General features: G+C 37.0%; 2 protein-coding genes across 2 annotated transcripts in view; both read right to left on the reverse strand.

Annotated features, from left to right (window-relative positions):
- The window catches only part of LOC149844057 (uncharacterized), a 19362-nt gene extending 1608 nt beyond the window's left edge, over nucleotides 1–17754 (reverse strand). The window contains exons 1-2 of the mRNA XM_090000295.1: nucleotides 17565–17754; nucleotides 17337–17427 (exon numbers count right to left, since the gene is read on the reverse strand). Of these exons, the coding sequence (XP_089856421.1) occupies nucleotides 17337–17427; nucleotides 17565–17637 (164 nt within the window). The 5' untranslated portion in view covers nucleotides 17638–17754. The remainder of the gene's footprint in view (nucleotides 1–17336; nucleotides 17428–17564) is intronic.
- Nucleotides 17755–22672: 4918 nt separating this feature from the next.
- On the reverse strand, nucleotides 22673–44215 carry LOC149844058 (putative E3 ubiquitin-protein ligase LIN-1). The gene is made up of 17 exons (XM_090001023.1): nucleotides 43682–44215; nucleotides 43470–43609; nucleotides 38598–39830; nucleotides 36600–36741; nucleotides 35775–36020; nucleotides 35127–35421; nucleotides 34912–35039; nucleotides 34420–34539; nucleotides 34116–34247; nucleotides 33889–34011; nucleotides 33579–33689; nucleotides 31888–32034; nucleotides 31686–31814; nucleotides 31462–31578; nucleotides 30739–30798; nucleotides 23508–23580; nucleotides 22673–23160 (listed from the first exon to the last, which is right to left on the reverse strand). The coding sequence occupies exons 1-17, from the start codon at nucleotides 44213–44215 to the stop codon at nucleotides 22673–22675; spliced, it is 4218 nt and encodes a 1405-aa protein (XP_089857149.1).
- Between the last annotated feature and the right edge of the window lie 16733 nt (nucleotides 44216–60948).

The raw sequence follows: 60948 nt of genomic DNA on the forward strand, positions 1-60948 counted from the left end.
TCTACGGGTACCAGATTTATTATGGTATTAGAGCAGAAGATCGATTGATTCGATCTATTGAGGTATGTTGTAAGAGATCTTGGGTTTTACACCTTGCTTCTTCTCCAAGTTCTTCCCTCTTTTTTCCTTTCTTCTTTCTTCTTCTATCGATCCATTATCCCTCTTCTCAATTTTCTTTGTGCTGTTGTTATTTGACTGGGTATAAACCTTCATACTGTTGTTTCCTGTTCTTTTCTTTCTTTTCTGATTTGACGTCATACTGTTTATGCTCCCTGTATTCTGTTTGAATCTTGCCCTGCCAGTTCAGTTTTACAGATCTAAAAATTTGATTCCAGATTCAGATCTAATATTATTGTTTCTTGATTGACGTCAACTCTGTTCTTTCTTTTGACATCACACAGCTGATACTTTCTTTATCTGTTTAGATTTTTTTTCCTGTTACAGATCTGAAATCTGATTTATAATTTAAAAAAAAGGAAAAAGGTTACAGATCTGAAATCTGATCAGATTTACAGGTCTAAATCAGATTACAGAAAATCTGTCTTATTTCTTTCTTCTTGACCATCACGTCATCTCTTGGCTTTGGATAAAATATATATATATATATATATATATATTTTATGTCAGAAACTGTAGGTTTCTAATCAAATTGTAATTTCTTTTGTCTGCTAGGTTTACCGACAAAAAAAAAAAACAGGTTGGTCCAGCTTTGGTCTTGTATTGAAGTGACTGGTTAAGTATTTTTTTCATAGCTTTATTATTCTCGTCTACTTTCCTATGGATTCAAATCCTCAACCGTCCTTGTTCTCTACCTTCTTGCCTCAATTGGTTTATGAAAAATTGAAAAATTCTAATTTTCTAACTTGAAAGAGGCAAATGACTCATTTTATTAGGAGTCAAGATCTCTCTTAACGCCTTGATGGGTTCATCGCCCCTCCACCAGAATATGTCATCAAAGAGAGTACAAATGAGAATGTGATTGTTATTTCATTTTGTTCATAACAAGAATCCAAAATTTATTTCATGGGTGAAAAGAGACCAGGGTTTAGTTGCATATATTTTTTCTACTTTGTCACAAGAGATCTTCATTGGAGTGCCCGATGACTCCATAACTCTTTAGCTTTAGATTAGGTTCGTCCAAACCTATGTCACACAGACTCTTCTAATAGGGCACCACACTTGATTAGGGTTAACTCAATCTAATTTTGGATAGAAATGGACCTCAGTGTGGTTGACTTCACCTAACACAAAATTATCTATCTCTCTCTCTCTCTCTCTCTATATATATATATATATATATATATATATATATATATATATACCAAGTTCAACAATTATTCAACCATTTTATTTTACCAAGTTCAACATTAACCAGATTAGTCGACATTTCTATGTTTCGATGCAACAATAAGATATTATTTGTAATAAGTAGTTTTTTTGGCTGGTTAATTGGTCACATTTTATTGATGAAATCTATTGGCTTAGTATTATCTTGGCCATGGGAAAAAATGAGATCTAATGCACTTTTTAGATCTAAAAAGTATCTTGTGTCAAAATGGAGAAATTCTGTGTCTCAAATCTTTAGTATTCTCTTATTTATCACCTGTGTCTGCTATCTAGGAAATATATATATATATATATATATATATATATATATATATATATATATATATATATATATATATATATATATATATATATATATATAATGCACACAAATACACGTAGTGTTAACTTAAAACTGTTAAAAATATATATATATATATATATATATATATATATATATATATATATATATATCCTTCCTACACCCCCACACCCAAGTTTTTTTAAAGTGCACTGTACCCGCACCCGTACCAGCACCTATGTGACATAGGTCCAAACGTATTCTCAGACATCAAAGTCCAGAGTTATGTTATTGAAAAAAGAATTCAAAATTTGAATAAGGAATCCATGTCTATTATGGAATATCTCAATAAGATGAAATATCATTGATCAACTTGCCATGGTTTCTTATGAAGTTTCAGATAAGGATATGATTTAGCAGGCCCTCAGTGGTCTTGGCCCTTGACTATCATATCCTCTCTACTCCTTTGTAGTATTACGATATGCTCCCTATATTTGAAAATCTAAAGAGCAATTTGTTAGATCTCATAATGACTCAATGTTGATACAGATGCATGTGGTAGGCCTGTGACAGCCAGCATAAAAACTTTGTCATATCCTATGAAAATGAACCAATATGAGAATTTCGTTGGGGCGTTCCCTACTGAGCGACGCGCTGTACTCTCTAGGCCCGGAGGCAGTGATAAATGTGCAAGGGTTGCTAGGTCGTCGCCCAGAAGCGACGCGTCACACCGGCGCCCGGGTGTGGTGTCAAATAGGCAAGGGTTCCCTCACTTTGTTGGACGGGTGGGGGTAAAGAAGTTAGTCCAAGACCATAAAATTAGGTTAGCCACTTGGAACATAGGGTCTTTAACTGGTAAGTTGGTAGAGTTAGTAGATGTTATGTGTAGGAGAAAGATTGATATTTTATGTCTTCAAGAAACCAAATGGGTAGGTGAGAAAGCTAAAGTGATAGAACCTTGGGGATATAAGATTTGGTATACAGGAATAAATAGGAATAGGAATGGAGTAGGGATTGTTATGAGTCGTCAGTTTATAGATAATGTAGTTGAGGTCCGTAGGAAGGTGATAGAATTTTACTTATTAAATTAGTATTAGGTACGGATATTATTAATATTATTAGTGTTTATGCACCTCAAGTAGGTTTAGATGATTCCATTAAGCATCAATTTTGGGAAGATTTAGATGGAGTAGTACAAGAGACATCTTATGGAGAAAAGCTTTTCATCGGCGGTGACCTTAATGGACATGTAGGCATTAGTAGGGATGGATTTGAGAATATCCATGGAGGCTATGGTATAGGAGAAAAAAATGAAAGTGGAGAAAGGATTTTAGATTTTTGTTTGTCCTATGATATGATCTTAGCAAACACTTGGTTTAGGAAGAGGGAGTCTCACCTAGTAACATTTAAAAGTGGGGTTAATACGAGTCAGATAGATTTTTTCCTACTTAGAAAGAGAGATAGGGGTTGTTGCATCGATTGTAAGGTTATACCAGGAGAAAGTGTAGCTACACAACATAGAGTCTTAATTTTAGATCTTAGAATTAGACAATGCCGCAAAAGGGATAGACATAGGATAGATCCTAGAATTAAGTGGTGGGCACTGAAAGGAGCTAAACAAGGAATGTTTGTAGAGCAGGTAGTTAAGGAAGTTGATTGGTGTCTCGAGGAGGATTCAGAATAAATGTGGAATAAGATAGCGGGTGGTATGAGAAAAGTAGCTAAGGAGGTATTGGGTGAGTCTAAAGGCGGTGCACCACTAGGTAAGGATACATCATGGTGGAACGAGGATGTCAAATTAGCTATTAAGGTTAAAAGAGAGTGTTATAGAAATCTAAGAGTCGTGATAATGAGAATTTGGAGAAGTATATGATAGCAAAGAAGGAAGCTAAAAAAGTTGTTCGAAACGCGAGGGCTAAGGTATATAAGGAGGTTTATGACAAGTTGGATACCAAAGAAGGCGAGAAGGATATTTATAGGCTTGCAAAGATGAGAAATAGGAAATCGAAGGATTTGGGTATGGTTAGATGTATCAAAGATGAAACGCAAAGGGTTTTAGTCAAAGATGAGGAGATTAAGGAGAGATGGAAAGATTATTTTGATAAGCTATTTAATGATAGTCATGCTCAAGATCTTGGAGACTTCTCCATTCCTTTTCATGAGATAAATCGTGACTTCATGCGCAAGATTCAAAAGAAAGAAATTGCAGAGGCTTTGAAGAAAATGAAATCAAGAAGGGCAGTTGGCCCAGATGGTATACCTATCGAGGCTTGGAAATGCTTGGGAGAGAAAGGTTTAGAATGGTTGACAAATCTTTTTAACTTGATTAGGCGAACAAATAAGATGCCTAATGAGTGGAGGAAGAGTATTTTGGTGTCTTTATATAAGAATAAGGGTGATATACAAGATTGCACAAACTATCGTGGTATAAAACTCATGAGTCATACTATGAAACTTTGGGAGAGGGTGATTGAGCCTAGGTTGAGGAAGGTTGTCATGATATCGGAGAATCAATTTGGTTTTATGCCTGGAAGATCAACTATGGAAGCTATACATCTTCTTAGACAACTTATTGAAAGATATAGAGAGAGGAACAAAGATTTGCATATGGTTTTTATTGATTTAGAGAAGGATACGATAGAGTACCTAGGGACGTTCTCTGGTGGACAATGATGAAGAAAGGTGTTTCTCTCAAGTACATTAGTATAATTAAAGATATGTATGAAGGAGTAGTAACCAATGTCCGCACTTGTGGAGGGGTGACAACCAATTTCCCGATAACGGTTGGGTTACATCAAGGATCTGCTTTAAGCCCTTTCCTATTTGCAATAGTGATGGATGAGCTTACGAGATCAATTCAAGAAAATGTACCGTGGTGTATGTTGTTTGCTGATGATATTGTTTTGATTGATGAGTCTAGAGCTGGGGTTAATGCTAAGTTAGAATTATGGAGACAGACATTGGAAGCTAGAGGTTTTAAGTTGAGTAAGAGTAAGACTGAATATATGGAATGTCGGTTTAGTAAGCAACGAAGTAGTGATGGGAGTGTAGTGAAGCTTGGTGAGCAAGATATACCGGTGAATGATTATTTCAAATATTTGGGATCCATCATTCAAAAGTATGGAGAAATTGATGGAGATGTAAATCATAGGATAAAGGTTGGGTGGATGAAATGGAAAAGTGCTACTGGAGTGCTGTGCGATCGTAGAATGCCATTGCGGTTGAAGGGAAAGTTTTATAGGACGACTATTAGACCCGCTTTACTATATGGTACGGAATGTTGGGCTGCCAAGAGACATCATATTCAAAAAATGAGTGTAGCTGAGCGTATGCTGAGATGGATGTGTGGAAATACAATAAAAGATAAGATTCGGAACGAGGAGATACGTAAGAAGGTAGGCATTGCACCCATTGAAAATAAGATGAGAGAGAATCGTTTACGGTGGTTTGGACATATTCGGCGTAGGCCTAATGATGCTTCTGTTAGAAGGATGGAAAAATGGGAAAATATATTAGTTAAAAGAGGTCGGGGTAGGCCTAGGAAGACATGGATGGAGGTGATAGGAAAGGATATAAATGCTTTGAACCTCACCGAGGACATGGCGTTGGATAGAAATGATTGGAGGAAAAGGATTCATGTGGAAGACCCAAAATGAATTTCTTTTTTGGTTCATATCGCTGACCCCAATTGTTTTGGGATGAAGGCGTAGTTGTTGTTGTTGTTGTTGTTGTTGTAATGTGTCATGTGGTGATGAGGATATTTTATACTCTCACTATTGATGCAGATGCCTTCGATGAATCTCAAAAAGTTCTGGTTACTAATGTGTCACATGGTAACGAAAGAGGAGGATATTTTAGAGGAAACAGGGGATGAGAGCATGGATGTAACTGTTAAAATGTAAAACTGTACATATATGTATATATAATAATATTATATTATTATATATATATATAAATACATTTTTAATTTCTTTCTTTTCTGTATTTTTTTTCCTTTATTTTTTGTCTTTATGTCATCTAGTTCAGTTTGAACTAGAATGACTGTTGCTAGTCAAGTCCTGTCCAGACTTGACTAGCAATAGAGTTGTTGGACTGACACAGTCCAACAGCTCTTAATAGAGCTGTTGGACTGACACATTCCAACAGTTCTAAATAGAGCTGTTGGACTGTGCCCAACAGCTCTATTGAGTCCTCTTTCAGCTGTGTATATAAAGGGGTGCAGCCCCTCTTGTATTTCACTCCAATGCTTCTTAAGCAATTGGTTTTTCATATCAATAAAGAATACATTTTTATTTTTATTTTGTTTCCGGTTATACCCTTTTTAAGGGTTATGCTTTAGTGTCATTCTTGACACTTGCTCTTGTTAATCAAAGCTCGTGTTTCGAAGATCCCCATTTCATTTCATGGTATCAGAGCCGCGGAAGTACTAAATCTTGAGGAAAAGCTGCCTCGGTTTCCGTGCCCGTTTGCAAAAGTGTTCGCCACTTGAAGAGAAGTGTTTTATCACTTCATTGGAGAAGATTTCACATCTTGTTGTATTGTTTTTTTTTTCTTTCTTTCTCATTTTCCTTCTTGTTTCTCTTCTATCCCTATTCTTTCTCTCCTTGTAATCGATGGATGACAATGATAAAGTCACCATCATGCCTATGAAACTAAGCGATACGAACTATGTAACATGGGCTTCAATCATGAAGCACCATATATGGGGAAAAGGCTTATGGGGGATTGTGGATGGTTCCGATTCGGAACCTAAGCTATCTCTTACTAAAAAGGAGGGAGATAAAGACGTCCCTCTATCGGAAGAAGAGAAAATCAAGGCTATTGCCTCATACGAGAAGAAATGGAAAGAATGGAGAATATCTCATGCGAAGATAATGTCATGGCTTATCAATAGCGTTGACATTAAAAAATGCTCAAGTCTTGCCAAATTTGATCATGCCGATAAGGCATGGGAATACCTTAAGAATATGTATTCCCTTAAAGATATTGCACACGTGTGCAACCTCCAAGAAAAAGTTCGAATGATGACACAAGGAGACAAAACTATTTGTGAATATTACAATGGGTTGTCCGAATTTTGGGAAGAACTTTCCCTTTTAGAACCAAAGTGGCATTGTGCCGAAGACATCGAGCTTCGTCAGAAACAACTCGATGTTGAACATTTTTACCAGTTTATCACTGGATTAAGGCCGGAATTTGAAACCACTAAATCGGCCCTACTTCACCGGGGAAAAATTTCTTCTATTGTTGAAACTATTGAAGAGTTAACAATGGAAGAAAATCGTCTCCGGAAAGGTTCTTTAAAAATTGAAGATGATTCCGTTTTAGCCGTGTCTAGACCAGGGAATCATGTTCGATCATATAGGCCTCCTCACTTTAACCGACAAAATGGTGACTATGATAAGAAGAAAGTTATTTGTCATCACTGTCATGAACCGGGACACTACAGGCCACAATGTCCCAAACTTAAGGAGCTGAGAGAAAAAAGAGCTGCAATTGCTGGATCGGAGCCTAAAGATCAGGATGCACCAGTTTCCCTGGCCCAACTAATGGAGATCCTTCAGCCTCTCATCAAAGGTGCCTCTTCCTCATCTGAAGCTTCAACCGGCGCAGCAGCCTCATCTTTTTCTGATTTAGGTAAAATTTCTTGGCTTCTTGACTCTGGTGCATCTTTTCATATGACCCCAAATAATCAAAGTTTATCCAAATGTGTTAAAAATAAAACAAGTGTGTCAAAGGTCTTTACTGCTGATGGGACTTCTCTTGAAATAGAAGGAATAGGAGATTTTGAAAAAATTTATAAAACAAAAAATTTTTTTATTCCAGAAATTAGACATGTTCCCAAATTAAATTTAAATCTTTTATCTGTATTTCAAATTTCTGATTATGGGTGTAATATTTCTTTTTCTTCTCATGGTTGTTGGGTACAGGATCGCCAGTCAGGCAAGCTGATTGGGGAAGGCCATAGAGAAGGAGGACTCTATTACATGGATTTTTTGGAAATGCCGAAGAAAGCTTTTTGTTATAATATTCAAAAAATAGAGTTGAAACTGTGGCATAAGAGACTTGGTCACCCACATATAGCCAAAATCCAACATTTTTCAAATCTAGGGAAATTTTGTAACTCTGAATCATTTGATTGTAAAGATTGTATTCTCGGCAAAATGAAAAGATTACCATTTCAGAACAGAACCTTTTTCTCTTCAAGACCACTTGAATTAATACACTCGGATGTTTGGGGTCCTGCACCAGTAATTTCTAAAGGAGGATTTGTTTACTATGTTATTTTTGTCGATGATTTCTCCTGACATACATGGATGTACTTTCTCAAACATAAGTCTGAAGTATTTTCATACTTTCAAACTTTTCATAATATGGTTAAAAACAAATTTCAAAATGATATTACTATTTTTCGCACAGATTCAGGGGGAGAGTTTTTATCCACAGATTTTCAAAATTATCTTAAATTGCATGGCATCACACATCAAAGATCTTGTCCTTATACACCTCAACAAAATGGACTGGCAGAACGAAAACATCGCCATATTATAGAAACCACTAGAACTTTATTAATAGCAAATCAAGTCCCTAAAGACTTTTGGGCAGAAGCTGCCTTAACTGCCACCTATCTCATTAATAGGATGCCATCTTCTTCGTTACAAAATATCACTCCCATTGAAAAACTTATGAACATTTCTCCAGACTACTCTAGATTAAGAATATTTGAGTGCAAATGTTTCATATTTACTGACAAAAATGATAAACTTTCCCCTCGTGCGATTCCCTGTGCCTTTTTAGGATATGCTGAAAACCAGAAAGGTTATAGATGTTTTGACTTCAAAAATAATAAACTATATGTGTCTAGAAATGTTTCCTTTCTTGAAAAGGAGAGCTTCTTTGATTTTAGAAAATTAAAAGACGTCACTGAGTACTCCTTTTTGCTAGATCTAACATCAACATCTGATGAATATGACCTTGATTGTAACTTTGATGATGATCCAAGAATTATTGATCTTAATGTTGAAAATGAAGAAGTTCATAGAGATACTAGTATTCAATATTCCAGGCGACAAGAGTCTAATACTCCATGTGCACTTGAGAAATATTCTAACATTCCAACTAGACAATCATCCCGAATCTCGAGGCCTCCAGAAAAGTTTGTATCATACGAGTCTTTCTCACCCACATATAGGGCAGTTATTGCATTAATTCACTCATATGAAGAACCATCCACATATTTTCAAGCAAAAAATGATATCAAATGGATAGAAGCCATGAAAGTTGAATTAGATGCACTTGAAAAGGCTTCTACATGGAATATTCAAGATCTTCCTCCAGGGAAGAAAACTATAGGATGTCGATGGGTTTATAAAATTAAAACCAAGAGTGATGGTACTCTTGAAAGATATAAAGCCCGTTTAGTAGCCAAAGGTTATGCCCAAGAATATGGGATTGATTATAAAGAAACCTTTGCTCCGGTGGCTCGTATGACTACTGTCCGAACCTTAATTGCCTTAGCTTCTATCAAAAAATGGTCTATTTTTCAAATGGATGTCAAAAATGCTTTTTTAAATGGAAAGCTAGTTGAAGAAGTATATATGGAACCCCCTCCTGGTCTAAGTATTCCTAAGGGTAAAGTCCTTCGCTTAGAAAAAGCTCTTTATGGACTTAAACAAGCACCAAAAGCTTGGTATGATAGGTTTAGTCGTGTTATGATTGATATTGGTTTTCAATTCTGTTTAACTGACACTGCTTTGTTTATTAAGAATTCTGATGCAGGGATCATTGTGCTTCTTCTCTATGTGGATGATATGATCATCACCGGAAGCGATAAACAGGGAGTTGAAACAATCAAAACACTTCTTAAATCTCATTTTGAAATGACTGATTTGGGCTTGTTGAGATATTTTTTAGGCATTGAAGTTGCTTATTCTCCTAGAGGATATTTATTATCTCAGACTAAATTTGCTTTTGATATTGTTTTCAGGTCTGGTATTACTGATGATAAGAAAGTTGACACTCCAGAAGTTGTTAATGTTAAAATGAAGATTGATGATGGAGAACTTCTTGCAGACCCTACTCCTTACAGACAGCTTGTCGGGGCACTTTCCTATCTATCCATTACCAGACCAGATATAGCACATGCTGTTCATACAGCAAGTCAATTTCAACATGCTCCTACTTTTGTTCATATGGGAGCAGTCATGCGTATTATCAGATACATCAAGTCCTCTCTTTCACGAGGACTTTTCTTATCTTCCTCCTCTTCTCTTGATTTAATTGCATATACTGATGCTGATTGGGGAGGTGATCCCAATAACAGACACTCAACCACTGGCTTTTGTGTCTTTTTAGGGGAATCATTAATCTCGTGGAGGTGTAAAAAGCAGCAGAAGGTATCTCTCTCATCCACCGAAGCTGAATACAGAGCCATGGCAACCACGACCATGGAAGTAGTTTGGCTCCGACGACTGCTTGCTGACATGGGAGTTGAAGCAACAAAGGCTTCACAAATGTGTTGTGACAACAAAAGTGCGATCTACATTGCCAGTAACAGAACATTCCACGAACGCACCAAACACATCGAAATGGATTGTCACTACGTCAGAGAGGAATATCTACACGGGATAATTGATCTGCCATATGTCACTTCAGAATATCAGTTAGCAGACCTCTTTACAAAGCCTCTCGCTGCTCCCCGATTTCACTTTCTCTTAGACAAACTTTCGCTCATTGTACCGTAAGTTTGAGGGGGAGTGTTAAAATGTAAAACTGTACATATATGTATATATAATAATATTATATTATTATATATATATAAATACATTTTTAATTTCTTTCTTTTCTGTATTTTTTTTTCCTTTATTTTTATTTTTTGTCTTTATGTCATCTAGTTCAGTTTGAACTAGAATGACTGTTGCTAGTCAAGTCCTGTCCAGACTTGACTAGCAATAGAGTTGTTGGACTGACACAGTCCAACAGCTCTTAATAGAGCTGTTGGACTGACACATTCCAACAGCTCTAAATAGAGCTGTTGAACTGTGCCCAACAGCTCTATTGAGTCCTCTTTCAGCTGTGTATATAAAGGGGTGCAGCCCCTCTTGTATTTCACTCCAATGCTTCTTAAGCAATTGGTTTTTCATATCAATAAAGAATACATTTTTATTTTTATTTTGTTTCCAGTTATACCCTTTTTAAGGGTTATGCTTTAGTGTCATTCTTGACACTTGCTCTTGTTAATCAAAGCTCGTGTTTCGAAGATCCCCATTTCATTTCAGTAACCAAGAAGGTCGAGGCGCACTTCCTACACCCAATATTCGTCCTAGTACTGTTGTATAAGGACGAGGTCTTATCCCTACTTGTTTTATATGGAAGAAACCGAGACATGTTAAAGCAAATTGTTGGTTTAAAGACGATTCTAGGTACAATTAGGAATCAATGTAGTATAAAAACTAAGGCAAAGGTCAATCTCGAGATCAGATAAATGGTAAAAGTAGTGGTGAATGACAATTGCCTATAGATAAGCAATTATTACTTGCTATCCTTGCAAGACTTAATCTAAAGCAGAATGAGCAAGGAGTGTGATATTTCGATTCAGGGGCTGTCTATGTCACAGGGATTCGGCTAGCAGGGTGCCGCACCCGCGTCGACGCGACTCGACGCGGATGCGGGTGTGGTCAACCCAATCCTGGGTGCGTTGACCGCACCCAGGATCATTTCGGTCCATTTTTGTTTGGATTTTTTTTAAAAAAAAAAATTTTTGCCCTACGAAATGGGCTGCGAATTTTTTTTAAAAAAAAATTCTGCTAGCAGCTGCCTTTTCAATTTCGTAAAAGATTTTCTCTCTCCACAATAAATGACAGCAGCTGCTGCTCCTGCCTTTTCAATTTCGTAAAGGATTTTCTCTCTCCACAATAAATGACAGCAGCTGCTGCTCCTGCCTTTTCAATTTCGTAAAGGATTTTCTCTCTCTACAATAAATGACAGCTGACAGCAGCTGCCTTTTCAATCCTTTTTCGTAAAGGATTTTCTCTCTCCATAATAAATGATAATGATGGTTCTTTTTAGTAAAGGATTTCCATTGTTCTCCTGTTCTCCTGACGAAATGGGTGCGTGCAGCTGTATATAAAATGAAATTTGAAAAAACCCGCATATATATATATATATATATTTTATATTTTTGCCCCTGCCGCACCCCCGCACCCGGGTTTTTTGGAAGTGCCGAATCCCCGCACCCGCGCCCGCACCCATGTGGCATAGGGGGCTGTTAATTACATCACAGGTGATGAGAGTAAGTTCTTAACTTTGATTCCTTACCATGCTGAAGATAGTATTTTTACCGGAGATAAGATTCATCATCCTATCATGCACACTGAAAATATGTCAATTCTCTTGTCCAAATTTAGTTCTTTGAATCTTTCTAATATCTTTCTTGCACCTAACAACAAGAAAATTTTTATTTTTATCTCTAAACTTATTGATAATACAAATTCATGTGTTAAATTTACTCAATCTTCTCTTTGTGTCAAAGATCACATGAAAAAGATATCCACTAAGGGCATATTGGAAAACATGTCTGTCTTCAAAGAGGATCTTGTGTCAAATTCAAAGCCTAGTTTAGAGTCATTGTGTCAATCTATTTTGTTTAATACTTATAAAAAGTCAATCTTTGGCATAGACGTCTTAGCTATTGTAGTCGAGGTTTTATTTAAAGATTGGCTACTAGTAATCTCATTCCTGAGTCTCGCTTAGGTTGTGAGTCTGCAAATGTCATATGTTCAAGTTGTCAAGTTTCAAAGAGTCGTGTACTTTCTTTTAATTCCTTGAATGAAAGAACTTTGAAACATTTTGAAATTATGCATTATGATATATGGAGACCATCACCTAATGCTTCTTTTTCTAATAGTCGTTATTATGTGTCTTTCATTGACAACTTTTCTCGTTACGTGTGGATAGATTTTATGAAGCAAAAGTATGGAGTTTTTAATATATTCACAAACAATTTTTTGTGCTCATTATGAATTTCTAGTGTGATGGTGGAGGCAAGTACTCTTCAAAGGAGTTCATTACTTATCTTGAAAATAATAAAATCAAAAGAAAAGTATCTTGCCTTTATACTTCTCAACAAAATGGACTTGTTGAGAGGAAGCATTGCCATATTGTTGAAAGTGAAAGTGCCCTAGCAATGTTATATGCTAGTAGAACTCCTTTATATCTTTGGACAAATGCTTTTAACTCAGTCGTTCACTTTATAAATATCCTTCCCATGAAGATTTTGAATTACAAGTCTCTTTATTATGCTTTGTTTGAAAAGCACCCTGACTATGATTATTTACGGGCCTATGAATGCATTTGTTATGTTTACATCGATAAGTCTCTAAGAAACAAGTTTGAACCTAGAGCTCGTGTTTGTAAATTTGTTGGTTATGCTGACAATTATAAAGGTTTCAGGTGCCACGATCTAAAAAATAAATGTCTTCACATTTCCAAAAATGTGGTATTTAATGAGAGTTCTTTTGAGTATGATCTTTCTGCAGAACATGTTCAAAAAGAAAAAGAGCACTCAAGAATACTATCAGCCATGGTTAAGTGAGGAGCTATTTTCAGCACCTATTGATGTTATTCCACCACAGGAAAGTGCCGGAGATAGTCTTGGACAACAAAGGAAATCCTCTATTACTGTTAAAGACAATGCTATTACGAATGAGAGATATAAAGAAGGTCATGTTTACACTCGAAGAGGCAAAAAGACAGCCAATAATGATATGGGGCAGCAATCCCAAAACGTGAACAATCATGAAAATGCAATCAGCCAATTTGATAAAATCGTGACACAACCAGAATTCAAAAGATCAAATAGGGTCAGGCACCCTATTGACAGATGGGTGAGTTATGAAATTTTTAGCAAATACCATCAAGCTTTCCTCACGCCGATAGAAAAGCAAGAAAAACCAATTTTTATTTTCAAGCTATTAGAAATAAGAAATGGATTGAAGTCATGAATGAGGAAATGGGAGCATTGCATGAAAGCTATACATGATTTGATCAAAATGAGTTCATAAGATTAAGTATAAACTAGACGATACCATTGAAAGGTATAAAGCTCGCCTAGTTGCAAAAGGGTTTACTCAAGAGTATGGTATAGATTACGAGGAGACTTTCAGCCATGTTGTTAAAATGGGAACAATAAGGATCATTTTACGTCCAACAGTGGATAATGGTTGGGCCCTTAACCAACTTGATGTCAAGAATGCGTTCTTACACATAGACTTAAAAGAAAAAGTTTACATGGAACAACCACAATGATACAATGAAAATGATCCAGCTAAATATGTGTGTAAACTTAAGAGGGTAATATATGGGTTGAAGCAAGCTTCTCGTTCGTGGTTTGAGAGTTTCTCCCTGAAAATACAAAGACATGACTTCTATAAATCTTTTCTTGATCATTCGTTGTTTATCCACAAAGGTAAAGGATACATGATTGTTCTGCTTATATATGTAGATGACATAATTATTACAAGGAACTAAAATAAACATACTCAAGAAATAAAGAAAGTGTTGAGCAGACGTTTTAAGATGAAGGACCTTAGTCAGTTGAAATATTTCTTGGGAATTGACGTTGATAAAAAGAAAAACAGGTTGATTTTAATTCAATATAAATATATTGTGGACTTCTTGCGTAAGACAAGTATGTGTGAATACAAACCTTTACTAACTCTTGTTCCAATGCATCAACAATTGAGCGTTAATGATGGAAAATTGTATAGTGATCCAACTGAATATGGAAGTATTGTGAGAATGATGCAATACCTTACCTTCACAAGACCAGACGTCGTACATGTAGTAAACCAAGTGCCTCAATTTATGCATCAACCAAAAACTACCCATATGGAAGCAATGAAGCGGATTTGAGGTATCTAAAAGGTACCCTAGGTGATGGGTTGTTTTATAAGAGAAGAAATAAAAGAGAAGATTTGTTCCTAGTTATGGCCTATTCAGATATTGATTTGGCAGGCGATCCAAACAAAAGAAGGTTCATTCCAGGTTATTGTATATTTGTTAGAGGTAATCTAGTTTCATGGTCAAGCCGAAAACAAAGAGTTGTAGCTCGATCCAACACTGAAGTTGAATACTGAGCCATGGCAGCAGTTGTTTCAGGGTTAATGTGGATAAGAAATTTGCTACATGAATTGGATAATACAGTTTCTAGATCAGTTTTATTTTATGACAATCAGAGTGTCATAAGGATTTCATTATGGAAAAACCAAGTATATAGAGATTGTTCAGCATTTCATCATAGGTAAAGTTGAAGATGAAAAATTTGAAGCAAGATTCATTGATTCATAAAACTAAATAGCAGATCTTTTTACAAAAGGTTTGACAAAGCAAAGATTTTGGTATTTAAATTCCATGTTGTCCATGGTGATTACCATTTACAACTTGAGAGAGGCTATTAAGAGATAACACCAGTAGGATCTAAATATTGGATCTAGATCCAACATATAGAGAGTTTGATGTTACAAGTAACTTTCCTACTTTTGTACCTTCCTATTTTTGTATGTCTCTTTTTATCAGTTTTCTTGTTGTATATGAATTGTATGTCATGTTTTATAAATAGAAGAGCCCATCACTCGATATCCCTATTGGGGATCGGTTCAGCGGCAACCCTTTCTTCTTTCTCTTCCTATTCCTTCTTGAGGCAGTTATGGACATCTACGGGTACCAGATTTATTATGAAATTCATTTCACTCCATCCCACCCAAAGTCGGGTAGCTTGGAAAGGAAAGGTGTTGGATAGAATCACAAGGTCATTATGGACTGAAATTCGGAAGGAACATTCATTGGAGCGATGGAGGCAGCACATATGCTGCAAATTTCATGTACCAAGGGTAGCTTGAAGACTATACTTGTGTGTCAAACAAGCTTCTAACCCAGGACCGATTGGAAGAAATCGGCCAGCCTTAATTTGAAAACTTATTTCTAATAGATGTTATCTATGTAAGCAGGCAGAAGAGACAAACCATGACTTGCTGACATGTCCAGCAGGAGGCCAAGTGTGGCAGTTTGTGCTACCTGAATTTGCACAAAATCAGATCCCTTAGTGATCCCCGGTTTAAGAGCTAAAGTGGTAGTTTGGATTTGCACTACCAATGGTCTTGGAAAAAAGTGTTTGATTTTTCATGGTGGTAGCAGATTATTCTAGTTGCAAGTTCGAAAAGAAAGTTTGGTTTGCCTGCAAGGAAAACCTACTGAATTTATATTGGGACAAAGAGACCAAAAGTGCTGGTGAGATGCTGGGTGAATTACATTGTCATTCCCACTACATAGATGCCCACCTGTAACAAGTGGTGAATATTCAGATTGTTTCAATTTCCCCGTCATCAAGTATCTGAATTGCCTACGGTTTTACACAGACCAACAGGAAAATATCTAATGTCTGAGGAGTGCCTTTCGAATCTCTTATGCCAGAAACAGGAGTATTGGAGGATATCTTGTCATATTCAGATCATAAAATTAGTCCAATTAATATATCCTCCAACTGCCATCATGGGGTATGATGGATAAGACCTGCGGAAGGAAGATGCCAACTTGATAGAAGGTTTGCAAGACTGCAGTCTGTGCTACATAGATGTTACTTCCTTGTAATCCCGTTCTTTCTGTATGTTCGTCACTAGACTGTATTTTTCATGTTGGGGTGAATATCCCTTGGAAAGATAAGCCTCCTAAATGGCTTGTAACAGCTATGCCTCCTAAATGGCATGTAACAGCTACTGAATATAGTTCTTTAATTCAGAAATGAAAAAGGAGAGGGCCTTAATCCCCCATCCTGGTCATCCAAAGAAAAAGGGCTGAGCACAATTGCTAGAGGACTATGCCAGACAAGTTCTCTTAATTAAAAGAGGGACATGTGCTCAAAATCTTATCATCGAAGGCCTTTGGGAACCTTCTTGTTTGACAAAAAACAATTTGTTTTTCACAACTTAAAACATACAAATTAATAATCTTTCCACATAACCAGCAGTTTCGAAGTTCAACTCAAGATGAAGTTTATAAAATGAGCTGCACATGCCAGAATCTTGATTTCCTAAAACTAGCACAAATCAACAATACTTGCCAAAGTATACAAGAACCAAACAGGGTCACCCAATTCAGAATGCTTTTAAAAGGTTAAATTTTAAACCAACAAAAAATAGCACTGAAATTATTCAATCACCAGCTTCTTCTAGCAACAAATTTCTTGTCAATAATTGCCTCCTGATCCTAACACCCCACTTCTCAAATATGATCTGTTAAAATTCCATTTTTGTCTACCGAAAAAAAAAACATACATCACCACCCATCTAAATAACAAATAATAGAAAGCATTAAAACTCCAAATTGACTCAACCTAAAACGTTAAGAAAATTTTAAAAAAAAGATAATCTCAACATTCTACAAATACTACCTAAATCGAACCACTAAACCCACGAGTGTCAGGATGAGTGGAAGGGGGGTAGTTTGTCCGAATCGATCCCAGATGATTAATAGGAAAAAAAAACCAAGAAATTGAGAAAAAGATAAACAGATATAACTCAAACTTTCAAACACGTCTCCAGCCAATCCATTGCTAAGACGAAATACAGAAAAAGTTTTTCACAATACGATATCCCAAATAACCAAAAGGAATCAAAATAAACAGAAGAAAAATCAATCAGGAGAAAAGCCGTACCTAGCGTGGATGATCTTGACGCTTGTCTTCATATTGGGCCGAGACCAATTGTATGCGATCGACCCCGCTAGTCCGCTCAACCAAAGCGTCCCTACCACCCAAAGAAATAGCGAAAAAATCCCCCAAAAAGGAAAAAAAAAGAGTATGAAAAGAAACAAGATGAATAAAAAAACACCATTCAGAAGAAAAATGAAAAAAAAAAGAACAAATGTGAAAACGAATCATTACCAACTGCTCGAAGCTTGTGCTCGACGACCCATTTTCTCAGAGACTCGAGAGAGCTCGTGCCTTCCTCCGCCATCGTTGCACCCCGCGAGAGATTTCTGGGTTAGTGCGATGCCGGTCGGCTGCCCAACGCTTCTTATTATTACAAAGAAGGGAGAAGAGGCGCAAAACGCCTTATCACTATTTCCCAACATGGAAACGTCAGGATTCGAACACATGATCTCCATAATGTCATACATGCCTAACCTCTAACCGAATGTTTTTTTTCTATAACCTGAAGAAACCACACCCGGCACATACCTACAGTCATCATACTAACAGTGTAAAACTCTGAGGCTAGGACCGCTGCCCCTGGGACCTATGCTAGGCATTGGCCGCTGCCGCCGGGACCTATGCTATGCATTGGCTTTCGCTGAGGTGCAATGTTCATGGGAATCGAACATTGACTGCCAGTCTAGTAGTCAAGGCTATACCCCACTACTACAACCCCCTTGAGCCCAAAGGTACTTTATCACATAATACACATATATATATATATATTCTCTTTCAAGAAGCCCGCTAGGGGCAAAACTAGCCAAGCTGTGGGGTTAATTTCTCAGCCCTACTAAATGCATTTTTGGAATATTTCTCTATTTCAATCTATTGGTGCAGTATTTTCGTGGCAGGCAAATGCACTCTAGATGTGTGCATTTTTTAAGAAAATTTCTAAGTTTTTTTTTCAAAGGCAAGCTGGGGTTAGGTAGACCCAGCGGGGTTATTATTTAATGTATCACTGGGTTTTGAACATGCAAGCGGGGGTTAGGCAGACCCCTACCAGTTTATACAACTATACCATTGGGTTTTGAACCACAACACAAAGTGACGTGCACTAGCAAAAAAAAATAATTTGTAAGTTTACTTTCATGAAACTATTCATCTACTTGTGAGGTTTGACTCACATTTAACCTTTTGACACATACTAGCAAAGCTTGCCAAAAAAGTGTGAAAGAGAGGATTGGAGAATGAAAGAAAAGGAAGAAAGCTTTACGAACTCAATAAAAATATTAGGTTTATATAGGTTTAAGCCCAATAACTAATCTTTAAAACCAAACATTTATAAATAAATTGTCAAAAAACTAGTATGGGTGTTTTTTTAATGATGAAGGAACCCTTCCTGAAAACCTAGTCACTAAATGAGCCCAACTCCCTACAAGATAAAACTCCCTACAAGACGCGACCACCCAGCCTCACATGCACCCAATTGTTATAAAGCAATGGCAACCCAATGTGCCAGCGGATTCGATCCTAGGCTTTTAGCTTGACACAGGACCACGCTAACCACCTGGGTGTAAAAAATGGCTAATTTAAATGGGTAGGTATGGACATTGGAAGTTCGGTTGGTGGCGAGAGGCAGCTTAGTCATTAAAGAAAAGGTCTAAATTGTAAGAAAAGGGTTTAATGTGGTATTTGACAGTTATACAATCAACTAGTCTCATGCAAACCAAAGGGGGCTCCGCTTGTCTGGTAGGAGCAGCTACTGCATGTCACCTTGTGTTGAGACATTACAGGTTCAAAACCTAATGGTATAATTGTATAACTGGTAGGGGTCTGCCTAACTCGAGCTTGCCTTTCTAAAAAATAAAAAAGACCTACTCTCATACAAAACTAAAATGGTACACACTCGAAGTTCAAAGTCCAAAGTCCAAAGGCCAAAGTTCAAAGTTCAATTGACAAATTGCAAAAAGAAAAAAGAAAAAAGACCGCAAAAGTAACATTCATTAAATTGTTTGCCTAAGAGAAGAAAAACACTCGTTAAATTGGAGACATGGTGATTAATTAAGGTATAATCTAAATAGGGCCTGATAACAGCACAACCATGAAAATAGCTACATGCCTAATGAAAGGTTTTGCTTGATCAACAAGCACCAGTTCTTAACTTTAGAATATCCCAACATTGGTCACTATCAAATTGGGGTTGCTCACTATTGAATTTGAGAAGCGTGCGTAGAGTGTGCAATGCAAATTTATAAAGATCAGATGCCATCACATGGCACCATTTTTTGTGCCTTAAGCACCCAATCACCCTCCATCTTGGGGATTGGGTCTGTCAGGTGTGGGGCCCACAACCTAATGAAGCGCAATGAGGTGCCTAGGGCACAAAAGAACATGCCATGTGATGGCACCTGATCCGGACTCCTATTTACTTTATCAGGTCGCAACTATCTCAGCCTGTGCAAACATTGGTGCTACTAGTTATGAAAAACAGAGATTAACAGCTCGTGATTCTCCTTATGTTTTGTTCATAAAGAGTTCATTTGAACTTGTGAAATAGTTTAGGCAAGCCAAACACGAACAACTAATGTTCGAAGTATTTGGCTTGCAAGCAGTGGATTTAGAGTTCAAGTCCTCTTACTTGCACAAAAAATATTTAGTGCCCTCGTGGGTAAGGGACCCTTAGTTGGCACTCACAATTAGGGGTGACAACAAGCCGGTTTGGTTCAGACCCAGGTGGAACCAGACTTAGACCCAATTTTTGGGTATGGTATTGGGTCTAGACCTGGGTCTAATCGGGTGTACTTTAAGAAAAAACCATACTCGGACCGGATAAGAACTACATGAACTAGAACCAGACCATACTTGGTAAAACCATATTTTTTATCATTTTACGTTGAAAATTTACAGGTCTTAATTGGAACTTGGGTCAAGTCTGGGTATAGTATAAAAATTCACAAACTATACCTGGGTCCATGTATTAATCGGACCTTCGGGTCTGGCCCAGGTCTTAATTGGGTCTTATTATTTATCACCATACCCAAACCCTATAAGGTTTGTTTCGGGTTGGGTTTGGGTAAACCCGACCCATTCACACCCATAATGGGAGGTTGTTTTACCAAATCTAATCCTATGGATGAATTCAGCATGGTCAAAATCGACTCTTAGGTTGTGTTTTTTTTATGTAAAAATACAATTTTATTAGGGTTGAAAATTTGGTAAAAGATAAGTTGTTGAATTTTTCAACCTTGCAAAATCTTGCATGGTATGATGGTTTTGGTGTCATAATGGTATGATGGCGTTGTGCGGGTACCTTGATGGTATAATGGCTTTTTGCCAGTGTCGTGCTGGCATTAGGGATGGCAGTGGACTGGGGGAAAGCGGGGCCCGGCCCCGTTTGGACCGGGGATGAAGGGTATGAAATGGGGATGGAGGTGGGAACGAAGGTTAAAATCCATCCCCGTCTGGGGGTGGAGGCGGGGATGGACGTGCACTTTTCCCCGCCACGATCCCCGCCCCGACCACTTTTCCCTGCAATATCCCCACCTCATCCCCGTTTGAACCGGGGATGGAGGACATGAAACGGGGATGAAGGCGGGGATGGAGGATAAAATCCATTCCCCACCGAGGATGGAGGCGGATAAAATCTTGAGGTGGGGCGGGGGTGGAGACCTTGTCCCCCGCCCCGCCCCACTGCCATCCCTATATGGCATGATGGCTTTGTGTCGATGCCGTAATGGTACGATGACTTTTTGCTGGTGTCGTGATGGTACGATGGCTTTGTGTGGGTGTTATGATGGTGCAGTTTTAGTCGGCTTTGTGTCTGTGTTATAATAGTATGTTGTGCTTGGGCTTTATACCGGTGATGATAGCAGTATGTTGTATTGGTGTCATGAGGATACGTGGTGTTGTGGCATGATGCACTATGGATTGATGTACCAAGTTATGCAAAAGATCCAAGAGAAAAAGATAACTTAGCATGTTCATGCTTATAGGTGGAAGTAGCATGAGTCATTGTGTTTGGCGCATTAGGCAACCAAGGATCGACTCCTCCTAGTGCAGTTGTTTAGAGCTTTTTGTTGCGGGTTGACTCTTAGGATAGCAAGCTTGTGATCTAATTCTCATTGTGTTGAGTTTGGCTTGAAAGTCGATTCTTGTGAATGAAATGTCGACTCTTCATTGCTATAACTTGAGTTTTCGCCTATTTGTTGTTCCAACCATTTTTGTTGTGCAATGCTATATTGTTGGATCGTACTGAGACTTGTGGTTTGTCTTACCCCCATTACTTAATTATTTTTTAGGTACTTATGCGGGACGGATGGTACAACACGGAGGACTCAATGACCTCCGCAGAGCTGAGGCTGCTTTGGGAGTTGTTTTAGTTTTTGGTACTTTATTGAGAACATATGGTATATGATATTTTGGGTATAGCCTGTGTGGTACAATAGAGAAATTATGATTTTGCAAAGAGATGCCAAGTATTTTATATATTTGAGGTCCTGGTTTGGAGCCTGTATTTCGACAAAGGGTTTTGAAAAAGGATCCGTCTTCCCATGTTTGCCTTTTGAAAAAAGAATTTCAAAAAGAATTTTACAAAAAAAAGAAGATTGGGCGTGTTACAGAAACTGTCTATTCATGTGTATTAGGCATAATGTGAAATTTATGCATATGGACCTGGATATCTGTAGAATGAGGCCTTCCTATTATGCATGTATATTGTGCTCCTTTGATTGCACACTTCTGCATTTTCCTCTGTTGAGTCTATAATAGATGCCTGTAACTCAATTCTGCATGCTAGCAAATGATAGGATTATTCATTTCATGATATTTATCTTGTACATGGTCATTAGACAGGCTAACCCCATGGAGACAGTGATGATGATTTTCAGTAGGCAATATTATCTACAATGAAAAAGGATAAGAATTTATGGCAGTTAGGATCCTCTGAGGCATGTCAGATCTAATCTGCGCGGGTGTGGCTGGCTTTCAGATGATTTGGAGAATTAAAGACTGAGGTGCGATGCCCTTAAGTGCCATGTATAGAGAGACTGGTTATTTATAAGCATTTCTCTAGAAGTGGGAGCTTACTATGTTCAATATTTTACAGTAATAATGCAACTTCTTCCACTAGATCGACATACATATTAATTTTTGTGTGTGTGTGCTCTCGCGCATGAATGGAACTGCTTCTACTGCATGCATGAGTTAAGTATTTTGCACCAACACAGAGTCCAGTCCTTGCATGTAATCCAGTGACAGTATTATGTGTGTGTGTGTGTGTGTGTGAGAGAGAGAGAGAGAGAGAGAGAGAGAGAGAGAGAGAAGGGCTGCTAAGAGCCATTAAGGCCGTGCCCACCTGTTTAGGTCAGTGTATTAATAAGAGCTAGAGCATTGCTTGTGATGCGTGCTGCATTTCCTACTGTGGTGTTAAGTCCATGTAACACTGTCCCATGGTAATCACTGAAGCCATCCAAGCAGGTATCTTCACTAGTAAGCGCTGCACTCATCCAAGTCTGCATATTGCTTACCTGAAACTCAAGCGTGCTGCTCTCCAGCTTGCGGATTTCGAACAAGGACTTGTGAAGATTATCCAGAGCAGCACCAAAGCACTCAATGCAATCCGCAAGGGCCACACTTGCTCTCCCCCTGAGTCCTAGTTGCTTTAGGCCCACTATATACAGAGAGACATTCTTGGCTTCTGCCAAACTAACAGAGATTGCAGCACGCGCGAGACAGCTTGCGTTTCCCTTTACGGTGCTTGGCCAAGCAGACAAGGTCCTGAAGCACAAGTCAGGGTATTGTGTTACACTGCAAGCGTTTCTTAGGTAGTTATTTCCATCTTCTCTTGCTATGCATCCCAAGAACAGTAAAAAAACAAGGATTACCACTGTGGTGGATCTCAATGACATTGTTTGTGAGTAAAAGTGAGAAACCCAATTACCAAAAAGCATTGAGTGGGAGGGGAGAGTAAGAAGACACCTTTATATGCATTTCAGTGAGGGGGGAAGGTATGTGAATGCATTAAAGAGTGGTAGAAGGGAAGATGGCAAGCCAGCCAGATATTTCTTGTTGGTTCGGACTTTTAGGTGTTGCAGGTAATGCTTCTTGTGAATTGGCTCTGCATCTCGTGAAGGAACAGCAGGGCAGCTTGCATAAGGGGGATCTTCCATAATGTTTCTCATGAATCCAAGATACAGACATTCAGGAGTCGCCATCTGACAGCCGACCATCTGAATCCATCTGGCAATGCCGCTGAGATGGCCGTTATCTGCAGAGTGGATTAGGTGAAACCGTGAAACAGTGCTTTACAATGTTAGGGCATGCTGGATTTTCTCAATATCTTGTGATTGCAAATAGGGATGGAAGTTGACCGGGGCGGGGGACAAAGTCTCCACCCCCGCCCCGTTTCAAAATCTGGACCTTCATCCCCGCACGGGGATGGATTTTAACCTCCACCCCCGCCTTCATCCCCGTTTCATGTCCTCCATCCCCGGTCCAAACGGGGGTGAGGCGGGGCACCGTTTCCCCTCGGTCTATAGTCATTCCTTAAAGGATTGGGGACGGGGCGGGGCGGGGCGGGGCGGGGCGGGGGAAAGCGTAAGTCCATCCCCGCCTCCATCCCTGCACGGGGATAGATTTTAACCTTCATCCCCGTTTCATGCCCTTCATCCCCGGTCCAAACGGGGTGAGGCGGGGCGGGCCCCGGTATCCCCTGGTCCACTGCCATCCCTAATTGCAAATCACACACACATGCCATTTTCTCAAGTTTGTTGAAACATAAAAAAGGTGCAAGCTGCGATTAGGGGTGTCAACGGATCGGATCTCAGCATAAATGGGTGGTTTCAAACCCGGTTCCAATTAAGAGGTTCTGGTATTGGATTCGTCCGATTGGACCTACCATAGGTAAAACCATACCTGTCATACCCACATCCGATTAAAATTAGATAAACCTTAATCTGGCCCATACCTGGTAAGATAATATTTTTATATTTTTTATATCTAAAATATTATAGTTCTTAATTGAAACTCAGGTTGCATCTGGATCTGGTATGAAATTTCATAAACCATACTTGATCCGTATACTAGTTGGTTCTTGTAAATCCGATCTGAATTCTTTTTATTGGTCGTGTTTGAAGTAGGGTCATAACTGCAGGTATGTTTAGAAAGTGAGAAAGCAATTTATTTCGTATGAAAACAAATACTTTTTCAGATGACACTACTTTAAATTAAACATAGGGTTCATTTTCCTAAGTTAATGAAAAAAAAATAGATCTTTACTTTTGGGATACTTGGAGGGAACACCCACCCCTCTCCTCAAGCAGGGACCATTAGCTGCCCCCCCTTGGTAAAACCCTTGATTTTCCCTCTACCCACCGGGGAGTACATCCAACTTCGACCTTGCCCCAAGGGATCCCACCAGCAGGTTTCCAACTTGTGACATCTCACCAATTTGGTGACATTCAAAAGTCACCCCTACCAGATTATCAGAACAGGGTTATCGGAAATGCTATAAGAGGATGGAAAACTGTTTTCTAAAGGTGGAAAATGCCAAAAAATTTATGGAAAATATGTTTCTCATATTTGGAAAAATCATTTTCCATGCATTTTCTGCACGTTTCCCACGTGTTTTCCTTTCGTGAGGTTCATGTTTCTCATGTTTTGTTTCATCAATTTATTAATGCCTTCTTTTTCCTTAAACATTTCTCATGTGTTTCTCACATGTTTTCCAATTGTTTCTTAGTAGGGATGGCAGTGGACTGGGGCGGGGGACAAGGTCTCCACCCCCACCCGTTTCAAAATCCGAACCTCCATCCCCACACGGGGATGAATTTTAACCTCCACCCCCCCGCCTCCATCCCTATTTCATGTCCTCCATCCCCGGTTCAAACGGGGTTGAGGTGGGGCGGGGCCCCGTTTCCCCTTAGTTTATTGTCATCCCTTAAAGGATTGAGGATGGGGCGGGGCTAGGCGGGGATTGGAACGAGGATGGGGCAGGACAGGGAAAAGCGTAAGTCCATCCTCGCCTCCATCCCCGCAGGGGGATAGATTTTAACCTTCATCCCCACCTCCATCCCCGTTTCATGCCCTTCATCCCCGGTCCAAACGGGGTAAGGCAGGGCGGAGCCCCATTGTCTCCTAGTCCACTGCCATCCCTATTTCTTAGTTTGCTATTGACGTAGGAGCGGGAGCGAGATTCAACTGGATTCATAGGGTCTATTTGGATCCATTTTGATTACTTATGATCTTTTGTAATTATCTAGTTTGAATCATAGTTTATGATCATCTTTGGACCTTATATGACATCAGTTCTATCTCATATCCGTAGTAGGATGTGGTTAGTTGAATTTAATGTTTGTAGTATAAAACACGACATTGAATCATGTTATGTTTCATACCTAACCAAACAAACATGAGAAACTAATTCATTGGATTGATAACTTGCAGGCTAAATTTGTGATTTGGATCACCATTATGGGGGTCACCTGCGTGGCCAACGGAGTGGTTGTGAGGGTGATGAGTTGAAAGCACCAGAACGAACCCCACTGGAGCATGGGTGTGTTTGTACCTTTCAGAGGTACGAAGATACCCCCAACTGATATTAAGTATCAGACCTAGACGAGACCTTCTAATGCCCAGACTCAGTATGTTGACGCCACTACTTCTCGGACCCAAACGGGCTGGATCCAGTACGCCATTTTTTTATGATCGACCCAATTTGGACCTGACTTTTCTATGTATTTAACTGATCTGGATTCAATCCGTTTGCATCCCTAGGTCCAGTGCTTGATCAGAGTTGGGTGAAAGAATATCAGTCACTGGTTATAGCACTGGTCTTAGAAGACTTGGATCCAAACTTGCTCGGCTGGTCAATTACAGGTCAAAGCGCAAAGTTGAGCTCACTCAGTCAAAGTCAAGACTCACCCTTCACTCATGAAATTCAAGTTGGTTCCAAGTCAAAAACATGGTCACAGATCTTGTTATTGGGATTTTCTCAGCAAAGAAAAATGTCACAATGAATTTAAAAAGTTTTTTTTTTCTCAAGAAAATCTTGAGAAAATATCAGTCTATTTTTAAATCTAATAATATTAAGTATAAATAAATTTTTTGAGAAGGTATATATACATATAAAAACACAAGAAAAACATTAACAACATAAAATATATAAAAATATAAATATTGCACTAGTAATGTGATAATATCATGATAAAGCATAATATATTTAGAATAAGTGATATTTTGAAAATATCTTTTTTATGGGTTACATCAGTTTTTGAAAAATCTCACAATAAAAACGGGAGATTCTAAAAAATTAGCCAATGTATCCAATATACTTCTCAAGAAAATCTTGGTGAGGAAAGCCCTGTGATAAATTAAATTGTTTTGTGAAAAATATTGGTATATAAGAACTGAAATATGAGAACTAGAAATATGAGCATTTCTAACACTTTTTTTTGCAAATTCAACCATGCAGTGAATTTGCTGGAAATCAACTGTTGGATTGTGTATTTTTGTATAAAAAAAATATAATTTTTGGATGATTTAACATTTATGAAGATTATAAGCCATTGATTTTAAAACCTTAAAAAATCTTACTTATGCATCATAATTAGATGATTGAAGAGCTGGTCCTTATAAAACAAAGCAGATAGATCACATCCTTACCGTTAGATTTAATAGAAAAGAACAAAAAATCCATGAAAATCGGCGTTCACGCCGTCCTTCTCATATTCTAGTGACTAATATATATATATATATATATATATATATATATCAAGAACATATAAAAATAAAAAATAATTATAAAATTTGTATCATGATATTTTCAGAACAGGTGACATTTTGAGAACATTTCATTCTTGGAGATTTTTTGGGGTTTGAAAATAACGATATTTTCCAAATATCGCCGATATTTTTGACAATAGTCTAAGATTCACCGAGCCCACTCGTTTAGACGAGCCGATTCGAATCGGGCGAGTCGCATCGTTGTGCTCACCAACTTCTTTCCGTGGCGGTTCGCAAACTTTGGAAAATCTTCCCACCAAAATCTCAAACGGATCACCGAAAATCCCGACCACGCTCTGCAAATCCAGAACAAATTTCAGGATCTTGATCGCGATTTTGAAGGAAAACCAAGGCGTCGGGATCGCGAAAAACCCTATCCCCAACGGATGATGCAGTCGAGGACAGAGAAGAGGTTCGGAAGATCTAAGGGCATTTTTTTTTTGTTATTTTTGATGGTTTCTTCAATCTTTTTGAACGGAAAACATTATCGATTTCTTGCGAGGACGAAGAAGAAATCTCGATATCTTGATTTGTTGATTTTGTTTCGTTCTTGAACCTTCTTTTCCATTGTCTTCACCCATTGATTCGTTTACTTAGGAGATGCTATCTATTCCGAAAAGGATTGCCGATAATCGATGCGATAAACGGTGATTCTAGGGATATGTACAACATTCATTGTCGGAAAATTGCGGAAAAGCGGAGTTTTTGATCTTATCGGCGAAGCATGATAGGTTGGAATTATACCGATTCCGATTTCGAACTCGATGATCTTCTTTTCATTGCTTTGAATTCCGGTTTCGAAACAAACGATCAGTTTATTGAGTGGATCCCCTCTTCGCACATTCTATCTCTTTTTTTCGAGTGCTTTCGATTTGTAGAGTTACTACATGAAATCATTTTGGTTTTGTTTCTTCTCTTGAAGGCCGTTTTGCTGATTCTTCGTTCCAAAGTTACTTGACGAAGGAATTCCCTGTGTTCCAGAACGTTATTTGGAGTGCAAAACAGCCAACAGCTTATCGAGTGAAGAGCTTCCTGTAATCTGTTTCTTGGCTTTCATTATGCTAGATTATTGATTGTGGTAGTGTAATTTATATATCATTTTGGCTTTCCTTAATAAGAGATTTGTTACTTTGCAGTATGTAATAGTAGTTGGACATTGGATTTTGTCACTGCTTTAAGTTTTTTTAGAACCTTCATATGCGCGTATCCATTATCAGCTAATTAGTTTCAACATCTGAGTCTGACACTTCGAGCATATTTGATATATGGAAATTTTGAATGGACGTGATAATCTCATATGTAGAGGGAAAATGAAATATCGACACAAAAGAGAGTGTATTTGGGGTGCTTCAGGATATATTTGTTCTTTTTTGTATTTGCACAAGAATAGATATAGTTTCTGAAAAGTATGGTGAAGATGAGGGATTTGTACCTGGGGATCCTTGGCTCAGATGGAGTGACTTTATCATCCAAACATCTCACCTGATCCTTGACAGTACCACTCATTTTATTCCTTCTTGGTACACACAGAGATGTTCCAAACATTGGTTGCTGTCTTTTTCTGGGAATAGTGAAGGTTCAACAGTTATTTAGCACTTTGTAATTTAGTGTGCAGCACGTAAACACGCTGAACTACTTGAGCTTGTCCTGTTCAAGCTTGGCTCATCAAGGCTGTAATTTAGTGTGCATGCACATGTATGTATGTATGCATGCATGCATGCATGTGTGTATGTATGTATGTATGTATGTATGTATCGTAGTTACAAATATTGGCAATATTTTCAAAATATCGCGATATTATCACTGTAAATTTAGCAAATGATAATATAGGTAAAATATCATGATATTTTGAAAATATCACCAATTTGATAATATCATGATATTATCACAAGAATATCGTGATATTATTGTGATATTATCACAATATCAATTAGTTTTACTGTTTTTTTTTTTACATTTTAAATATGTTTTTCTTCTTTCTTTTACATTTTTTTACTTATTTATTTTATTTTTTTGTCTAAACATGATATTTTCTTACTTATTTTTGTTATTTTTCATATTTTTAAGCTCCGAGATTTTTCCCTTATAATATCGTGAGAAATAACGTCACTGAAATATAGCTGATACCGATATTTGTGACTATATAGTATGTAATGTATGTATCATTGGTACCAACATCATTTTTTGGGAATTTCTTGGCTAGGGTTTCCTCGGCCGTTTTTTCTAAAAAGTGGGTTTTCTTGAGAAAATTTTGGGAAAAACTTTGAAGTTTTTAAGAAATTAAAAAATATAAAGAAAAATAAAGCAGATAAGAAAAATAGGTGTTATTAGTATTTTTTCTTATGAAAATCTGGAGAAACAGTTAGAAAAATTTTTAATATAAAAGAAACAACGAAAAAATATACTCAAAATATATAAAATAAGAAATTGTTTTGAAAAGATTCCAATATAAATTGTGATATCATTGCGTTATTTGTATTGCTGATATTTGAAAATATCATGATATTTCGTTCTTTATAACTATCAGTGATATTGGTGACTATATATATATATGTGTGTGTGTGTGTGTATTTATTATATATATGTGTGTGTATGTATGTATGTCTGTTCATAACAAACCCACACGAGCCAAGTTAATTTGTGCATCATGTGTTCATGCTCGGTTTGTGTGACCTTCACAAGCAGCTTGCATCTCAGCTAGCTGAGCTAATTTTACTGTCTTGAGTTAGCTTTTTAAAAATGACAAATTGAGCTGAGCCCAGTCATGAGCTGCTTGTATAGTTTCCAAGCTCTATTAATTTGTTGATATAACAGAAGTGAATTCTTTTACTTATACATCTTGTTTTCCCTAATGAGTTGTCATCTGGTTTACCATGTATCTTGCATCTGATGTGAAACTTCCGTGGGCCTTTACATGGAATTATTTTCTTGCCCATGGGTTTGTTTAATTGAACTATTTTTCCCCGTATAATGACTTTCAGAGAAATGGTCTAGTTGGCATTTTCCTAAAGCGTATGTTCACAGGATGAATTGAAGTTTCTAATCTCTGCTAGATATGACACGACAATGATGGAACCCAAAAATCGTCATTACATGTGAATCTATGAGACCTGAAGAGTGGAGAACCAACTCGTCTATTGATGATGATGGACGATGAGGCTTTCTTTTGGATATAGAAAACAGTAATTTGTATGTTTTTCAGTTATTGTAGGATACACAATCAAATGACATCATTCCCACGTGGACCATTCTATTTCTTTCTTGAGAGTAGGGCTGCAAAACAAGATGAGCAGCTTGCTGTTCAGCTCAGCTTGGGAATTGAGCTCGGCGAGCGGGCTACAATCCAGCTCATTTAGGTATCTGAGCCGAGTATGAACAGGGGAAGCTCGGCTAGTTTAGGGTCGTTATATATATTATATGTTATATAACATATAATATATATTATATACATATAACATATATATTTTATACATATATTATATACATTATATAAATTATTAAATTTTAAAAAACACTTAAGATTTTTTTTTATAAAACGAGTGAGCTCAGCTCGTGATGAGCTCACAAAACGAGCTGAAGCAGCAGTTTACCCTTAACGAACCGAGCCCGAACAACCCAAGCTCAGCTTGTTCAGCTCGTTTACCTGCCCTACTTGAGACTTGAGAGTGATGCATCCTGCTAACTCGAGAAATAAATTTGAAGACTGAAAAGATATGAAGAAATAGCACAAAACTTCAACTCATAAGCATAGCCAAAGTGTGAATAAATTTGGGGTCTCTCATGGTTTTATTGAAGGAAAACATATTTTATTTTCTCATATTTTTAAATTTTAACTGAGGATTGAAATCACTCATTAATATCCCAATAATTCCATGAGTATTTACAAAATTATAAAAACATAAATTTCTCTCACTTTTTATCTTATTCTTGGAATATGCAATGACCATTCTCTAGAAAGAAGCAAGTTTGAGAACCTTCAGATAAATGCCATTTGAGTATCTGGATTGAGTACTTTTTATCATGGTTATAGTGACTTTCTAGATGGACTAGATAGGCAATCTGCACCTTGATTGGCATCGTCTTGGTACCCATAGGCTATGGTGTTATTGCTACCCAAGAGGTTTGTTATTTTTCACCAAACCTAGATAAGTTCAAATCTTATCTGCTCCCAGCTACTCAGATCACAGGACTTCTTATTCCAGTGCACAGAAGTATGCTTGTCATAATGTTGCTTATAGATGATTTTTTCAACTCTGCTTCTTGCTAGAACGAAATCCATGCCTGCTACAAATTGTCAGGTGATGCTTGTTAGAGAAACTAGGAGAACTTACATTTCTATTAAATGGATTAGATGGCTACCACAGACCTTAATTATCCCCATCTCAGTTCCGCAGAAGACTATGTCATTGGCAGCCAAGAGGCTTGTTATCCTGCTTCCGGCTGAAAATGCCCCCACTTTTTGTTGTTTCTCCCTTAACCAAACCTGCTTAGAAAGCTCTGCTTAGTCCAATGCATATATCCAAATATTTAGAAACAGAAAATGTTGATAGACAAAGAATTAGTTGACCAAAAAAGAGAAAAAAAAAACACCTGAAGGATTCTCGGAGAGGACTTGCAAGTCAAGTACATGAAGTCCTCTACCACTGCCATTGTCCGCACAACATCTTTCTTGCCTGCTGTTGCCACTGTGACAAGTGACCCATTCTGCCTTTTTCTTATCTGCATTAGTTTTTGTTTTTTTAATAGGGGCGACATTTTTTTCCTAAATGTGATACTTCATGAAGATACATACCTTGATATTTGAACCTTTGACAGCTGCACCTGCAGTATAGAGGCAGTCTCTGTAGACAAGAAGAGAGTTGACAGGTTTGTTTTTCATCCACCAGCTCTTTGCAGGCCCTTCAAATTCACGCCTCTGATCAGTCACCAAATCTACTTCCTGAGAAATATTTGGATCTATACATGTTAATGAATTTTACATGACATGGTTGCTTGATGCATTAATTGTCATCACTGTAGGCATTCTGGTGATGTTGTTACGAAAAGCATTATTGTCACCACCATAGGCATTCTGGTGATGTTATAAAGAAACATTAATACATTGTGCACTTCCAATGTACAGCTAATAAATGTGCCACTAGCTCTTTGCTAACTATTAAAATGCCCACACTGATGACAATTAAATGCATGAAACCACAATCTATTTTCTAAGTTTTGTTGACTTGTTGACATCCATATATATATATATATATATATATATATATATATATATATATATATATATATATATATATATATATATATATATATATATATATATATGAAACTGTGTTTATTCCTATCTTTAGAACAACAATAACAACGGTAATGATCAGAAGAAGATGAAAGCCAGTCTCTAAGAATTAACAGCAACAAAAAGACGAGTTGATGGGCATGCTTATCATTTATCAGCTCATTGCAGGCCCTTCTATGTTGACCCCAGAGTTACTGGAAGTGTCTAGGTAAGTGGGGAAGTGCGCTTCGAAAGCGCGAAACATCGCGCTTCCGAAACGCCCGGGGAAGCGCCACCCTTTAATGGGAAACACGCTTCCCTTTTATGGGAAGCGCGCTTCCCCCATTTTTTTTCAAATTTTTTTGTATTTATATATTTTTTCTCTTTTTTCGCTTCCCCCTCGCTTCCTAGGTCGCTTCCGAGACGATTCCTGATTCACTCCTAAGTCGTCCCACGCTTCCCGCTTCCTAAAATTTTGAAAGTGCCTCGCTTCCCGCTTCCGCTTTCTCAACTGGCAACCATAGTTGACCCTATAATAAACAACCATTTGGGGGCCGCTCAGATAAACTGATCTCATTGTGGATGCCATTAGGTTGGTTCCAACTAAATGAAAATCAACACGTACCTCTGATTACCATTAGATATGCTGATTGTAACCGTGCAAAGTGCACAATTCAATCTAGTGTACCCAATGGGCATCTTGCTTTTTCTTTTTCCTTTTTGGAGGAGGGATACTAGTATGATTTGATTATCAAATTGGGCGACCTTGAAATGTCATGATTTTTTTTATATTATGGACTATTTTGGAGAAGAACCATGACCATCAGCATATCAGAGATGTTTTTGACGTGTATTTACACAAAGACACATGTATAGACATGCATCTCTCTCTCTCTCATTTCCTTTTCCTCTGGTGGTCCTTTTCACTACTAAGCTGTCTATTCAAAAGCAGGTTGATGTCTAACACATTGCTTTTCATCAATTTGGAGGTCTGGAGCATGTAGTATATTTTAGGTGTGTTTCTCCAAATCTTAGCATTTATCATGTGAATAGGCATTCCGATATGTCACTCTTATAGTTTGATCTTGAAATGGAAGATCGTCAATGTGTCCAACTGTCAATCATACTTCATCCATATTTAGTTATCACTAGGATCATCTGTCCACCAGAAGATTCAAAAAAATAAAAAATAAAAGGAGAAGAAGATTAACCTGAATACTTGAATCCTTGCAACCTAGGTAAATCTTGCCTTGTTCCACAAAAAGTGCCTGTAAGTATTTATTTTTGCAGATAACCTTGACAATCCCTGATGCATCACAGACCTGAAAAATCATTCTTTTAGTCAAACTTAGGTTCACAAGCTGTTTGTCATGTCCTGATAGATTCTATTTGAGGAGTTTTAGTGCATATTTTTTAGATGATGATGGTGACACTTTACTATTATGGAGAGTTGGTATCCTCAAGATATGAGGAAACATCACAAGTAACTTGAGCTCCTACAAGAAGGATCTTGTGCCTTACCTTGAGACCTCGGCTCTTTGTAATGGCGTAAAAGAGGCAGTCATGCACCTCTACTCTATGAATTTGTTCCTTCAGTTCAACTACAGCCAAACACTCCAACTTATGCTTTACCATCTGCCAAATCTGTAAAAGAACTATGGATTTTTAAATTATATAGGGAAACATTATCTTTAGTACTCTAACAAATAATAAAACCAGTGTAATTCGAAGAAGGCGGCGTTCATTACCCTGACGGTCTTGTCTGTGGAGCCACTTAAGAGGCTATCTCCTGGCTCAAAGAGAGCGAAGCATGTCACTGTTTTTTTATGCTCCTTGACTTCGTGTACAAGTTTAGCTGACCTTCCATTGATATCCCACACCTTAGGCAGTGCCCCATGATGTCAATTTTAAACATGATAAATGCAACATACTAGGAATTATCACACAATGCTGCAACTATGCAATGAATGGCTGATGTTACTTCAACTTTAGATTGAAAACAATTGTGAACCTTTTATGAAATATTCATCTAGCTGAGAGTGATTGTGTTACCTTAACTGCACCATCCGAATGCCCACTGTAAAGCTGTCCCTTGTAATATATAAGTGCATGTATTGCTCCACTGCTTTTGTGTCCAAACTCTAAAATTTGTGTGTGGACACATGAAATATGCTGCTTTTAACATAATAATTAGTAAGTGGGGGTGAAGCTAGTCATTCAGTATGATTTTATTTGTGTAAAGCAATGACATCTATGTGAATTTAGAAACAAGTTAGACTTGCAGATAAATGCAGTGGCATATGGTGAACAGATTGTAAGGCCATCAAATGTATAACTAATTTATAGTGGTAGTGTGATAGGTGCTCATTTGCATGATAAAAGCCATTGGTAGAATTAAAATTAGGAAAAGGTAATCTGCTACAAGGGCTTGAAGCTTTCATAGGAGAGAGAAGTCAAAGTCACGGAAGACACTTCTTAAGTTGAGGGGTCTAATATTTGGAAAAATCAGCATTAAAAAGTAAGGAGGAAGTTAATATGACGCACTTTATCTGAATTTGATGGTATGGAATAATCTATTGCTTTCACTAATTCCTCAGCCACCCAAGTCACATTTGATAGCCGTCTTAGTGACTCTCGCAGTTGTTCAGAAATATTTACAAGTTTTTGCATTCCTGCAGTACACATCAAAATTTAGGGGCCTATTGAAGGTGCTTTAGGAGATACTGTCAATATGAAGCACACAAATTTCTGTACAATACCATGGCTAGAGGCATAGTTGAAGAGGAAAAGACATGCAAGAAGTCTGTCCTCCAGCTCAGATCCAGGATGTAGAAAAAGTGCTATTCCAGTTAACAAGGTGTCACATGCAGAATCTTGTAGGGAATTCCCCGCTGATGCAAATTCATACCCCATCCGCGCAACAACTATGAGGCAATCTCTTGAAACTCTTAGTATCTTACTCTGAAGCCCCTTTCCTAGTGCATGGAAGACTGGATTTCCCATAAGAATAATGCTCCTTGAGATCTTGCGACACCAACTTTCAGAGTCGATTTCCTGCAAGATTTTTTTCCTTTGTTATGAACAATTTATTAATATTTGCTTCTTCATTATTCAATGAAGATTAACAGGCAACAGTATCTAGTGAAATGAAAAGCAAAGCCGCTTCATGTTTTCCATGGTGGGCAGAGGTCAGGGTGGGTGGGGTGGGGGGTGGGGGGGGGGCTGGAATACTCATGGTGTTTTACACTGCAGACACCAAAATAGGGCTATGATCAAGGTGGCACTCCTCCACCCGTAACAGGATGTCTGATCCATAATGGTGGTTTCTCCTTGTTATCAAAACAGAAAAAAAAACAATATAACTATTGTTCTGGCTCTGTAATTTAACTAAACAAGAAGAGCCTCACCTGTAAACTTTGGTCTGAAATGTCTAGATTTTTTATCATGCTCCTATGTATAGAGGAGCGTAAGCCTGCTTTCTTGATCAACCATGCAATAGTTGATGGTTTCCCTGTCACGGTGTAGTTCCCCCCTAAATTCGCTAGGATAGAAGCAGCCAATATCTGTGTGTTGGTGTTCTGGTCACACGAAACTGATCTCAGGAGGACCTCTATGGCCTCTTCTCTGAATATGCTCTTACCAACTGAGTCTTCCTGGAGCAAAATTAAGTTATCCCTTAATCATGGAAGCTCTTGCAGACATTTATAGGCATGTTAAAAGAAAAAGAGAATATGGACAGCCAGACAGGGAGTTTGTTCTCCGTGCTCCTTATAACCACATATGGTGTAACGAACATGTCTAAACAAAGTAACTTTGTTATGATATACATCAGATAGTATATTCAAACATTATTCAAGAGAAAGGATATAAAATAAATTTCCTGCAATGCTGCAACATCAACAATGATATAGCTCCATCGAACATGAGGTTGGATTGGTAGGAGAGGAGATTCAGCTGGAATTCCCTATGCATATCTTTTCCTACTTTTAGATCTTTTGTGTTTTCTTCTAGTTAGAGTCTTCATAAGCATAGATAATGGGATGAGACTATGAACTGGTAATTTGTACTGTCTATCTGAAGCAACAACCTCCCCCCCCCCCCCCCCCCCTTTTTTTTTCTGACAAAAGATTTGACATGATTCATTCTGGGTATGTGCAAGAATAAATCTGTCACCCTTCAAAGTGGAGTGCTTCTTCAAATGGAACTCTTTTATTATAAGAGAGAAGATTTACCATAATGTCTAGCTCAAGCAATAAACTTGCTGCAAAAAGTTGGTGCTCAACTTGTACTTGTTGGATGCAGGCTACCAACGTGTGCATAATGTTGGCATGACCTTCTTGTCGTATTTGGCGCAATAGACCTATGGCTGATGACCTGATGCATAAACAAACATTATGTCAAACATATTTAGTCATTATGGAAATGTTGTGTATCTTCTTAATAAGTTGACAGCTTCAATTAATTTGTTATAGAATTGTCTTCCTTAATTGCTTGTTTAATAAAAAATGAGTTATCTGCTGATCATAGTATTACCATGATACACTTAGGTGCTAGCACAAATTAATAATATTATTGACAATCACAACTCTTTCATTCTCAAGTTTGTTAGCAACAACTTAGTAATTTTAGGGCCAGAAATATGCTACTACAATATGAAGGATAACTGAACTAAAGAATATTGGGGAAAATGGCAAGCTGAAAAGAAAATAGGAGCTAGAATCTGGGTAACATTACATTAAATCTTGTAGATCATTTTTGTTGTGATGCCAGTCTGTCTTCAAAAGAATGAATCCATGCAAGATCTAATGTTTTTTAGCATATAAGTCACTAATGAGACAAGGACTCATGACCCATGTCGTCTAGTCTCATACAACAATGACAATGACATAGTAAACATGTGTTCTTGTCTTTTATGATACACATTTGCTGTTGAAGACCAAGAGGCCAATGGTGATGTAGCCTCCCTAATCCCTACAGTTTTGTGGATGTTAGGATACATGAAACTTGAGCTTGTGTTGGTTGAACTGTCATAGTTTCTCAACATCATAAGTTTAAGTTAATGCTGACACATATAACATATTGATCTGCTACTTTTCCTGATGACTAGGATATGCATGACTAGTGCAAACAACTCGATGAGTATTGTATCCATAACCATCCCTAGGAATTTCCTGTGTTAAGGTGGAATTTTGGGTCTTTTTTTTTCTATTCTGGGATCTAATCTTATAGTTAGTTGTTGTTCCAGCCTAGTAGAACGGCTGATGTTTCTTTGTCTCAGAAAACCTTTTTATCTTTTCCATGTTGGCTGTCCTGAAATTTGTAGTTTCTTCATATTCCAAGTTTGTATGGAATTATATTTTTTATTAGAGAATTTGTTGAACAATATTAAATTTTTTTCTGGTTGTTACAGGCATGGGCTCTTATCTTGAGCATGAGGCCATGTAATTTCTGCAGGATACAATATGGGGATGTACTATAAAGATCAGTCTTTGAATCAAGCAGCAATGTAAGTTTGAAGAGGATTCAATTGTTATCATCTAGATCTTTACTATATTTCATATATCCCGTCTTCATTATGAGTTTGTTTCTTGCTGTGTTTTATGGTATTATCATCCTCATATACCTTTTGTTCTTATTTTCCTTGCATTTTGTCCTCTTGACTTTATAACACAATTAATTATTAATAAGAAGCCTTACATAAAAGTTTCTTTGAGCATTCTTTTTCCTTTTGGGTTTCTCGTGTATATTTGTCATCTTCCCTTTTTCCTCACTGGAATCCAGGTCATTATTCTTTACCAATTTTTCATGCCATTTCTTCATCATTTCTGAATGGTTGCATGTTTCCTAATTTTTATTTTATTCCTCTGTTAAATTTCTGTTTTTATGTTTTCACCATGTTTACTAGGATTTGCTGCTAACTGCGAACTGCAACCACTAAATAATATTGATTACATTGATCAGTATTTTGTCCGTGTTTCCTACAATAGGGAGAAGAATTAAAAGAGTAATCTAACCCATTTTTTTGGTTTAGTTTGCGCTATGAGGATGAGAGTCTCATTCTACATATCACAATGTACAACTAATAGTGCAAAACTCATGTACTCACTTCAAAAGTAAAAGCATGACATGTTTCCAATCTTTGTACCCATGAAAAGGTTGGTTGTATGTTTTTAGGATGAGATCACATACTGTTACTAACATAGGGGAACAGCATGATTGCATGCACATACCTTGGCAACCGGAGAATTTCATATAAGAATTCAAGTACAGCACATCTTGCTTGTTCTTCTTTGCTCTGAAGAAGTCGGATAAAAGGAGCCATGGGAGTTACTTGTGCCAAAAAATTTCTACAGCTTCCATCTGATCTCATGCACTTCACCAATATGGTTGCTAAAGAAACCCTTTCCTCAAGATTTGTAGAACCAATGAGGTTCACAAGTCCAGGGAGAATCCTCAGAGACAATATTGCTGTTAGATGCATGTTATTAGTTGCATCATCAAATGAAGTTACCAGTCTTTCAATCATCATTAATGCTGCCACTGCAGGAATTAGAGATATGGATATAGGTCCCTTCTTATAAAGGTCAGCATTGCATATAACCTCCACTAGTGTTGGCAAAACTTCTAGAGATTTTATCTCTTCTGGAGTTGGATTTAACAGATAAATTAAGATAGCTGCTTCATAGATCTTTTTGTTTAAAGCATTAGCCAATGAATATATATCTGTGTTTTTCTTCTTGATGTAATTAAGTGTAGAACCATCTTTCAATATCAAAGAACATAGTATAGATATACATGCCCTTATAACTTCTTCAACTTTGGATGTCAAGATAAGATGTATCAGTTGGCTAAGCACTGCTTCCTGCAGCATTATACACCTTTCTAGGATATCGTTTTCTAATTTTCCCCAGATAGTTGAAACTTCTAAAATAGCATTTTCTCTGTTCCCTAGCTCCCTTGAGGAGCACAATGCTGATACTGCTGTTTCAAATCTCTCTTGTATTTCCATGCAGATGTCACTGTTGGATTGCAAGCTTACAACACCATGTATCTTTTGTCCTTGTGCAAAATCTATATTTTTCCATGGAGATCTTATCCCATTGTTGAATGTATAAAAGTTGTTTTCGCGTGCCATGCATGAGCAGTGGCCCGAACATCTGACATTTTCAGTAATTCTTCTACTATGTAAAGCTGTTTCCCTTTTGCTTCCTAGCGGAGTTGAAATATTGCTTGTTGGAAAGATATTGGTTACATTATCAGTCAAGTTGAACAAATATTGTATCTCGGCACTACTGAGTTCTGAGTCAGAGAAGTTCAAGTCACTGAAAGTGCTATATGATCTGCCAGAAATAGAGAACCTGTTAGTCATTCCATTGGCTTCTTGCAGTAGGCATCTTCTATATCCCAGTGGACATTTGTCTGTGTACTTCAACACTGGAACCAAATGATGACTGAACAGATTTCTGTGTGTTATGAGCACCAGTCAAAGTCAATAAAAGCCTGGAAGTTCCATAATTCTTCTCCAATAATCTAAACTAACCGCATCATTGAAAAGGAAAACTCATTCGATTTGAGAGTATGGATTTTACCTCTCAAACACACTCATATTTAGATAAGGGTCCTTTGATGCATGAACTTTAGCATTAGTGACTGGGATAACTCCTGGATTTTCACTTGCATGCACCTTTGCCTGATTTAAAGGAGTTTAGTTAGTATCCAGAGTCTTTATAGCTATTTTATCCTTCATTAGTTTGAAAATAACTTTGTTAGGCATGGACGCTTTGAGAATCAAAGGTGCTGCTTTATTTCAATTTGAGTGATTGATAAAACAAGCATGATGACTTCAATTATAAAGCACATTTTTTGTATCAAATGATCTTCTGCTAGTGAACTAAGGCATTTTTTCATCAACCATGAGGAGGTATGCAAATTCTTATAGGTTGTATTGAACACATTTAAAAAGAGTATGTCCAGACTCCAGAGACTTCTTGGTTGCATAAGCATATTATGTTCTCCCACTGCATCAAAGATGAATGCCAACTTTAATGTGATTCGTTCATTTGTTTGCCTATGGGCATGTAGATGGCAGATTATCCCATCATTGACCAAATTTAGACTGCAGCAGTCTGATAAAATAGGATAAATATGCCCTTTTATGTTTAATTTCTTAGTTAGCATGTAAAGGACACAATATGCATGTCTCATCATGCTGGTCCATCAATTTTTACTGTCATTTTTTTTTCTCCCATCAAACAAATATGAGTCTTGGATCTTTTCTGTTGAACACTTCCATATGCAATTTTTGATATTCCAGGTATTTTATTTGTTGAAGTATGTTATGCCATTTCCTTATATGTGTGAGTTTCTTATTGTGTTTCAAGTTCCAAACTCAAACTGGACCTTGATTGGTTTTGGCTGAGTACTTGTAATGCAATAGGGGAGAAATGAAAAAGGAAAGCATGATGGTGAGTCATTTTCATGTTGAATGATGAAAGGTTTTACATTATACTTGTTTGTCAAGTATTGGGTTGAGTAAAGCTATAATGGATGTCCTGGAAAATGAAATCATCCATCATTCATTTCTCTTTCATTGTGGCCATTTTAGTAATATATAGTGTATCTTGAAATTTGTTTTATTTATCTCATATTTGTGGCAGTATAACCTCTCTTTAGGAAAGTTGAATTCTATCAAGGCTCTTATAGAGAAGACTGGCAGAACCAGGTCAGTCGTTTCATTCTGGTCTCTTTTTTTCCCTGTTTAAGGATGTAAAGAGGTCAGATGTGGGCCTGGTTATGCTTGACCTTATCTGGTATCTGACTTTTGAAGAGTGGGTCAGGTTCTAGATCTGGTCTGATTTGGATCTCACACTGGAGTCTCAGATCTGTTTATGATTTGGGCGCCTGTGGTATGGGATCCACTTAAAATGGGAAAAATCTATTGATTTTCATGTGGAAAGCATAAAATGGGCCTGTTTAGACCTGAGTATAACCCAGATCCAACTAGACCCAATTGTATTTGTTCCCTATCCAACCTGGATTCATATAGATCTGAAATGATTGGTCAAATGCGCATCTGACATGCATTGGAACCCTGTTGCATCCCTAAAAAGATGTCAAATTATTTTATGACCAGAAGATTAACTTCAGTTCTCTAAATAATGCCGCGATTTTCGATTGTTCTGTTGCAAAAAGATCTTTTAATGACAGATAAGGCCAATGTTTACCTCGTGAAAATATTTTTCTTTCTCAGCATGTTGGCAGAACTCCAGATGTCCTGTCCCCTTATCGAGATACCTACACATTCAATTAGCATGTAAGGTGTCCTATGTGCATTTGTGAACTTTATAATAGACTTACATTTACACCAAAGTAGCAGCATAGAAACTGGAGGATTGGGCGTATTATGAATGAAAGCAGTTGATTTTTTCTAGCAAGTGTAATGAAGAATGCAAAAATACAAATTACAAGAGAACTCTTAGAAGAGTTTAACAAAGAGCCAAGTAGCACAAGCACGTAATGTGCACAATACACAAACCTGGTAATGTAATGAAGAATGTGGAAATACAAATAAAAAAGAGAACTCTTAGAAGAGTTTTACAAAGAGCCAAGTAGCACAAGCACATAATGTGCACAATACACAAACCCGCTAAGGGGCAAATGCCAAAAGGCAAATAAAATATTATTAATGAGTAAAAAAGAGAGAGAATAAAGCTACATTACATGAGGGAGAGACCCTCTATTTATAGGGATAAAGGAGCACCTAGAGGGGGGCCATTGGGGCTCCCATTATAGTCGTTGGGGAGCCCCAACGGTCATATTAATGACCGTTGGGGACCCCCAACGACTATAAGTGTGGGCCCCCCAATGGTCCCAATACATAAAAAATAAAAAGAATACAAAAAATTAAGAAATAGAAAAATCCTAAGAAAAATAAAATGTACAGCAAAATTATCAAAATACCCCTATTGGGTATTTTAATATAAATACATGAAATATATATATATATACATATATATATATATATTAACAGCAATATACTGGTATCTTTTCCCCTTAGCAACTATAGATGTACAAGGTACTTTTAATAGCAATTCCCATAATATTCCTGAAAGAAAATTAGGAGATACATGCCCCAATGTGTGATCGTATTCTGTGAATGTTTGTGCATTTATATCCAGGCAAAGCATTTTCACAATGCTAAGAGGAAAGTTGTGATGCACGAATTCCAAAGAAAATTTTTAGGAGACGTTGGATTCTGTGAATGTTTGCATTCTGTGTGTGCATTTGTGTCCAGGCAAAGCATTTTCACAATGCTGAGGAAAATCCTACCAACATGTGAATTTTAAAGAAAATTTAGGGATACATGTCCCATTGTGTGATCCTGTTCTGTGAATGTTTGCATTCTGTGCATGTGCAGTTGTGTTAAGGTAAAGTATTTTCACAGTGGTAAGAGGAAAATTGCTACAACTAGAGTGAATTTTATACCTTCACATTTAAAGATTCTTGGCACTCCTATGTGCCAGAGTGCTATTTTTCATTCTACAGTCCTGTTCAATTGCATATACTAGTTAATAACAAAGTCATAACTAAGTCTACTTGGATAAAGTATACGTCAAGCATTCATCTTGAGTTACTTTCACACACGTGCTCACACAACATATGTGCACCCACTTTTGCAATTGACCTCAAAAAAATGCTTATGTTTTTTTTCCTAAATTTTATTTATTCATCAATTTTGTAATTGGTGAGACTTTTCTATGTGACACTGTTTTCATATGGCTGATCTCCACGCTTTCTCTTATGGTACAGGAATATACTGTATTTATCCCAGAAGCTATCCTTTCCACTAGAAGAAGCAACTAGGAATCATTTTTGTAAATTCTTGTGAATGAGAAGATTAGAATAATCAAGTCTTTTAAAAGAAAGTAGAAGAAGATACAAAAATGCAAAATGTAGGTTAAGTCCTGTGTCACAGATGAAGCTAAAGCTGCAATTATTGCTTTGTAGGACAAATTATAATTGGAAAAATCACATGGACATCTTGAAGGCTTCCACCGTTCACTTGAACATGTAAACAGTTGCGTAAAGAATAATTGACATACCGGAACTCTTGTACTTCTTCGCTGCAGTTTAGCTGCCAAGAACTGCCCTCTCCATAGAAGACCACTTGATAATACATCAACCAATCTTTGTATCTCCGTGCCTGCTGTCTCGTCGTTTCATCAATTGCATTCTCACAATACTCATCAAAAGACTCAAGCTTTGCACTCTCTTGCAGGTCACACATATTTTCTCCTGCAGGACTTTGGTACACAAAGATCTGCTTCCACAGACCGGGTGCAAATTCTTTGCGAATGTCGCGCGGCGATGCCAGCATGGCTTGAAGAAAGTGAGACGTCATCTGCAGTTCCTCGCTCCTGAGCTTCCAAACCAGAGAGAGATAAAAATAAGCGCACGCCACGATATACTGATTCGAAACACCTCCTGTTCTTCCATGTTCATCTAACAGTGCTGGTATTTGAAGCATTTCCTCTGCTTTCTGCAAGCAAATAATTCTCGATTCCGATAGCTTCATGAGCTTGAGTGCCGCTTCTATTTTCTCAATCCCCCAGTAGAGGTTGGAGACGACAGAATGGTCAGCGAATTCAAAAAACTCTTGCTGTTTCCGAATGTTGAGCTTGGAAGCGTATCGGAGCTTCAAAGATTTACGTTGCTCGGGGTGCATGAGGAACTGAGACATGTAGTCATCTACTAAGATTGTCAAGGCCCTTAGTGAATTCAGATCTAATCTTTGGAAGCTGTTACCACCAGAGAATGAGGAGGAAGTAGATGAAAGGAAGGTATCCATGGTGGAATTCGGCGAGTGTAGTAGGATTTTGCTTTCTTGGTATAAAATAGCATGTGAGAGAGGAAGAAGGCATATGGATTGGAAGAAACATTTGCCCGTGAATGATGCAGACAAAAGACAACCAAAATTTTGGTGGCCCCACTGTTTAGTCTGAAAGTCGGTTAGGAGGCGGACGTTCCTTTCTGACTGAAAAAACGGTAATTATTTCATATGGGCTAAGTTGGGTCAGAGCTATTTTACCTTTTTCTTGAACAGTGGCAAACTAGGAACCTGATGATGACAGAGTCCACGCAGAGACAGCAGAGTGTAGCCTCCACCGTAGATTTCTGTAATCGACGGTGAGATGTAGGTCTTAAACACTACATGATTCATTCTCCGTTTAGTTCATCTCTTATGTGGTCACAGCCAATCACATGCAGCATTTTGAGTGGGACCCGCATTATGTTGCTGTGGGCCCATAGAATGCCCCCATGTGAAATTTTTGTACTCAGTGGGATTGGAACCTAAGACCCCTTGGTTATGACGGCAGATCAGGTGTAATCACATTGCACACTTTGAGTGTGCGGCTGCACCTTGCTGCCCTCCATCTGCTGTTGGACCCCACAACTGATAGCCTGTCAGCCAAAGATGGAGGGTGACCAGTTGCAACGCCGCACTCAAAGTGTGAAACGCGATTGCACCTGATCCGTGCTCCTTAATTATGATCAATGTTATCAATATCGGTGGGTATCAGCCTGTATCGGCTGATACAAATAGATGCTTCACCCCTGAATCGGCTATTTTTTAATAAATGTAAAAAATACTAAATATTAATTTTGTAATATTATATTAATATTATTTTAATGGTTGTAACTTGTGTCACGTTATGATTGACACATAATATTTATTATTAATATTATTTGGCTGCTATAGAACGATTCACTTGAGTATTGGTATCGGCCGATACACCCCCTTTGGAGTGCTTTACACCTTGATTTGAAATCTGGATATCCAACTGGCCCTTCCTGATCTGATTAGATAAATGGGTTGGATCTGCTTTGGCATTTTCACATCCAAAATCCAGTTTCTGTATGAAACTTACCTATTTCCTACATGTGTTATTGTATATGAACAGGGAAATTAGTCAATTGAACCTAGGTTTGGAAAGGGCTTTTGCCATGCTCGTCGACTACACCAGATTACTTATAGGATTTGGTAATTCAGTGAGTCCCTTCTTGTTTTGATTCGATAAATGAGTTGAATCTGATTTGGCATTTTCACATCCAAAATCCAGTTTGTCTTCAACCTTCCTGTTTCCTACATGTGTTATTGTATGGGAATAGGGAATATTAGCTAATTGGACCTGGGTTTGGTAGGGGCATTTGCCATCCACGTCCAAATTCGGTTGGGCCTACACTAGATCACATATAGGATTTTGTAATCCACATGAGACATGAATTAGAGCCGCTTATTTCTCCAGTTGAAACGCATGAAAAAAAAAGTTGCCTATTGGGAACCCGAAGGAGGTTCGGCGTAGTAGGGTGGAGCCTAGGCCATCGGACGGGCAGTTGAGGTTCGGGCAGTTGAGGTTCGGTTCATGTGAGCATCACTCTCTTCCGCAAGCCAACGTCCAGCATAGGCCCTAGCCTCGGAGTTTTATTTCTCTGGGCTGACTACTGTAGGTATGGCAGGCTGAGCCAGCGCGACCAGGTCTTCGAGCCCGAGCCCAGATGTGGTCTCTTCATGTGATTAAAAAAAAAAAAAGTTATCTATGAGAATGAGATGAGCTCACTAGAATCTTTTCCTTTATATATATATATATATATATATATATATATATATATATATATATATATATATATATATATATATATATATATATATATTTGGCCTGTTGGAATGTTCCTCCTCCTCAATAGTACTCAATTGTTTGTCCCATATGTCATGTGAGAAGACCAAGTACCATAAACAGTATGAAAAAGCTCCCACTGTTAATTCTATCAACAGTATTGGAAGGAATATTGAAGTTCTATAAAGATAGATAAGATGATCATGTGACCATTTTTTACACCTTATTGTAAAAAAAAGTATATCAGGTGTTACAGCTAAGGAGGGGATGCCTAAGCTAGTATGTGGGCCCATCTTGTCAAAATCGAATCGAATCAGCACTTCACCGGTTTATTGAAAATCGGTTTTCCTTTTTAATATTTTGTGATAATTATGATATTTGTTTGTCCTTACATATTTTTAAGTATTAAATGTTTATTTTATAATTTGGACTAACTTCTAAGTCATCATTTACTATTTCTGTTATTTTCATTTTAGATAATTCTCCTGAACTTTTTTGATTGTTGTTTGATGCTTTTTAATGTTTAAAAATTATTTTTTAATGAGCTGATTCAAAATGATTGGTTCCTATTCAATTCAGGTCGATCTTCAGAATTGTTTTGAAAAACAATTAATTTTTTTTCTTATATTTATACGAAGAAACCGCCCCCAGGAACAGAGACCAGCTGCTGTACTTACAATGGTAACTTAAAACTTTGTGGGCTTACCCCTTGCCCCCAGGGAGTTACCACAAACATTTATCAACACCTAAGGTGTCAACGAGTCGGACCTTGTTGGGTATGTTACATAAACCAGACCCGGTCCATATATACTTGGTAAAATAATATATTTTCTTAATATTTTTTACATTGAGAATTGGTCTGAATTGGTTTTCTTTTTTAATATTTTGTTGTAATTATGATAGTTGTTTCCTCTTATATTTTTTAAGTTTCAAATGTGTATTTCAGAATTTGGTGAACCCATAAGTCATCATTTACTTCATTTCTGCAATTTTCTTTTATGGAAAATTTTCAAAACTTTTTATATTTTATGATTTTTAATTTTAAAAATTAATTTTAAATAATCTGATTTAAAATGATTCGTCCGGTTCAATTCATGCTGATTTTCTGAATTGTTTTATAAACCGATTCTCATGACATCGTTATTGGCAACATTTATCAACTCTCCATGTTGGAAATACCACCTGTTGCTAGGTAGGGATGTAAACGGGTCGGGTTTAGGCATTACCAAGTCTGACTTAATCGGGTTCTGTTTAGGATTCAAGTTTGAACGAAATTAAATGAAACCAACCAGAACCGACTAGCTTAAAACCTGACATTTACCCTGAAGGGTTTTTATCGGGTTCTGGGTTTGGATTTGACTGCAAAACTCAATACTAAACCCGAATCCGATTATTAATCGAAGCTATGTCACAAAGACATGTGACACCAGGAAGCATGACACAGATTCGACCCGAAAGTTAGATTTTTTTTTTAAATAAGACAGGAAGACAGGAAGACAGGGACTTTTTAAATTTTTTAATCAATAAAAACTAATTTTTGGTGTTTTAATATTAAAATAGCTAGGTTTTCAATTTAAATAATACTTAAAATAAAAATATTAAAATATTATCCATATGTGTCAGTGACTGTGTCTACATGTATGAGTGTCTCTGCACCAAAATGGCGTGTCCTTGTAACATAGTTCTAAAGGTTCCTAATAAACCTGAGTAAACGGGTCGGTTTGATTGGGTATCCGAACCAAATCCGTTCTGTTTCTTGTTCATTCTTGCCTATTGCCATCTAGTAGGGATGCCTTTATGATTTGATAGCCACGTTATGAACTTCCAAAATTTTGATTGCAAGAGTTGATTCAGATTATGATCCTTCCCTAACAATTTGTTTTTTTTTTTTTAACAAAACAAAATTGTTTGGCAGTTCTGCTATTTGTGGACGGCAGCAGAGAGCAGATCCGGTGATATGACAAATTACATTTAGGAAAGTGATTTGGCATCCTCACCGTCTACAATATACATAAAGACCATGAGGTTATTGTGAGATGAATCAATGGACGGTGAAGATATCAAATCACTTCCTTAAAGTGATTTGACAGATCACCTGATCTGATCTCGTGGAGATGTTAGATAAACCTAAGTAGGATAATGATAAGCCGTGAAGCCTTAGACCATCATCTGTTGGACCAGCTGGTGGGTTCCTAGGCAATTGAGGCTCTGTTTGGGAGTTGAGAATTGGGGAGAGTTTCAGGAATTGGAAAATAGAAAGTCTTTAACTTTTGGAATTGGAAAATAGAAAGTCTCAACACCTTTCCCCCAAACAATCACTGCCATTGGAATTTGTCCAAACTCAACTCAAATCCTCAATTCCTACCCCAGCCCTAGAGAGATCCTGAATTAGGGATGTCAACAGGTCAGATGCAATCTGACATCAGAACCGAATCTGAATCCGTTTAGTTGAATTTGGTATCCAAATTTGGATCTTGATTCGGTATTGAGTTTTGCATCTGAGTCCTAATACGAATCCGATTATGTGTAAATATCATATTTTAAGCTAGTCGGATTGAGACTCCGTTTTGTCTGATCCTATATGAATCTGAATCCGATTCAGATCTGATTAAGTTGGACTCGGTAATGGCTAAATCCGACCCATTTACATCCCTATCCTATCATGAAGGGACTTTAGAGAGACTGGTGCCACGGACTCAATTATTGACATTCCTTTTGTGGTTGAATTGGTTAAGCACATTCATTCATATTCTTCTTCCTTAATTTCACATTGATTACAAGCAAGGGACAGAAGCTGCTACAGTAAGTGAGGTTTTCCCCTGTGGCTTATAGACTTCTGTTCACATATATGAAGACAAGGATCTTGGTTGCTGATATGGTGAATTAAGGGTGTCAATGGGTTTGGTTCAGACCCAGGTGAAACCAGACTTGACCCCGATTTTTGGGTATGGTATCAGATCCAGACCCGAGTCTAATCAGACTCACCACAAGAGAAACCATACCCAGACCCGATAAGAAATACATGAACAAGTCCCAGGCCATACCTGGTAAAATAATATTTTTTTAGCATTTTTACATTGCAAAATTGCGGGTCTTAATTGGATCTTGGGTCAGGCCCGGGTCTGGTATAAAAATTCACAAACTATACCTAGATCCATGTATTAATTGGACCTTCGGATCAGAACCCGGGTCTTAATGGGGTCTTCTTATTTATCACCGTACCCGAACCCTATAAGGTTTGGTACGGGTCAGATCCGTGTGAATCCCCAAAGTGGTAGTCATGAAATAGTGTTTACTGGATTCTACTGGCCTATTCTTTTGTAGTTGGTGCAAGATGAAGACAGTGAAATGCAAACATGTGTCACCATATCTCAGAAAATGTGCAGAATACCTTCTCCAATAATTCTAGAATAAGGTAGCTGAAGTTTACTGATAATTGAAACAGTACAGGTAGAGCGCCGGGGACATCCTAGGGACAGGAGGGCCTAGATCTGTCTGCTTCTTGGCTAAGAAAGATTTAATGGAGGAAAATTTTCATTTAAGAGTCATACCTTTTTGCCTGATATTTCAATATGTGACTTGTCTTTTATGAAAAGATTTTTCAGCACCTAACTTTTCACTACTCAAAATTTCTAAACTGCCCTTGTTTCCCAACAAAATAAGCAAAATACACTTTGTTTTTCTTAGTCTCTCCCATGCATGGAAAAAAAGCATCTAACATAAGAAAGAGTCTTCCTTCTGGTCCACATGCTTGGACAGAGGTAAGAGATGCCCCTGGCTATTGGGTTTTGATCTTTGGTAGTCCTGTGATAGGTTTCCTGGACTGCACTAGTGATGCAGGAGTGGGAGTGTGATACCACCGGGTCCACTTGGATCTATATTGGTTATTTATGTTTTTTTATAATTATTTAATTAAATATTAAATTTTGGATAATGAAAGTCATGCCACCCTAGTGAAACTGCCCGCCTTTCTGTCCAGTCAAGTAGTTCTCTTCTTCCATATCCGAAAGTCAAGCAGCTTGAAAATGTGCCACTAGCACCACATGCACAGATATTGCACCACTTAGAATTGAATCTATCTTAGATCTATGTTAAAATTAAGGTTTCTCTTTGGTTTGCTATATATAGTCATTGTAAAGAGGAGAAGAGAAATGATTAGGAGTGTTTTTTAGTTATTTTCTAGTAATGTTCATTATTTTCTGCTTTTGTATATAATTAAGGTTTTAGCTAGGATATCAATTTTGCGGGGTTAAGGAGCGATCCTCCTGTTCACTGCATCAACTAGCCAAGGAGCCTACTTCTCAAACCAAATGCTGAAACTCATATTTTGCATGGATTGTAACAGCAAAATTAACTTCAGGTCTCTGCTTGACAGTTTTAATGAAATGTTGGGCCTTGAAACGTTTTTTAAAAAAAAGTGGGACTTTTTTTGGAATTTGAGGCAAAAGTTGGGCTCTCTAAATGAAAATTTCCCTTTAAATAATTGGGATACAAAGATCAAAACAGTTGTACTGCACAAAAAACACCCAACAGAATAGTGTTAACCTTGGTTGTTCTTCTGCTGCTTAACGAGCTTTTGGCAGACTCTGCTCTATGGGAATCTCTCTAGCCTGCCCTTTGGTAGGTTTCACTTCTGCAGCAGTCATTTGTTTGAATTTATTGGCCAGGAATTAGAAACAAACAGCCAATAAAAAAGAAGATAAAATGAAAGACCACAGAGGCTCTCAATCAAACAAAAGATAAAAATAAAAAAGACCACATAGGTTAAATATGAATGATTTCACCATCACGTGAATAAGCTGTTCACATTGCAAGATCTTGACATATCTTGGTAACCATGTCACGGCTCAAAAATAACCGAGTGCCTCTAGAAATATATGGAAAAGCCAAGCAAGCTTCAATCATCAATCTCATAAGAAGCATACAGGGAAAGAGGGTACATAAAAGTTATTACACAGTATTACGCTCTAAAGATTTTCTACTGAACTATAATTGATTATTGAACATGAGGAATTAGTTCCTTCTACCGTTCATACATTGTGGAAGTTGCTGATTTGGATGTTTCAAGCCTTGATTTTAGCATGATTCATTTACTAAGAATTGGCTGCTGGATCATATTTTTTTCAGTAAAAAATATACAATTTTATGAGCCTTACAGTTTATGAAAACTTCACACCATTTATTTTTGAAGCCTTAAAAACCTGCTCAGATATCATAATCACATGACCCGAAAGCTGATTCTTACTAAACAAACTATGAAGATTACATCTGTAAGGTTAGATTCCAAAAGAACTGAAAAAAAATGAAAAAAGTGAGAAATTAAAACTGTGCACCCTCCTAGCAATAGGAGGAACCAATCACTACTGAACATACCCAAATTGTTAGATTAAGAACACAATTTGTAATAAATAACAATGCCAAGCTTCTTGGGTTATTGTCTCAAAGTTATGTAGGTTTACCACTTAGCTTTGTCCATTTATTTACCATATTTTCCTAAGTTCAGTTTTGGAGAGAAACTACATTACTCTGTTTAGTCCCACATTGATGAAAAGGACCATCACATGGGTTTATAAAGGGTAGAAATGCTTTTATGAGCAATGATCATTGGAGATATGTCAATTTGAACTTTGTATTGGTCCTTGAACTTGGATTTATTGGTTTCGCTTGGCTTGGTTTAGTTTTGATGTGTTGGTTCATTGACTTGTTTTTTTCTAATCTTGAAATAACTTTAACCATAGAGAATTTGACCAATCTATTTATTAAGCTTGGCTGACCATTTTTGACTTGTTCCAGTCAACTTGACCGTTCTAACCACTTTTGACCATGTCCCAACCCTATCCAATGTCTCTACATGTACCATTGAATGGGTAGATGGTCCAGTGCCAGCCTTTCATTGTCCTAGTTGTTTGATCTCGTTGTTGGCCTTTGATCAGCTCTTATCTTAAAGTTTTTGGACCCTATTCTTACTCTTTTGGTCCATTGACTGTGACCAACTTATTGGGAATTATTAACTAGCCGTTTTGCCAACTAGGGCCATTTATTTTTAATGTTGGTATTCATTCTTAGCCGTTGGAGCTTGTGCTACATAAACCCAAGCTCTTCTCGTCCCTCTATGAGATTTTAAACTTTGACTTAGTCAAAGCATTATCTAGTCAAGTTAAGAGGCTATTTAAAGGTGGTCATAGTCAAATAACCTCAATCTTACTTAGTGTAGGGAATAGATCGACCGTCGCGGGTAGGTGAAGTTTGGTTTTACGTAGCTCATTGCGCCAAGGGCTTGATCGTAGGTGGGGCAACACATCTAATGTGTGCCTCCAAACCTACATTCGAGCAAGCTCAGTTGCCATACCCACTATTTTTTGGAAAATTGATCATACTGTATGGGTAATTTGATGTGATTCCCTATAAACCCTATAATTTCGATATTGTATAGATGTTTAAAATTACAAATATTCAACATCGTTAGGATACTTTTACCCTTTACAACTTTAAACCGCCCATTAAATATGTCCCATACCCACTTAAATACACAACCATAAGTTTTTTTACGCGAATTTAGACTTCACAAAGTTGCATAAAGTTATTGGTGAAATCTCATTGAAATTAAAACCACAAAAATTGCAAATATCATACTCTTTTGCATATACGTTAATATTTCACATAGATATATTCGCGAAACACTTACCACTAATTTATCAAATATTTTACTTTTTCACATATATCGAACGCTCTCGCATGAAGTTATTTGCGAATCTCCAGATATTGTAAATATCGTACTTAAATATTTATAAAATTATGATAAATATGCAAAATTTCTTATTTTCTGCAATTTTTTCAAATCATATATAAACCCACTGTAGATTTTTGCATATAATAACCCAAATAACATTGATATAAGCAAATAAACATTCAAATAATTTAAACATTCAAATAATTTTAAAACATATAAAAAATGACATTATATACAAATCATTCAATAATGCTTTCAGTTTGAACATTTAAAGTACAAGGGTATTAATTTCAACTTAAACATTCAATAGTGATTTCAGTTTAACATTCAATCAATGATATTATATATAAATGAATGACAAACAAATGACTTTATATAAGAATTCATTCATAGAAAACATTCAACTGATATTATATATAAATCAATCAGTAATCAATGAGTTACAATGTTGATCTTTGAATATATACAAAAAAATAAAAGCAATCAAATGAATTTTTACAATTGAGGATGTTGTGATTGCCGCAATCGTAGCTCCTCGATGACCTTATTTGCGTTCTCCGAATGGCCAGCTTGAGTACGTATCGTATCATCGCGACTACGTACCATATTCTTCAACATACAAATTTCTTCAAGTGTAAGAACCAACTCTTCATCCGATCCACTTATAGTCATTCTGTGCTTCTCTCGAACTTTCTTTTCTCTTGAAAAACTCTCTTTGTCATTAAAGAACATGAAACCTGCTGAGCAACTATAAAACCGTCATTGACGTTCCATGGCTGTCAAGCTGATTGTCTTGTCACCTTTGTGCCAGTCTTGAAGTTTGAAGAGAAATACCGTGGGGTAATCCTTCGTGGCATGGGATAAAAATTTATTAACTATGCGAGGGTGACTAGTTGTTTATTGAACAAATCCAAACTGCTAAACAATTTAGCTGGCCATGTGACACTCAAGTTCATTCATGTTATGCATCCAAATGTCCTCCTTGTGATATTCTTTGCCTCACAACCACGTCGGCATTCTCCTCCTCCTCTAACACGCCTTCATAGGGTTATCCATTTACCTACATTTTCTTTAGAGTTAGGCTTATAAATATGTATTTATTAAAAAAATATGCAAAATATCAACAATAATGCTTACATTTTCCCTAGTCAGCCTGCAAAGCGATGCTATACTGTCGACGCATGACATATAAGGACCCAACAATCTTCGATCACGACCCTCTTCATTGCATGATTGATTCCACATTGTAACACATGAAAATTCATGGGCAACATCACACAAGTGAGGCTTTTCAATAGATATGTGCTCCCATATCTAAACATGCATAACAATGATTAACAAGGATTAATATACAATATGTATCAAAATATAGTAAGTATATGAATAACTATAAATCAAAAGTTTAAGTACAATGAAAGAATAAATACCTCCAACAATGCCAACATCTTGCAAAAGTTTTTTTTTCACTCTTCGTTCTACTCAAACTTGCATATAGTTGTGCAAGTGCGACTGCTCTTCATGCCTATTGATTAACGCGATGCACGATGCATGGACTAGCTTTTTACTAGTGTTGATGAATAAGCATGAGCCAAAAAAGTATAATAAGAACACTCTTACCGTTTTGTCCACCCTATTACTGTCCTTCACTTTAACACATGGTAGTTTTGCTTTCATCTTATTCGCCTTACAGGGGTCATAATTGCTCTTTAAGCCATGAAAACTTAATCTTATCAGCTTTAAACACATTATCATCTACTTGCAAATAAATATCACACAACTGCTTAAAAATTTTCCACCGTTGTTCACTAACTAACTCGCTATGGCAATTCAGTGTAGTTATTCGTGCCACATCTTCCAGCATGATGGTCATCTCAAGATCTCCAAAATTGAATATATTGGTTGCTGGATTTCAAAACTGCGCAATGACTTCTAAAAGAGGGTGACTAATGTTTCATGGTGTCATTTCCAAGAATTTATGAAAATATATTTCATATAAAAACTTATTTGCTTCTTCTATTAGTATTAAAAATCATTGGTGTGCTTGGTTTCAGTAGAACCGATGCATATAGGATGTTGGCACTTCTGAATCAATTGGTTGAGAATCCTATAATCCAAATTAATTTTACTTAAATAAGTCAATTTCAAAAAATTCATGTATAGTAGCAATATATATATATATATATATATTAATTCAATTAATGAAATTAGTCAATTGCAATGAATTTTCGCATTTTGCATGCATACATAACAAATTAATCAATTGTATTAATGTATAATAGCAATATATATAAAATCAATAAAATTAGTCAATTGCAATGAATTTCTATATTTTGCACACATGTATGATAAACTAATCAATTGTATTCATGTATAATAGCAATATATATATATATATATCAATTTAATCAATGAAATTGGTTAATTACAATGAATTTCTACATTTTGTACACATACATGACAAACTAATTAATTTGCATTAATGTATAGTAGCAATATATATATATATATATATATATATATATATATATATATATATATATCAATTTAATCAATAAAATCAGTCAATTGCAATGAATTTTTACCTATCTATGGGCACCAGACCTTCTTCATCGCTGCGGCCTTTTCATCTGAGCATGCACTTTCTTCTGCGCATGGACAACAATATTAGACTCTTAAGCGATGTTTGCATCTCACTCAGCCATATGCCCCTCACTTATATCTATTTTCTGAAAAGTGTCTACATTAACCTCAGTCCCTTGGTCAGGTACTTTCTCTGCCCTCTCACCACTGTCACTATAGGTGGCCGCATATCTAACTTCATTTATTCAGGCATTGAGGTTAGCAATAATTATATAGCCAACCAATGGGTCACCCCCCACTCCTTAAATGCTTTCAGGATGGGAGGCAAGATTGTGCCTACAAACTGCTTAACTTTTTCTGCATATTCTACATTAGATACAAGCCATTTTGGAATTTGTAGCTGTTTACTGTACAACAATTCAGGTTTCTTTTTTCAGCTCACTGCTCGAATGCAACTTTATGTGATTATCGATGGTGCTTTTTTTGTGGAAACGTTAGACACCCATACTTTTTGCAATAGATGTGGCTCCCTCTCTACCCACTTATGTACATTAAGCCATGCTTTTAAATTATCAGGATGACTAAGTTCATAGTTCTTCGTTAGTTTTTGTTGTTGTGCTTGAGAAATTTTGGATGATGTGAGTGTTGTCACCTTTTTTTAATGGATATATTATATATATTAATAGATATATTCAAAATTTTCTACAATAAAAATATAGGAAATATTGAACAAGCATTGCAAAAAATAGAACATATTTACGTTTCAAAAAGCATTAAAAAAATAAAATAAAAGTGAACATTGTTTCATTCAGTCGTAAAACAAAATGAAACGATGTTTGATTAAACCGTTTAACAAATGGAACATTGTTTGATTCAACTATTAAACAAAATATAATAGTGTTTGATTCAACCATTAAACAAAAGGGCACATTGTGCTTACCGGAAAAACACGTTGTCGATTGTTCAACAACAATGAAATTCCTTGAATGAATAGTTGTCAGAAATATTTGACATAAATAGTTGTGGGAAGGGAAGCAACTTGGGAACCAACAAAAGACAAAAAAAACTCTTAGATTATGCAAAAATAATTAGGTTGGAGACCATAATGGGTCTATATATGATTCAAAAAGTTTTTTTTTGCAAAAAATAGGCAATATTGCATATGTGTCATGCTTTCTCAAATAGTTAAATAGTTAAGTATGATATTTATGATATTAAGTGATTCACAAATTATGTTATGCAAGAACATCTAGTATATGCGAATAAGTAAGATATTTGCGAATTCAGTGGGGTTTCACAAAATAGAATAGTGCTAAAAATTTATGCGATATCGCATCATATATGCAAATAAGTAAAATATTTGTGAATTTGGTGGTAAGTGGTAGGTGCAGTTTCGCACATAAATTTATGCGATTTTAGTAAATATATGCAAAAAATATGATATTTAAGAATTTAGTAGTAAGTGATAAGTGGAGTTTAGCACATATATTTTTGTAATTTCATTAAATATATACGAAAGAACATGATATTTGAGATTTTGGTGATTTCAGTTTTTCTGAGATTTCGCAAATAAATTAATGCAAGTTCATGAGGTCTAAATTCGCATAAAAAAACTGTGATTCTGGATTTAAGTGGGTGTTAGACATATTCAATGGGCGGTACAATTTTATCACAAAAATCTCTAAATTCGCAGTTGCGAAGGGTAAAAGTGTTCTAACGATGTCGGATATTTGCGATTTTAGACATCGAGAGAATATCAAAAAATGTAAAGTTCGGTCTGCCGTCAAAAGAGAAAGGTTTTTAGAAAATTCTGTCAAATTATCCATACTGTAATTTTCTACACTAGTTTTCCCAATAAAGCCAAATTACACGGTTTGATCCACTTAAAAATGCATGAAGAGATGAGACTGAACTCATTGATACCGTATCTGCATCATAGACAAATTTGGGGATGTATTGATAGTCCAACAGTAATCACCTAATTGTATTTACAATTTACTAATGGGGTGAATTTCAACATGATTCACAAAGATGAGATCAACCTCTTCAAAATAAAAAATCAGGATATATGACTCCAGCACCAGATGCATGCTTATGCCTTTAACAAGGCATTGGTTCTCTATAAAAATTTCAGAGTCTATGTAACATATTTCAGCTGCGATATTTAGAGAATTAAATTTTATCTAGGTGACCAGTTGGAAGCAATGGAACACAAGCTCTAAGCCAAAAATGACTTCATGAACTACACAAGCGATTAAACAATTTGATGCATCCGGTCAGGTTATTAGCCACAATTTTGCACAAAACTCCTTGGTAAGTGGTAACAGAAAAAAGGTGTTTTACTGAGAGAAAGAGGGAGGTGGGGGGGGGTCAATCAGCTATATAATTGAAGCATACTGTCAATAATTAAATTGGCATCTTCTCCTAAAGTAGGTTTGTCTGATCCTGTTGCTTTTGCATAAAAACCTTTTGTCTCATGTCTGACACATTATGACGAATCTTGATAATAAGGACCCGAGTCACATGATGTCTGCTTAAGAAAATCTAAACATGACCCAAGTCACATGATGTCTGCTTAAAAAAATCTAAACAAAATTTGTCACTTTAGTATGTCCTAGCATGCTTCTTGCTGCTCCACAAAGTTCTACTTTCACGCACTGCCTCTGCGCACCTCTTCTCTAATCAATATATTTTCATTATTGATTGTCATCTTTCATATCAGCGGAAGTAAGATTGCCTTGATTCACATTGGCTGATGTCTTAAGAATTAATGAATCTGGGTGTTTACTGTTCATTATGAATTTTGGTTTTGACTAGTCAGCTGGTTGGTCCCAAACTATATTTTTTCAAACCTGGCTTTGAATGTCAAAACAATGAAAGAATTACCAACAGGTTATTTAAGAGAGTGTTTCTCTGTAGTCAATAAAAAATATTCTTGGTTAGTGAAAATTTTGATGCCTTATCTACTTTAAATATTAGAAAATAACCCTACTGTCTTTGCAAAATGTTGCATGAAATACCTAGCAATTTGACAAAATTCTCCACATATCCAAATTTTCTATTCATGATTTTTAGGACATTTTTACCCCTTCACAAATATAACATGACCTTCGCAACTCTTTACTTGCGAATGTCCCCAAAATGTGTGAACCTCTATAAAAAAACAAGCACAGGCAGAACATTCACAACTCATGGTTGTGAAGGTCGGACTCTATTTGTGAATGTCCTTCCACCTGTGTTTTTTTTTCAAGACATTTACAAATACAATATGAGCTTTGTAACTCATGGATGCAAAGAGCATTTAGCGCACTTTTGAAGCATCACTAAAAGCTTTACCGACGCTTTATGAGCACCGCTAAAGGTTTTCTACCTTTAGCGGTATTTTTACAAATACCAGGTAGAAAGCCCTTTGACTGACATGTCCTGACATTCACAAATACAACCATGAGTTGCAAAGGTCCCCAAAATATGTGAACCTCCATTTACTAAAAATCACATAAAGGGGCACATGTATGAGGACATTTAGAATTGTGTCAGGATATTTACAAATGTGAGAGTATTTAGTAAAAGAAGGTAGGTGAGGCGGACGTAAAAATAAGATTTTTATCCTCGCCTTCTTCTCATGAACTTCCCGATGCTGCCCATCCCTGTGCTAGTCCTGGGCTGCTTCTATTCACTTATGCATCGTGCCATGCTGCCTCTGCGACCTGAATTGCCGCCTCCTGGTTTTTTCAGCAAGAAACTCCACGGTTGGATTTAAAACTCCTCGATTGGCTATGCTTATGGCAACCACATAGCTGGTCCAGGACATATGTCATCCTCGTACACTAGCCATCCTAGAACCTCCCCAAGACACAGAGTTTGTGCAAGGAGATGCTTTCCTTATGATTCCTTCTCGAGCCGCCATCTAATCCCTCACCATTTGCCCACTTACTGATCGAGCTCTCTGAAAGCGAGACTGGTGACTCCCTCATCCGTAAGACTGTAGCCATCACCCTAGAGTAGTGTCAGAGTTGTTCTGTTGGTACACTTTTCTTTTTTTGGCTATAATATAGATCGGTGGGGGTTGTGGTGTCAACTCTCGTAGTATTTAAGCCATGCTCGTCATGATTCCAGTAGTCATCACCATTGCAGGGACAAATACTTCTCTCCCTACGATCGATGACTCAGAAGGTTCTTGTGCTCTAGGGTTTCCATGATTATCGCGCTCGCTAGCCATTCCTAATCACAAAACAATCTAGTCATTATAGTATTTTTAGCAAGCAAAAACTTATACTAAATTCTATATTATTGAACTTGTTATGAATAATGAACATTTTTGTGTGAACCTGGCTAGCAAACAGAAACTTATACACCATGAAGTTTATCCTCATCCCCCCTGCGATGAAATGGGGAAGGCAGTTCCGCAAATGGGGAAACCATCTTTTTCTTATCTTTTTTTTGTTTTTCTCACCCGACGATTTCGTGAGGTGGTTTTACAATTCTATCCCCCCTTAAAAGAAGATTCGTCTCAAATCTTACCTGAAAACAATTATGATAATTACGTAGGGATGTCTGATTCACGCTTTCATGTAGCTTCATTTTTGTTGTGATAACCCCATCTGACCAATACCAGTGATATATCTTTGTTTTGCAACTTCTGCACTTTCGCATCTAAGATTTCTATGAGTTTCTCACTAATGCTCAGGTCATTCTGGATTTCCAACACTGATTCGACTGCGTCTAATATATGGGAGGGATCAAACACATAGTTTCGTAATATAGAGACATGAAATATGTTATGAATTATGGACAACAAAGGTGACAAAGCCAATCAGTATGATGTTTGACTAACTCTCGTGAGTATCTCAAAGGATCCAATATATCTTGAACTCAATTTTCCCCTCCGACCAAATCACATTACTCTCTTAAAGGGAGATATCTTAAAAAATACATGATCATCTTGCTCGAATTTTAACTTGCGATGTTTTTGGTTTGCATAATTTTTCTGTCGACTTTGCGTTGCCAGAAGATACTCCCAAACTTGGTCTGTCATACACTGCACCAGTTCAAGCACTAACAACCTTCTTTCTTCAACCTCATCCCAATAGAAAGGTATTTGGCACCGTCGACTATACAATGCCTCAAATGGAGTCATGCCTATGCTTGCTTGAAAGCTATTATTGTAGGCAAACTCTATTAGAGGTTGAATGCCATTCCATGAGTCACTATACTCTAAAGTACATGCTTGCAACATGTCTTCCAGAGTCTGAATGGTTCGCTCTGATTGTCCATCTGTCTGAGGGTGAAATGCAGTGCTCATTTTTAACTGTTTCCCCATTGCCTCATAGGAATTCTGTCGAAATCACGATGTAAACTTGTAGTCTCTATCTGAAACAATCGAATTGGATACTCCATGAAGTTTGACTATCTCTCTGATGAAGTGCTTGGCCAACTGGTCACAAGTGTGAGTTGTCTTAAAAGATAAGAAGTGAACTGACTTAGTTAGCCTATCTACAATCACCCATACTAAATCCATCACATTTCTGGTCTTTGAAAGTCCTAAGACAAAGTGCATAGTAACATCTACCCATTTCCACTTAGGTATAAGAATTT

This window comes from Nuphar pumila, chromosome 3, assembly GCF_984573655.1.
Source record: "Nuphar pumila chromosome 3, dmNupPumi1.hap1.1, whole genome shotgun sequence".
In the NCBI taxonomy this organism is placed as follows: Eukaryota; Viridiplantae; Streptophyta; class Magnoliopsida; order Nymphaeales; family Nymphaeaceae; genus Nuphar; species Nuphar pumila.

Excerpts from the sequence above, each read along its gene's own strand:
- LOC149844058 (XM_090001023.1), bottom strand. The coding sequence starts at position 44,215 with ATGGATACCTTCCTTTCATCTACTTCCTCCTCATTCTCTGGTGGTAAC. Across the intron at positions 35,040-35,126 it reads CAACTATGCCTCTAGCCATG|GAATGCAAAAACTTGTAAAT; the intron begins GTATTGTACAGA and ends TGTGTACTGCAG. Across the intron at positions 23,581-30,738 it reads TCAAGTCTCAAGTAGGGCAG|ATAACGGCCATCTCAGCGGC; the intron begins GTAAACGAGCTG and ends TCCACTCTGCAG.